This window comes from Puccinia triticina, chromosome 9A (assembly GCF_026914185.1).
Source record: "Puccinia triticina chromosome 9A, complete sequence".
Taxonomy (NCBI): Eukaryota; Fungi; Basidiomycota; class Pucciniomycetes; order Pucciniales; family Pucciniaceae; genus Puccinia; species Puccinia triticina.
The window spans coordinates 724,065-794,765 of record NC_070566.1 but is presented as its reverse complement, the minus strand read 5'-3'; the positions used below and the strand labels follow the sequence as shown (position 1 = coordinate 794,765).

Genomic DNA, 70,701 nt, shown 5'->3' with positions numbered 1-70,701 from the left:
CTTGCCTGAAAAACATTGACTTTGACTCGCTCGACCCACTCTGGCTGTTCACAGACGCCAGCGGAACCGGTCTGGGCGCCGCGCTTTTCCAGGGTAAGGAGTGGAAATTGGCTTCCCCTATTGCCTACGAGTCTCAACAGATGAGTGCAGCTGAGCGCAATTACCCTGTGCATGAACAGGAACTGCTGGCAGTCATCCATGCCTTGCAAAAATGGAAAATGCTACTCTTAGGCATGAAAGTGAATGTAATGAGTGATCATCACTCCCTCACTTACATCCTCAATCAGCGGAACCTTAGTCGTCGACAAGCCCGATGGTCCGAGCTCATGGCAGATTTCGACCTGAACTTCAACTACATTTGCGGGGAGGACAACACGGTTGCGGATGCCTTGTCCCGGAAGGACTCCGACTGTGAAGACCCAGAAATCTTGCCCAAGGACGTCGCGTGTGTCGCAGCTCTGACAGAAATGCGGGGAGTACTGTCGGACAGCCTCAAGGAGCGGATCGTTGGCGGATACAAGGAGGATCCCTTCTGTCTCTCGTTACAAAAGGTTCTACCGCTCCATGACAACTACGCCAAGCGGGATGGACTTCTCTGGGTGGACAACCGCCTGGTCATCCCCGCAGGGGGTGATCTGAGGCGGAAGTTGGTGGACAAGGCTCACGTGCGACTGGGTCACCTCGGCTACCTAAAGACCATCCACGAGTTGCGGCGAGATTTTTTCTGGCCGCAGATGTCGAAAGAGGTTAGGGAGATCACTCAAGCCTGTGTAACCTGCCAGTTGACCAAGGCCCCAACGACGGCACCGCCGGGTAAGATGCTCACCCCGGAATTCCCTTCTAAACCCCTGTCAGATATTGGAATCAATTTTGTGGGCCCCCTCCGAGCATCGGGACATTATGATATGATGCTGACCTGTACCTGTCGACTATCGGGGTTCACCAGAGTCATCCCGGTTCTACAGACGGACACAGCAGAGAAAACAGCCTCCCGGTTCTTCGCGGGTTGGGTGGCCGTGTTTGGGGCGCCCCGAAGCATTATCAGCGACAGGGACAAGGCCTGGACATCTCGGTTCTGGCAGGCTCTCATGAGCAGGATCAACACACGATTCCACATGTCTTCGTCTTTCCACCCACAGGCCGATGGCCGTAGTGAGCGTACAAATAAGACGGTGGTCCAAATCCTCCGCACCTTCACGGCAAAGAAGCAGGGGAAGTGGTTAGAGGCACTGCCGTCGGTCGAGTTTGCCATCAATTCGGCCATCAATGTCTCGACGGGTTTCACTCCCTTTAACCTGATACTTGGCCGGAATCCCCAACTTTTCCCCACAAATCCGGCAAAAGACGATGATCCTCCAACTCTGAGGAAATGGATCCAGTTGCGCAAATCCGCATGGGCCGAAGCCAGGGACGCCTTATGGACGGCAAGGGTGAAGCAGGCGTTGCACCATAACAAGCACTGCAGAAATCTGCCCGCTCTGGTCAGCAGGAATTGGGTCTTCCTAGATTTGGCGGACTGGCGTGGCCGACACTCAGGCGGGACAGACAAGTTGAAGGAACGATTCGAGGGTCCCTACCAAGTGTTAGAGGTTTTCAACCATGGCCAAAGCGTCCGTCTGGCTTTGCCGGAGGGCGACCGACGCCACCCGGTCATGCATGTGTCGAAGCTCAAAAGACTACGGGAGGATGGAGGCGTGATGGAGGACAAACCAGTAGAAGTAAGTTCCACCCAGTTGTGCACCTCCGGGCTCTCTCTACCCCCATCCTCCGTGAAGAAAACAACTCCTTGGCCACTCTGTGAGCATTCCACCGGCCGCATTCCTCCCTTAGGCTCAGGGGAGACAATTACTCCACTACGATCAGCCCAACCAGTAGCCGGCCAACCGTCACCAACGACTCTTCCTTTCCCTGACCCACCCATTCCACCTTTGACGCCTACACCCCCACATTCTCGACCAGCATCCCCGCCCTCGACTCCCGTCCCCCTCCCTCACACTTCTGGTCCCTCATCCCAATCCACCCCCTTTCATCCTCTTGCTTTTCTTATTGCTTTCTTTTCCTTTTTTTCTTCTTTTTATAGGGGGGGAGACTGTGAAACCCCTGCCCACCTTGGGCTTTCACAAGAAAAGATTACATAAGCCAGCCTACATAGTCTCTGCTCCTCCTCAGCCTTCCTAGCTCGGTAGAATTCCCGGACTGCCCTTCATCTTATTCTACCGTGCTAGGTAAGTCCCCTCTCTATGATTGTTCTCTTCCTCTTCAACTCTGTTCCTGCTTGTACATACTGATGGGGAGAATTCCCGGACTGCCCTTCATCTTATTCTACCGTGCTAGCAATACCAACCAAGGTTCTAGAATTCTCCCTCAAGGTTGTTCATCAACCTTGTTGTACAAGTCTCTCCAACGGATCAGTGAAGAGCCTACCGGGCTCTTACAGTGATATTTGCACAACACCTTGTAATTTCAAACCTGGTTGGCATTGTTATTGATTTTTACAAGGTATATTTGGCATGGTGTACTGCTTCCTCGACATTTGCTTTGTAAAATTCAGGTTTTTGCTGCAAATATGCAATTTTGCAAGGTACTTTTTTTACAAGGTGGCAATTTGTAAAAAAACACCAAGTAAAATTCCACATGGAACAATTCAGGTATAATTATGGTATTCAAAATTTATGGTGTTCAAAGTTGGTATGCATAATTTTATGCATGCATAAATCATAAAATCATAAAAATATTTTGGTGAGGAAATTTTGTATTACACAATCAGACAGTCATATCCCCTGCAAAAAAGATTTTATGATTTTATGAATTATGCATGCATAAAATTATGCAAACCAACTTTGAACACCATAATTGCATAAGATTTTTTTACATAAAATCATAAACTGCAATTTTGGCTGGGAGATGTCACTTTAAGTTTTATGCACGCTGACATCTCCCAGCCAAAATGGGCTTTATGATTTTATGTAAACAGTGGCATATGCAATTTTGAATACCATAAATTTTACAAGGTTGCTTTTACATTACAAGGTTGGAATCTAGCCAACACATTGTAAAATTACACATACCCTCCCTTAGGCCCCGTTTGGCACTGATATAAACATAGGTGATATAATCACCGGTTAATTCAACAAAAAATACAAAATTCAACATAAAGCCTCCAAATTTTTTTTGTAGGCAACCTACAGTGCTGGTCTCTTCAACTGTGAACCCAGAATCAACTTATCCAGGCATCTTCAGCACCATAATACCATTATATCACTTCATGTTGGTCAAAAGTGACATAATGGTATTATGGTGCTGAAGATGGCTGAATCAGTTGAATCTGATTTCAAAGTTGAAGAGACCAGCACTGTAGGTTGCCCACAAAAAAAATTTGGAGGCTTCATGTTGAATTTTCTATTTTTTATTGAATTAATTAGTGATTATATCACCTATAATTATATCGGTGCCAAACAGGGCCTTAATGTGTACTTTTACAGGGCCTTGTACCTTGTAAAAAACACTTTGTAAAATTCAATATCCCCTTTTTTTTTCTAGTCCCACAAAACCAACCACGATCGACTGGACAAATTTTTGTCGATTGTGGCTGTCCTTTTTTCCTTTTTCTTCTTCAATTGCTTTGGAACTTTCCTTCCTCCGCCCTGTCGAAAATCTGCGGCAACAAGGTCGTGGTCGGCCCTGCGACGGCATTCCGCCCTCGGATAGTCTAGACGACACACATGGTCTCCGTCCGCCGTCCTCTAATCAATCAGAACGGCAACTGCTTGTCACACACCCTGCTCTGCCGGTCTGAACAAATCAGTGGGTCAGAAGTGCATCACTTGACCACAGGTTATAGAACACGACCGCCGCTTGGCCTCATTTTTACTCCGGCTGCAATCACCCCCGCCCTCTCCATACTCGCTGCCCGGGCACTCTGGCCGGCCTTCATTGGCTCCCGCCTTCAATCACCAAGCCTGCCGCGACGATTTCCCAACATCACAAGCTGGCTTATGGTCACGCCGACAGCTTGAGACATTGACAACCCCCTTGGCCGGCAATTCTCATCTCGCCTGACCCACCCGAACAACCAAGCCATTGCTTCTCCTCCCAACCTCCTCCTTCAAGTTCTGGCCCCTCTCACCTTCTATATCTCCATCCCGTCCTGCTCTATCTCGTCCTCGGCTCGTCATGACCCACTCCCTCGTCTAGGTCAACCTCGGCCAACCCTTCTGTTCTGCCGCTACTGAAGAGTCCCCATCCGAGTGCCTCCTCCTTCTCGGAAGCACCAAAGGGAATCAGCCGTGATCCACTCAACAATTGCTCCCTCATCCTCTGTTGCTGCAGAATGAAGCATCCTGGACCAATTGTCTCAAACAGCATTGTCCTGCGACTATCCGGTTGCTGCTGATGAGCCCCCTCGAGACCGCCACCACGATCTTGACCATCAGATCAACAGCTGTCCACCTCTAGGCACACTCACACTCGTGTCACATCTCCAACAAGAACGAAGCCCATTCGACGAATGGGCCGCTCACACTCGCAGGACCCCGACTGTAGGCTTCCTCGTTGACCTCCCTCAACATCGCCCCGGCCCAGCCATCCTCTCGCGCTCAAGTCTGCCGCGATGAGCAAGTGTTGTCAAGCCCTTCAGCAGCAGTCTGCTCCCACCAACCTCCGCACTCTGTCGTCGACCTCGTCTCTCTCCGGCACCCCGCCGCCAACCTGCTCGCAACCGGCCCACCCTCATCCACCACCAATGTTCCGGGTCCTCCCCTTCCCCTCTCTCTAGCTCAATTGACAATCGGACAGATCAGCCAGCCTCCCCTTTTGTCTCCTCGAGCAGACAAGCTGGGGAAATTGTCCGAGTCCCCTGTCTTTTCTCTTTCTGCAATCAGACAACCGGACGGGACAATCATCCGTCCCCGCCTCTTCTCTCTAGGCCCGACGGCCGCGTACCAACCTCTCCATCTCCTCGACGCTCCGACCACCAACAAGAGCCTACAACCTTAAAAACCCCAGTATGGCCTCACACTCCCTCTGTCCCTCCTTTGCTCCTCCAACACCTCCCTCCGCTCCTCTGCTTTTCCGACACACTTTCTCCGACAACAGTACACTCACAGCCAACCGCTCCGTCCGCTCCGTCCACCCCACCTTATTTCCATCCGTCCGTCCCAGCGTATCGGGGGCCCTTTTTGAAGGGCTCCATAGCGGAGGTCCTTTCTTAAGGGCTCAGTCCGTCCCGTTTGCTTCCTGTTGCGTCCGAGCATCGGGGGTCCTTTCTGAAGGGCTCTCTAGCGGAGGCCCTTTCTTAAGAGCTCAGTCCGTCACTGATCATCTTCCGTCTGTCCGTCCGTCCGTCTCATTCCGTCCGTCCGTCCGTCCGTCCGTCTCATTCCGTCCGTCCGTCCGTCTCATTCCGTCCGTCCGTCCGTCTCATTCCGTCCGTCCGTCCGTCTCATTCCGTCCGTCCGTCCGTCTCATTCCGTCCGTCCGTCCGTCTCATTCCGTCCGTCCGTCCGTCCGTCCGTCTCATTCCGTCCGTCCGTCCGTCTCATTCCGTCCGTCTGTCCGTCTCATTCCGCCCACCCATCCCGCCATCCTGTCACCCTACCCTCCCTCCATCCCTCTGTCCTGCTTGTTATGCTGTGTTGTCTTAAGCTCTCTCCTTCCCCACTATCCGTTCCGCTCCGTTGCAACCAATTTTTATTCCTGCTCCCAAACCCCCTTTATTTTTTATTATTTTCCTTCTTCATCTCAAATCCCTTCCTTCACTTTCTTTTCTTTTTTTTATATGAGGGGAGACTGTAAGCCCCCTCCTTTGGGGTCTTACAATGCCTTTCACAAGTCCTGTCACAACCATCAGTACTTAGTCTGAGTTCCCCCTTTCCCCTTCCTAGCCAGTAGAGATCCCGGACCCCTTTCATCTCTCTACTGTGCTAGGTAAGTCTTCTCCTTCTCATCTCTCTTCCTCTTCATGTTTCCCTTCTAGTTGTACTTACTAGAGAGATCCCGGACCCCTTTCATCTCTCTACTGTGCTAGCTCCCTGAAATACAGTACCGTTGGAACTAGAACTGTCCAAGCCTTGAGCTCCGCCCCCTTTTGAGCCTCCGCCCGACAATCCAGTGAAGAGCTCCAAGCGAGCTCTTACAGTACATCTGTACCGGCCATCAAGAGGCTTGAGTCCTCTCGATGAGCGGCGGTGTGTCCTCTTGATGTCCTACCCACCGGTCATCAAGAGGCATGTGTCCTCTCGATGACTGGTAGAGGGGACACATCTGTGGCGGGCATCGAGAGGACACTGTACCCTCTCAATGACCGGTCTGTACCGGGCATTGAGAGGGGTCTGTACTCTCGATGACCGGTCTGTACCGGCCATCAAGAGGGATGTGTCCTCTCGAGGGACAGGCCGGTCATCAAGTGATCAATGACCGGTCTATACCGGCCATCGAGAGGGTTGTGTACTCTTGATGACCGGTCTCGACCGGGCATCTAGAGGGTTGCGTACTCTTGATGGCCGGTCTATACCGGGCATCAAGAGGGTTGTGTACTCTCGATGACCGGTCTCGACCGGGCATCTAGAGGGTTGCATACTCTCGATGGCCGGTCTATACCGGGCATCAACAGATCTGACTTTACACAGCCGTGTAAATCGAAGGGAAGTCCTCCAGTATCCAAATGAAGGAAGAAATAAAGAAAATCTCAACACTATACTGGCCAGATGTGGCCAGTGGAGGACTTCCCTTCGATTTACACGGCCGTGTAAAGTCAGATCTGGCACTTGTAAAGCCAGATCTGACCCACCTTGTAATTTTTAGCTTTAGAAGTTTTCCCGCAGGCTTGAGATGCCAGAATACCTGCCAGATTTACAACCCTCTAGATACCCGGTATAGACCGGCCATCAAGAGGATTCAACCCTCTCGATGCCCAGTATAGACCGGCCATCAAGAGTACGCAACCCTCTAGATGGCCGGTCAAGACCGGTCATCAAGAGTACACAACCCTCTCAATGGACGGTATAGACCGGCCATTGAGAGTACGCAACCCTCTAGATGCCCGGTTGAGACCGGTCATCAAGAGTACACAACCCTCTTGATGCCCGGTATAGACCGGCCATCAAGAGTACGCAACCCTCTAGATGCCCGGTTGAGACCTGTCATCGAGAGTACACAACCCTCTCAATGGCCGGTATAGACCGGTCATCAATCACTCAATGACCGGCCTGTCCCTTGAGAGGACACATCCCTCTTGATGGCCGGTACAGACCGGTCATCGAGAGTACAGACCCCTCTCAATGCCCGGTACGGACCAGTCATTGAGAGGGTACAGTGTCCTCTCAATGCCCGGTACAGATGTGTCCCCTCTACCAGTCATTGAGAGGACACATGCCTCTCAATGACCGGTGGGTAGGACATCAAGAGGACACACCGCCGCTCATCAAGAGGACTCAAGCCTCTCAATGGCCGGTACAGATGTACCCCCTCAATGACCGGTCTGTACTGGCCATTGAGAAGGTTGTGTCCTCTCAATGAACGGCACAGATCTACCAGAGGGTGGTGCCCTCTCTCTCGATGGCCGGTCTTTACCGGCCATCAAGAGGGATGTGTCCTCTCAAGGTACAGGCCGGTCATTGAGTGGGCTATGTCCTTGCGATGACCGGTCTATACCGGCCATCAAGAGGGTTGTGTACTCTTGATGGCCGGTCTTGACCGGGAATCTAGGGGGTTGCGTTATCTCAATGGCCGGTCTATACCAGGCATCAAGGTTGCGTACTCTCAATGGCCGGTATAGACCGGGTATCAAGAGGGTTGAATCCTCTCAATGACCAGTACAGACCGGGCATCAAGGTTGCGTACTCTTGATGGCCGGTCTGTACCGGGCATCAAGAGGGTTGAGTCCCCTCAACAATTGGTCTGTACCGGGCATCAAGAGGGTTGTGTACTCTGGATGGCCGGTACAGACCAGCTATCGGGAGGGTTGTGTACTCTCAATGACCGGTCTGTACCAGCCATTGAGAGGGATGTTCTGGTTTGATCTAGCCGCTGTGGTGGCCCCTCTCGTGGCCAGCTAGTCAGGAACATCTCCGCCGCCAGCAAGATCATCAAGACTCAACTTCCCTCTCACGCTTCAAGACTCAAGAATCCACCGTCAAACCTCAAGATCCCTCTCCATCACCTTCTTACTTTCAACTGGCTCTATCTTCAAGATCTTCCCCTCCCCCTTCTCTCTTTCTACTCCCCCCTTTTCAACACTTTTTTCCCATTTCCTTTCTTTCTCAGTTTCCCAGCCTCTTCATCTTTCTTGGTCCTAACACAGCACCTGCTGTGGGTTTATTTCCTTGTTTGTTTCTGGCTTCTTTTCTTTCTGTTTGGTTTGTCTGGTTTGAGTGTTTTCTGGCTTTTCCTTTCTTGCTGCTTTTCCTTCTTCTCCATGCCTCTTTTCCTTCTATCTCATCTCACTGTGATTTCCTCATTTCTTTGTGTTGTGTTTCCTTTTCCTGCTTCTGTTGCTTGTTGTGTGTGTGTGCGCGCGTAGCGCGCGGAGGAGATGATGAAATATACGTGACATGTGGCTCTCCCGGAGTCCAAGTTCGCCGAACTTGGATGATGGGAGAGGCATGGCATTCTGATCCCCAGAATACGGACCATCAAGAGTATATCGATCATATCTTCAGAGTTCAAACCTTCGAGCTCAGCTCGCCGATCTTTCTTCATCTAGAGTTTTCGCAATCCCCCTTCTTTCTCTTCGTTAAGATCACCTCCTACCCCCCCTTCAACAACAACAAACAACCGCCGCCGAGGATCCAGACCCCGGCGAACCTCTCAAAACCACCTAACCCCAAAGCTATCACCGATCTCATCCGCGCTCACCTTCACGGACCATCACCTCGAGGGCAGCCTAAACAGCAAACATCCCCTCAACCGACTGCCACCGCTAGTACGGACAGGAGTCCCTCATTTGGTCCCCCGAGCCGGGATCGAACCAGCGACCTCAAGATTTACAGTCTCGACTGTGGTTTTGAGGCCGTTTGGCGGTTATAATTTGCCATATTTTCTTTCGGATCCCTTTTTCTTTTTTTTTTTCTTTTTTTTTTTTTTTGGTGTTCAGCAGCGGGGCATAGGAGAGGTAGAAGTAAGTCCCCTCCAACTCAGTTGCACCTCAGAGGTTTCTACATTGTCAAAACAACCTAGCCACTCCGTGAGCCATCCTCGATATCCAATCTTTTTTTCCCATAGGCTCTGTTTACGATGGCCGACCTCAACCCCGATCCCCCTCGCGGGAGGATGATCAAGATCAAGCCGCAAGACAAGAGCTTGAAGTTTGCGGGCTCCGACGTGGAGCAATTCCTGGACGACTACGAGCTCGCGGCGGAGCTGGATGGGGCGTCGGACTATGACAAGGCCCGCCAGATCGGGGCCTTTGTGGAGACGGGAGAGACGAGAACAATCCTCGCAACTCTCGATGGTTACAAGCCTCCCGACTGGACCAAACTCAAAGCGGCGATGCTGAGTTACTGGGTCGATGTCGACAAAGCGTTGTTTACCGAAAGGGACATCACTAGTCTGGTCGACTCTTGGGTGAAAAAGGGCGGGGTGTCGTCGTTATCGGATTACCACGGGTTCCGCAAGGCCTGGGATCCAATTCAGGCCTACTTGGTATCTAAGGGTCACGTCGATTCGGCTGAGGAGCTCAAGAAGGCGTTCTATCAGGCGTTCTCTGAGGGTTTCCAGGGCCGGATCCGAGATCAAATGATCAAGGACAATACTTTGGTGGTCACAACTGACAATCGCGCACGGCTTCCGGCTTTTGCGGTACTTCGCGCCGCAATTGATACTGTCATGAAGGGTCAAATTTCACTCACATTCGAAGACACTCGATCGGCAGCCCCCGTCTCGTCGCCCTTTCAGGAGGCGAACGAAATCATGAAGAAGATGGGGTCCGACAAGCGCCCCACAGCATCCTCTTCCGACTCTAAGCCTGAAGCCTCCGTGGACGAACTCACGAGGATGTTCAAGGCTTTTGAACAGTACATGAAGCAGGGGGGCGGAAAATCGGGAACATCGGCCGACCGTGGGCCAATGATTTGCTACTACTGTCACCGCGAAAATCACGGGACCTTGCGCTGCGCCGAGCTGCAGAAAGATCAGGACGCAGGGCTAGTTGAGAAGAAGGGCAACAACTTCTTTTTGCCCAACGGGGCGCTCATCCCGTTCGATCGTACTCACCCAATCCGCCACGTAGTGGCGTCGTTTCAACCGAATCAGTCGTCGAGCTCTCGTCCCCAGTCTCCTGGACCACGTTCGTCGACTCACTCCGCCTCTGTGGAGTTCAAGGCCAGCTGCGGGTCTCTAGAGCAGTGGTACCCCCCAGCGGTTTCATCCCAATCATTCTCGGGCAGTTACGAGTCGGAAGCAGCTGGGAAGAAGCGGCACGAGGAGTCTAGGCCGTATAAGGCTCCTTTGGCACCGCCCTCTCAGGTAAAACGACAGCTACGGAAGCCGGCGACTGCTCCTAGCGGTCCCAGCGAGTCGGAACCAGCGGAAGAGCAGGAGCTTTTCGATCGGATCATGAACGATCCCGATCCCAGGTCTTCTACGCCAAAAGGCACTCCCAGCAGGCCAGCAACGCCGCCTAAAGTCACGAGCTCTCAACCCAAGGTCCGTTTCGAGCGAGACGTCTCACGAGACCATCCGGACGCTGTCGAGGGTTTCGTCAAGAAGATTTTTGACCTCCCAGTTTCGACAACTGTTGCTGAGATTTGCTCAGTTTCCCCGGCAGTATCAGACGGTGTTAAGAAATGGGTCTCACGGCGCCGCGTGGAGGTGGGCCCAGAAGAACTGAAAGTGCACTCGGGCACTTTGGCGGAAGGCCGGGAGTTTAGAGAATCGGAGGTGAACCCCTGTCTCTACTCCTGCCCACTGGGCTATCTCACTTGTCTTATTGGAGCAGGGGAGAGCGCGGGCTCTCCGCTGATCGACTCGGGTTCGCAGCTGAATATCATATCCGACAGTATGGCGAATCAATTCAACTTGACGCCGCGCGTCAACTTCAGCTCTGCGGTCTACGGCATCAACAACCAGGCCTGCGAGTTGATTGGGGTTGCTGAGGACGTTCCGGTTCGAGTGGGCAAGAGCATCGTGGGCTACTGCCACTTCTGGATTACCCGTCAAGACAGCCCTTTCATCCTAGGCCGGCCGTTCCTTATGGATTTCGAGGCAACGCTCTTGTTCTCTCCCACGGCAGGAGAGCGGATCATCCTCCCCGATTCTGAAGGACGGAACATTGAGTTCTCGCTCTGTCCCATCGAAAAAGGCCGGTGGGAGCGGGAATTTCCGGCACACGGGCGAAAGGCTGTTCTCACTCACTGCGGGCGCGTCATGGAGTTGCCCGAGGGGGAGGAGCATCTCTCTTTTTTATGAGTGGAGTTGGCTTGTTGTCCGGCAGCAATAATCTAGGGCCTCGCATGCTGTCCGGGAAACCAACTCACCCCTCAGAGGCCCACGGTAGCGTTTGCTTTCTTTCTTCGGTTCGGTCTGCTTCTTCTATCTCGCCTGTCGAAAACGTTAAAAGTCAAAAACATCCACAAAATCGAAAACCAATAAAAAACACCAACCTTCCGCCATTTCGGTCTCCGTTTCCGCTACTTCCTGAATCTTTCTCACTCGATCCGGCAAAAAGGATTCGCCGGGCGCTCGCGTCGAGCGCAAATGGTGGGTGGCATCATGGGGTTCCCGCGGGGGCACAAAGTGTAGAAGTAAGTCCCCTCCATGGTATGCATCCCCGGGTAGACTCTACCGTCTTGTCAAAAACATTACCTCTGGCCACACATGTGAGCGACTCGTCGGATCCTTGTTTGTCTTCCAGTCTAGGCAACTTTTCGCTTCATCATCGTCGTCTCCGCGATGAGAATAAACTACGCATCAATTCTCGTCTCCGGGAAGAGAATAAACTAACCCGGTCCATTGAGACTCTCTGCAACGAGGCTAATCTAGTTCCGTCTATCGAGACCCTCCGCAATGAGGATAAACTTCACTACCTCCGCGACGAGGGTAAACTAAGGATCCTCCGCAATGAGGGTAAACTACTTTCTCTATCTACGAAGGCTCGGGCGTTTGAGGAGGATCCAGGGACTTTGCGGAGGCTGGGAGAGGTAAAAGTAAGTTCTCTCCAATCATGCACCTCCGGGCTAGATGCCACGTCAATGTCAAAAACTCTACCGCGTGCCACTGTCGTGAGCCTCCAAGGACCCCTTTCTTCTGTCACCACTGTAGATGGTACAACTCTGCGTCAAGATGACCTCCGGGAGGAGGCACTACCCCCGTTCCGACTCAGGAGGGCCTCGTCTCCGGCGAATGGTGTTTCTATCCCTTCTGGCGACTCATCACTCCGCAAGGAGTCTAAACTAGATTCTCATTGGGTGGACTGCGAGGGCGGCATGGTGGAGTTCAGGATGGCGCGGAGGCTGGGAGAGGTAAAAGTAAGTTCCTCCCAATGTGCACCTCCGGGGGTAGATACCCACAACGTTGTCAAAGCAATACCTTGTGCCACACTCGTGAGCCTCGCCCCGCCATCTGGTTTGTCTTATGCAGATAAAGCGGCTTTCGAGGAACCGGCCGAGCTACGGACGTGGAGCCTGCTCCAGTGTGGTCTCAGTTATCGTGCCCAGGCCACACTTCTAGATGCCTGGAGGAGCGGAGAGTACTTGGTGTTCGCAGCCAAGTACAAGCCGGTCGCGCGCAAGATCAAGCCCGTCAATGTGCCAATGCCGCAGGGACTCAATCCGCCGCTGCAACGGCCTCCCCTTTCTCGTGATCCGTATCAGGGACTGTCCCGCTCGTTGGCGGGGCCCTTTGTTCCCAAAGGAAGAGTTACGGCGGAGCGTCTCTTGGTAGTCAATTTTGGGCCCGAGGGCTGGTTGTATCCGGACGAGCTTAATCTCATCAAGAATGTTCTTGCGGAGCGCAACGGGGCCATCGCTTTCAACGAAGGGGAGCGCGGGCTGTTGAAAGACTCTTACGGGCTGCCCTACGTCATTCCGGTCATTGAACACGAACCCTGGCAGAAGCGCAAAATCCCAATTCCGGCCGCAAAGCTTGAAGAGTATACCAAGCTGATCAGAGAGCGAGTCCGTACCGGCCTATACGAGCAGTCAACTTCCTCATACTCAAGTCCGGTCTTCTGTGTCCTCAAAGGCAACGGCAAACTTCGGATTGTCCATGATCTTCAGCCTCTAAATAAAGTCACGGTCAAGGATGCGGGCGTGCCACCGGCCACCGAAGAGTTTGTGGAGTCATTTTCAGGGCGTGCATGCTACGGGCTTGGCGACATCATGGGTGGCTACGACGAGCGTGCGCTAGATCCGATCTCTCGACCTCTGACCACTTTTGAAACCCCATTGGGCAGGTTCCAGCTCACGCGTCTTCCGCAGGGTGCTACTAATTCAGTTGCCGTCTACCAAGCGCAGATGATGTGGATCCTGCAGGAGGAGATTCCGGACCACGCAGGCATTTTCATCGACGATGGGGGCATCAAGGGCCCCGTTTCGGATTACAACAACAAGCTCCTTCCTTGGCACTCTGGTATTCGGCGTTTCATTTGGGAATATGCAGAGACGCTGGAGCGGATTCTCTTTCGAATTGAGGAGTCAGGTTTGACTGTATCGGCATCAAAACTAGCGGCGTGCGTCCCCGCTCTTGAGATCGTCGGGCATGTTGTGTGCAAGGAGGGACGGCGGATGGCAAAGAGTAAAGTCAATAAAATACTCTCGTGGCCGACTCCAGTCAATGCTACCGAGGTTCGGGGTTTCTTAGGCGTGGTGGTGTATGTTCGCATTTTCATCCCCTCCCTCTCCCAAATCTGTGTTCCTGTTCGACGTCTGACGCGCAAAGACGCGGACTTTGTTTGGTCGGCGGATTGCGAGGCGGCGTTTGAGGCGCTCAAGGTCTGCGTGGGCAGGGACATTGTCCTAGTGAAGATCGACTATGGGCCTGACGCTGGAAAGATTAAACTGGCGGTTGATTCTAGTTTTCACGCTACTGGAGCGGTTCTTACGCAAGAGGACGCGAATGGTTTTGACCGGCCAGCTCTTTACGAATCTTTGCTTTTCTCGGATGTCGAGTCGCGGTATTCACAATCAAAGCTCGAGCTATGCGGTGTGGCACGAATTCTCAAGAAACTTCAGACGGTCTTATGGGGCCAGCACTTTGAGCTGCAAGTTGACGCCCAGTCGCTCATCCAAATGATTAACGCCCCCAGTCTACCCAACGCGCCAATGACACGCTGGGTCTCTTTCATTCAACTCTTTTCGTTTGATATCGTCCATCGCCCCGGCAAGTCTTTTACTATGCCTGACGGACTTTCTCGACGGCCGCAGGGCGATGAGGACTCTGATCCGCCGAGCTTTGACTTCGACGAAGATTCACCACACGTGAGGCCGCTGCATTCCTACTCGACCTGCTCCGAACCAGTATACAACGGATACCAGGAAGGGTTCTGGCGGCAGCTAGAAGATTACCTGACGACTTTGACTCGCCCTGAAGGCATGGACCCCAAGACATATCAAGCACTAAAGCGCAAGTCGGCAGAATTCTTTGTGCAGGCGGGGCGCTTGATGAAGCGCGGAAGCCCTCTTCCACGAATTGTTGTCACTCTACCCCTCAAGCAGGACGAGATTTTGGGCAAGCTCCATGAAGATCTAGGCCACCGAGGCGTCGCCGAGACTTATCGCCGAGTAGCGGATCGTTTCTGGTGGCCATCATTGAAACAGGCTGTCGCCAGATGGTGCCAGAGCTGCGAGGCGTGTCAAAAGAGGGATCTGAAGCGCCCCCTGGAGCCACGGTACCCGACGGGCGAAGAGACGGTGTTTGGCCGCGTGGCAATGGATGCCGTGCACATCAAAGCTGGAGGCGCCAAGTATTTGATTGTTGCTCGGGACGATTTCTCCGGATGGGTTGAGGCAAAGTTTCTGAATAATCTCACTTCCGAAGCTGTGGCGGCATTCCTTCAAGAACACTGGATCATGCGCTATGGGCTAGCTCGTTCCTATTCGACAGACGGTGGCTCAGAATTTGGCGGGGCCCTAGCGGATATGCTGCGTTCGTTGCCAGGTCAGCATCGAGTCTCCACGCCTTACTACCCCGAAGGTCAGGGCATGGTCGAGCGAGGACACGGCCCTCTTAAAGCGGCATTAGTCAAGTTGGCAGGCGAATCAGGCAAGAACTGCCGAAAATTTCTGCCTCTGGTGCTTTTCGCCGATCGGATCTCAACTAAGCGTACGACGGGATATTCTCCGTATGAGCTAGTGTTCGGCCAGCGAGCAGCGCTGCCTATTGATCTCGACATTGAGTCTTATTTGGGCGTGGACTGGGAGGAGGTTCGCAGCACGGAGGATCTGTTGGTCGCGCGGTCCAAGCAGCTGGTAAGAAGCGAAGAGACTCGGGCGTTGGCTTACGAGCGCATGATGAAGGCGCGCGGAGAGTCTGTTCGGTACTGGGAAGACAAGAATTCTGGTCGGTTCCGTGCCCCGCTTTCGGCTGGCGACCTCGTCCTCGCATACAATCGATCACTCGAGGTTCAGTGGGGGCAGCTCTTTGCCCACAAGTGGAACGGCCCTTACCGCGTGGTCAAGCAGGTTCAAGGGGGTTCGTACGTTCTCTCTGAGCTCGATGGAACAGAACTCAAGCGCCGGTTTGCGGCGGATCAGGTCAAGCGGTACTTTCCGCGCGGGGGCATTACTGACCAAAAGTAAGTCCCCCTCCTTAGTATGCACCTTAGGGTATCTCTACACCGTTGTAAGCATTACGTCGCCACTTCGTGAGCCATCCGTGGGACCTTTGTTCTGGTTTCCTTTCCAGTTTCCTCTTCTTACTTTTGGCCGCACCGAACGTCGAAGGAGTCTGGGGACAGACTCCAAGTGGTGGGTGGATGTGGTGGCCCCTCTCGTGGCCAGCTAGTCAGGAACATCTCCGCCGCCAGCAAGATCATCAAGACTCAACTTCCCTCTCACGCTTCAAGACTCAAGAATCCACCGTCAAACCTCAAGATCCCTCTCCATCACCTTCTTACTTTCAACTGGCTCTATCTTCAAGATCTTCCCCTCCCCCTTCTCTCTTTCTACTCCCCCCTTTTCAACACTTTTTTCCCATTTCCTTTCTTTCTCAGTTTCCCAGCCTCTTCATCTTTCTTGGTCCTAACACAGCACCTGCTGTGGGTTTATTTCCTTGTTTGTTTCTGGCTTCTTTTCTTTCTGTTTGGTTTGTCTGGTTTGAGTGTTTTCTGGCTTTTCCTTTCTTGCTGCTTTTCCTTCTTCTCCATGCCTCTTTTCCTTCTATCTCATCTCACTGTGATTTCCTCATTTCTTTGTGTTGTGTTTCCTTTTCCTGCTTCTGTTGCTTGTTGTGTGTGTGTGCGCGCGTAGCGCGCGGAGGAGATGATGAAATATACGTGACATGTGGCTCTCCCGGAGTCCAAGTTCGCCGAACTTGGATGATGGGAGAGGCATGGCATTCTGATCCCCAGAATACGGACCATCAAGAGTATATCGATCATATCTTCAGAGTTCAAACCTTCGAGCTCAGCTCGCCGATCTTTCTTCATCTAGAGTTTTCGCAATCCCCCTTCTTTCTCTTCGTTAAGATCACCTCCTACCCCCCCTTCAACAACAACAAACAACCGCCGCCGAGGATCCAGACCCCGGCGAACCTCTCAAAACCACCTAACCCCAAAGCTATCACCGATCTCATCCGCGCTCACCTTCACGGACCATCACCTCGAGGGCAGCCTAAACAGCAAACATCCCCTCAACCGACTGCCACCGCTAGTACGGACAGGAGTCCCTCACCGCTGAAAAGTGCGTGTAAAACCAGGGTGTAAAAATCTGGCTTTACAAGTGCCAAATCTGACTTTACACGGCCATGTAAATTGAAGGGAAGTCCTCCACTAGAGTACAGAGGTGGCTGCGCCGCCTACATTTCCACAATATCAGCCACTAATGTCCACTGATTTTAAATTATTCTATGAGTCTCATTTTAGTTCACATAATAATATAAGAAAATTACAAAAATACAGTTTTTTTGTCAGACACTGAGACACTAAGTCCATGTGTCTACAACTGACACTACAGGCAGACAGCTGTTGCTCCTGCGCGCAGCGTCACCTAATTTGGTGGCCGCAGTAACTGCGCAGGTGACGCTGCGTGCGGGAACGTCACCTGTTTGCCTGTAGGGTGAAAAGTACATGTCTTAAAACACTACAGGCAGACAGCTGTTGCTCCCGCGCGCAGCGTCACCTAATTTTGGTGGCCGCAGTAGCTGCGCAGGTGACACTGCGTGCGGGAATGTCACCTGTTTGCCTGTAGTGTAACCCAGGGTAAAAGACTCCAGTAGAAATTGACTCATGTACATGAAGTCATGAGTTCAATTCCCTGTCAATACATTAAAGATGTACCTTTTATATATATGTACAATTATTATGTATTAAACTATAATTTTTCACACTCTTTTAAGTATGCAATCAACTTTATTTCACATTGATTACATATTTTCCATACAGAGAGAGATAATATTATCTCTCTGTGTATTTATCCTGATTAAGAACAATTTATATACAAATAGAGAGATTACATAATTATTTATGTAAATCCTTCATCTGAATTCTGTGGACTCCTTCCTCTCCTTGGAGTTAAGGATCCCTTTGGGCCTTGACTCAAAGGAGGAGCTGATCCCTGTAATATAAAAGGGGGGGATCTTTCCCCCCAGATTATTACCATACAAACCTGTACACCTTACTAAAATCATAGTAAGTGGGGTTTCCAATCATCCAACTAACCCTTCTTTCTTTACAGCTCCTCCCATCTTTGTGTATTTTCCCTTAGGTACAGGTGTGGGTTATAACCCCATACCCTAGAAGATAAGAGGATCTTTCCCTTATACGCAACGGCGCTTGGCTGATTTTTGCCGTGTCCCCTTACTTACGTAAGGGTGCTAGTCCCTCCGCCTTACGGCGTTGAGTAGGACTTCTTTCCACTGGCTATTCAGCTATAGTGGGACCCTAATCTGTGCCTGCTGCTACATAACCGCAGCGGACTGCACCCAAAACCCATCAGTACCACGTCACATGAGAGACGGGCGCTGACATTTTTTAACAACATTTACAACTCTACATACACAAGAGAAGCCAACATGCAATTGGCCATGGCCAAACACCTGATTACGTGGGACCAATGCCACTTGTCTCACGCTTTGCCCTTGACACTTATTAATAGTCATGGCAAAAGCCAGCTGCCAGAGCAACAGGAACTTGATACCTGTAGAAAGAAATTTTAACATATGAATCCCCTTTGTGAAAAAGGGTTACTTGTGGGATTGTGACTTGTTTTCCTTTTAGAGGTCAGGTTATCCGAGCAGGCAGACAAATCATACATGCAGTTGAGAGCAGTTAGACCAAACTTACATCTTTGGTATCAGGATCAGTTGCAACAACAATGTGCCCGTTCACAATTACCTCCAGAACACCTTCCAAAACAACGCAACACAAATCTCAACTACGCGCATCGAGTGCGTCGTGGTACGTTGCCGCATGGGTGTAAAAATTGATCACATCATTCTTCAATGGGGCTGATAACTGGCCTTGAAATATCAGCCAGGAGCGAGGATTTGGTCCCAATTCCATTGGGGCCAGAGTAAAAACATTCAGTGGTAAGGCGTATTGCGGATCCACTTGGCCGCCAGATGTAGTCCAAGGGAGCACACTCGGAATCTTATATAGGTTGTTTGAGCCAATGCAAGGACGGTCTGCGACATAGACTGCTGAGATGATGGTGAGTTTGGTAAAAGGCATTGGGTGCAGTGGTGCCAAGCAATAAGATCTGACAGGTCCTTTACTTTATACTGGTTCATAATCGCACCAAACAATCTCATCTCCTGATTCACGGGAGCAGTATACTGCTCCAGTAATGGTAACTATGAATGTTCTAAAGTTTCCTGGGTGTCCTCAACGGCCTAACTTGGTAGCCGGGAATTCTTTACTTGACAGCAAGCACTGGCAATGGCACATCACTTGAATGATGTTTTAGGTGCTGTTTGATTCAGGCCCTCCAATGTTACCAATAGGAGGGTACCTCATACCTTGAACAGACGCGTATGAGAATGATCTTGATGTAATAAATGGGACTGAAGCAGCAGACACGAGTATGGTGAGTGTGTTGGAAAGGATATTGATTTCATATGAGACAACTATACAGAGAAATATAAAGAGATGAAACTTACCTGAAGCAGCAGACACGAGTATGGTGAGTGTGTTGGAAAGGATGAGGAAAGCCTTTCCAACGTCTGCTACTCCAGGTTATGTAGTCGAGCGGAAACAAAGAAACAATGTGACAGGCGTGTGACATGAGATGAGCGGATGAGAAATGAAGATCGAAGCAGACAACCAGATGAGCCAACCTCAACACCCCCCCTTGCTGAGAATCTGAGATGAGAGAAAAAAAATGAAAACATGAGGAAAGAAACTGTAGTGACAACAAAAAAAAACTAAACGATACCAAACATAAGGCGGTGCTTTTCGAGGAGCAGACGGGATAGCGGTTTTGTTAACATATCAGCCAGCATGTCATGTGTCGAGACGTGAAGAATCTTGATTTTGGAGTCTTTGACGCACTCGCGCACAAAATGATATCGCGCATCAATGTGCTTGGTTCTTGAGTGATGTTCAGGGTTGTTGGCCATAGCCTCTGCACCTTTGTTGTCGACGTGGAGAGGAATTGCTTGCTTTGGACGAAGGCACAGTTCAGTTAGGACGTTGCGGAACCAGAGACCCTCTTTACACGAATCCGAGAGAGCTTTGTACTCTGCCTCGGTGCTGGAAAGAGAAACAGTCGCCTGTTTGCGAGATTTCCACGAGACTGATCCATCACCAAGACGGTAAGTGTAAGCCGAAGTAGACCTGCGATCCTCCCTGTCTTCAGCCCAGTCGGCGTCAGAAAAACCCCCGAAAACAAGGGAGCCGCCAAGACGGAGACGGAGATTTTTGGTAGCAGCGAGGTAACGGAGAATTCAAACAGCAGCCGTCCAGTGAGAGTCGGAGGGGTCCTTCAGGAACTGAGAAAGCCTGTTCACGGCGAACGAGACATCCGGTCTGGTGCATTGCGCAACCCACAGAAGAGACCCGATCAATTGGTTGTACGGACCGGATGAGATGGGATCTCCGGGCTTGCGCCGGCGGAGATCTTTGAAAAACGAGTCCGTAGGTGTCGATACGTTGAGGGAATCTCCAGGAATAAAACAAGAGATCATATCGTCGATATAGTGCGATTGGGAAAGATAGATCAGACGGTTTTCAAGGTCCCTGGTGATTTTGATAGATAGAAAATGATGCAGGTCCTCGTCAGCCCCAATTTTAAATCGAGAGCCCAGGGAAGTTATGAGCCCATCTACATGAGCCGGCTCGCCCACTACCGTGAGATCGTCCACGTGAACTGTCACCGCACACACGAGCTTCTTGCCGGTTATGCGGAAGTAAAGCGTGGGATCGTATTTCGATTGAGACATGCCAAGATCCACGAGAGCAGAATTGAGTTCTTGATTCCACTGACGGGGAGATTGTTTCAGACCGTATAAAGATCTGGTCACCTCGCATACATAGTCCGGGTGCGCGGAATCTTCGAAACCGATTGGTTGCTCCATGTAGATCGGCTCGTCGAGGTGACCGTTTAGGAACGCGGTTTTGAAGTCAACCTGGCGGCCTTTCCAGCTCCGGGCGGCGAGGAGAGTGCAGATGAGACGAAATGTCTCCATTCGAAGTGTGGGCGAAAAAACCTCATTGTAGTCTAGACCTCGAATTTGGGAGTAGCCCATGGCGACCAACCGCGCTTTCAGTTTCTGAATAGATTTGTCCGGTCTGCGTTTGACCTTAAAAACTCATTTCGATTTTATGATACGACGTTTCACCGGACGCGGTACCAATTTCCACGTGTTCATCCCTAGAAGAGAAGAGAATTCTTCGTTAGCAGCCTTTAGCCATTTGTCCTTGTGTGGGGACCGCTGAAGCTGGCGCCAGGTCTTGGGAGTGTCAACTTCTTCAGGAGCAGTCGCTGATTTTGACCACTGCCCGTAGCGATCCGGGGCTTTCCTGGATCTGTTGGACCGTCGTACCGGTGGAGGCGAGGGGACGCGGGGCGGGGGAGGCGGAGGAGGAGTGGAGGCGGAGGAGGGTTCGCCACTTGAGGGACACGAGGGGAGTTTTCCGTAGTCGGGAGAACGGGAGGCAGCACCGGTGGAGAGGACCTGTGGAGCGGTGAAGGTGGGCGAACCTTAGGAGGAGCCCGTGCGACAGGGGAAAGCAGAGGAGGAGATGGGAGAAGAGATGGAGGAGATGCAGGGCGAAGAAATGGCGACGGAAGGGGGATCGGCGACGGGGCAGACTTACCGTCCGATGCATCTGTGTCATTTGACGAGGAGACAGGCGACGGGGTCCGATCTCGAACTCTGTTCAGAGGTGCATGCATGGATGCAGTCAGCCGTCGGTCAAAGCGGGGTTGGAGAGGTATGTTTAAGGGTGGGGAATCAAGGATGGATGGAATGGATGGAGCAGGGACGGTGGGCGCCGCTGGAGGGGTGGAAGGTACCGTGGAAGCAGTAGGTGGCAACACCGGGGCGCGGTGGTCAGGAGAAGGCCAGGGTAGTTTGACCGTGACCGTAGGAGACGGACCTACAGTTTGAAGGTCGTATGGGAAGACAGAGTCATCGAAAAGGACATCGCGGGTTTTGACTGCTTGACGGCGCTCCAAATCCCACACGCGATATCCGTTTCCATCCGGGAGATAGGAGAGGAACAACGCCGCTCGAGCTTTCGGATCAAGCTTCTTGCGATTCGCCTCGGGCACCTTGTACCAAGTTAGACAGCCGAAGGGATGTAAGTATTCAACAGCGACGGAATCATGACCCAGAAGAGAATGAGGTGAGTGGAAACCAGAAGGGGTGGAGAAAGGGATGGAGTTGATGGAATGAAGAATGTGGCGAAGAGCGTCTGCCCAAAACGACTTAGGAAGTTTGGAACTGATCAAAAGACATCTGATCAAGTTGCCAATTGTCCTGTTCGCACGTTCCGCAACACCGTTGAGCTCAGGGGAGTGGGGAGGACCCGGAGAGTGATTGATGCCAGAATCAAGAAGAAACGTCTCAAATGCTTTGGAGAGGTACTCTCCGCCATTGTCCGATCGTAACGCACGAATGATAAATCGCCCATCCTTTTCGAAGGACGCTTTGAAGAGTTTGAAACAGCGAAAAACATCGCTTTTGCATTTCAATGGCATGACGGAAAGAGACTTTGAAAAATCGTCTATGAAAGTAACAAAGTATTTGTATCCCTCTCGGGATGCGACTTCGAAAGATCCTACATCCGAATGGATGAGTTCTCCGGGGACTTTAGAGCGATAAGGAGAGCGAGAGGTGAAAGGTGACCTGTGCATCTTTGATTGAATACAGACAGGGCATTTGCGGACATCGGCCTCATTCATGGATGATGGTTTGATCCGGTGGAGCTTGAGAAGGCGGCGTAGGGACTTCAGACCTATGTGTGATAGTCGTTGATGGTAACCAAAAAGAGAATTATCAGCCAGTTGTCCAGGAACCAGGGAGGCGGAATGAGACGTAACCTCGGCGGAAGGGAGGTAGAACAAATTTCCCTTTCGGTAGCCCTGGCCGACGACGTTTCTGGTGACCTCAAAGTCATTCGAGTGATAGATGTCACAGGAATCCGGGGTGAAGACTACTCGCAAAGAAGCGTCGCACAATCCAGCCACGGAAAGAAGGGGTTTGTGGAGAGTGGGGACGACCAGGGTTCTGATGGCTTTGGAAACGGCCAGAGGAAGGGTAGAGTAACCTTTGTGAGTGGCCGACACGACAGAGTTGTCTGCAAGGCGGACCGGAGTAGATGTGACCCTGAGTTGAGTGACATCGTCGGAGTATGGGGTCATGCTCATCGAGCACCCGGAGTCGATGTTGGCATCGACCGACGTTTGGAGGGCTGTGACGGGAGTGAGGAAGTCGGTAGCCGTGCCAGCGTACGCGGATTTGGATTGGTCTGACTCGTAGGATGAGTCACTGCCGAGTTCAACAACAGTGGTGAGACCGGCCTTGGCAGCCGGTTTGGGTGTTGGATGGTTTTGTCCAGAGGTGGGACGTTTGTCCCTGGAAGAGCCTTTGTCAGAGTCCGAGCGACTACTTTGATCGGTGTTAGACCTGCGGCCGCGTTGGTGATCATCCAAGACCCTAGCCGCACTTTTACAGGCCGATAGCTCATGACCCTTAATGCGACAGAATGAGCAGAATAGAGACTCGTTGAAGGGAGGTCGGGTCCTGGTGTTCGAAGAGGTTCTCGATTGGGCAGCCGAGACGGAGACGGCGCCTTCGACTCAAGCTTTGCGACGAAGGGACTCTGCCTTGAGAGCTGCGACAATGCGAGCCGAGGTAACGTTCTCCTCGTTCATCATGGCGGACACACAGTGCAGCCAGTCGACGGGGAGAGATCCCAAGAGGGCAGCTGCATGGATGTCGTCCACAGTGAGAGGTTTCTCGGCGGTGACGAGGGAGTTGAGTCGCTCGGCGCATACCGCCATCTCCTTGATGTGGGAGTCGATGTCATCTTCAGTCAAACGAAGAAGGACTAGCTTGCGGAGCCAGTAGATTCGGCCTCCCGCGGTGGAGTCCAGATGAGCCTTGTGAAGAGCGTCCCACATCCCTTTTGCATCGTCGGGATACGCTTGGATAAGACAAAGGTTGTCTTGGTGAATGGTTCGGACGATGAAGGAACAAACGTCGGCGTTGTCCTTGGCCCATTTGGCGTTACGATCTTTGGGCTTGACTTCCTTGAGGAGATAGCCGAGACTGATAGAGTTCAGGTGGACTTTGACGACGAAACTCCATTTGAGATAATTGGAGTCGGCCTCCGGAGCCTGAAGCTGAGGAATTCCAGTGACCCGAAGTGACGAGTTGTCCGACGAGTCTGGAACGTTGAATTGAGCTTGTTCGGCCATGATGACCGAGTTCGTTTCGTAGAGTGTAACGAAGAGGGGTTTTTGATCCTTATGTTTGGGGCAACACCACACATCATCATAAGCATACATCTACTGTATTCAACTGCAACATAGCAATGTGTACTTAGCTCAATGGTTAGAGCATCACTCATGAATGCTGAGTATGTGAGTTCGACTCTCACAGTACACGAGGTTGTGGGTTCAACACCCACTTCACTCGGACCTTTCTTTTCACTTGTTCAATAGGTTATGAGCCCAGGTAGCGCTTGCTGCTTCAAAATTGAACTTGGAAAGATTGGTGCATTGCGCGCAACCCTGTATCAAGCACGGGGGAATTCACCCGGTGAACATTCAAAAAGGTGACTGGGACATGGAAATGATATGTTGTCTCATGCCGCCAATAGCAATCACCGTGAACATACCAGATGAACGCGGTGCAAGTCAAATGCTAAACTCATTGAATGCACAGGATGTCGATGGAAAAAAAGGAGCATTTTGGATTCAGGGTGTAAGCCCAAATGGGTATAAGAAGGAGGGTGTTTGGAGTCGCTACAATTCCCCCATCGCAGATCCAGTGGGGGCCAACGGCTGCCCACGCGGTGGTCTTGGGATCATTTTTTTTGGCTGCTTGAGGGAGTTTGACGTTTAAGGTTGAAGGAGGAATAGTATTTTCAAAAAAAAATTCTCAAGTAATTGGATATAGTGTTAAAAATTTGTTGAGGTGTCACGTCTTTGTTTCATGTTTCTCTCATGTTGTTTTCTGCTTCAAACCTTTCTATCACCTTTCACATCTGTGACAGCTTGTAGGTAGTTACCCTGTGGCAGCAGAGGCGTGGAAGTCTTTTCCTCATCCTTCCGCAAACTCACTCACACATTGTGTTCTGCTGCCACAGGTTAGGGTTTCTTCTCTCTCTCTCTCTTCTTTGTTCTTTCTTTGTTTCTTTTCTCTCTCTTCATGAAATGAATCATCCTTCCACGAAATCACTCACACATTGTGTTATGCTGCCACAGGATGATTCATCTCATCAGGTTATGAGTCCCACTGTGTACCAGCTCTAGCACGTAAAATAACAGATAATTGGTTTGTAAACACTCAAAGGATCACCCCATTCGCTCAATTTATCACAATGTTGACTAGTGATCAACATCAAAAAGCCACTCCACCGCACATGGAGCTCATCAGCCATCCGGCTCTAAAAATCTCAGGCGTCAAGGCCCTCAAAGCTCCAGGAGTCAACTCGAACTACCTCAACTGGGCAGTCCTCCTGGAGATCCACTTCAATGTGACTGGTGTCTCATACATCATCAAACCACCGCACTCTAACAACAAAGGCCCCCGAAGGGCGACGTTTGAACAGGACAACATGGCGATCTGCTCTGTCATCTCGCGCACAATAGAATCGGTCAACCTGCGCTACATCCGCTTGTTAATCCAAGATGCAAAGGGGATGTGGGATGCGTTGAAAGAGGCCCACCAGGACTCCTCATCTGGTGGACGCATGTACTGGCTGCGCAAACTCACGATGTAAGACTCAAAAGTGGTAATGAAACCCTTTTGCTGAATGGTGAAGGGTATGGTGGATTTGCAAGCTCTGCCCTTCTGTTATCAGTCAACAAGACCCACCAAGCTCAGCTTGGCAAGTTTTATTAAGTGATAGGTCTGGTCTGTTCCAGATGAAATCTGTTTGACCGGCAACGTGTAAGTGTTTTAATTACTTTGTTATAAGGGTTGAATTACTTTGTTATAAGGGTTGATTTATTGTTATAAGGGTTTTAGGATTTGAGTGAGGATGAGTGTTGGGTGACTTGTGAGTTCTGGGTGAGGAACTGGGGAGCAGGCCCTGGGGGTGGAGAGAGCTCCTTTTATAGACAAAAGTGGAGCCCCAAAGGGGCTTGTGGGTTAGGGTTTCAGCTAATCTAGACAGCAGGGTGAGGGATTTTAGCTGGTGGGAGTGGATACAAATGATGTCATAACCCCTCAGGGGTGCATGGATGGTGTCAGAATATACAACAGAACATTCTAAACATGCCAGGGGTGCATACATGATGTCAGAATATACAACAGAACATTCTAACGCATGCATGAGGTGACAGTAGACTGCATGAGCTGTCATACAGGGGGAATTAGTGTATACCTAAAGTCTGAGGTTGCAGAAACAGTGTAAATGATGTCATACTATGTGTATAAAGGAGTGTATGTAGTTAATATGTAATGAGTGTAGCCTGACAGGGAGATGTATGTTTGTATCCTGTGATGTGTATAAGTGTACTACTGTGGAGCTTGGGTTGAGGCCGGTGACAGCTGGGTTACTAGGGCTGGCCGTGTGATAGGTGTCCATGAGGGGTAACTTCCACACTAGAGGGGGTCCAGGGGTACTTCCAGTGGTGACTAGGGGTGAAATTGGCCGTAGAATCCATTTCTGGGGTCCATTTGATGGTATCTTGAGGCCTAGGATGAGTAATTATGTGGCATAGAAAAACTTTTTATTTTTCCACTTTTCCGTCTACCACAACGACCGCAAGGATGACGGGCCATGACGTGGAAGCACACATCAATGAGCTCAATTTGTTTGCCAAACGTCTAAACCAATTGTCACCCCACAGAAGCCACTCACCCCTGACAATATCCATGCCACCTCGCTTCTCAACTTCCTGCCACCCAATTGGCTTCCGTGTGTTTCTGCGCTTATGAACAAGAGCCAAGTCTTGTCCCTGAAGATCGTCTCAGCTCTTTGCCAAGACTCCCTTTGACGTCAACAACGCCTTGAAGAGTCCCGACTGATTGAATCCGTTGCCTGGGCCAATGTCTCGACAGACCGCAAGACCAGACCCCTGTACAATCCGGCACTGTTTTGCACCTTTTGCAATGTCAACAGTCACGAGCTCTCAGCCTGCAAGACTGCGGCTTGTGTTCTATCTGAACACAAACAAAACCACTCAACCGATCCATCCCGTTCCCGTCCGGCCGACTCATCTCGCTCCACCAACCGCCCCTGTCACCAAGGCTCCCGCAGAGGCGGACAGAACCACAGGCCTCACGCCAAGGCCGGAAAAACCACCGTAGTCGAGCTAGGCGGAGATGACGGCCAGGACAAGTCTGACTACTCGGACTTGGATGAAGATGGCCACCCACAACTCTTGGCGAGGGCAGGTAATGCAGTTGTGGTGTCAAAACAAGTCTCGGCAGCGGGCTCAGACGCCTCCCGTGACGCAAATCTTGATTCTGGGTGCACTAACTGCATCACCCCTTACTCAACGGGAGTCTTCAACGTCAAGCAGGACAACACCCCCGTGCGCCTTGCCAATCACTCTCTTGTCACCGCATCTCATTGCGGCACCGCGAATCTGCCGCTGTCTTCCCCGGTATCCGTTGCCGACCTCCATGAACCCCTGCTATCAATGGCTGTGATGTGCGACGCTGGACTCACATGCGTGTTCAGCAAAGACAAGTGCAATATCCTCAAGTCGTTGTCAGCTGAGATCAAGGGCAACACCGTTGGACAGGGATACCGTAAAGGAAATCTTTACTACTTACTGTCCGACGAGGTACAGTCTTTCTCCACCTCCTGTGCTTCTCTGTCATCCGTTGACAGGTCCCTTCTGGGTTTCCATCAACGCCTAGCCTCAAACCCCTGAAGGCCCTCCTCAAAATTCTTGGTATCAAACCCACCACGATGAACAAAATTGATGTACAGCGATGCCCCATCTGCGTACAATCCAAGATGCACCAAACCCCCTTCAAGTCTCAAGCGCCATACAGATCTGATGCCCCGGGGAGACTCATTCACTCGGATGTTGGCTCTTTTGAAATACAGTCCAGGGAAGGGTATAAATATTTTGTCACCTTCATCAATGATTTCTCCAAAAATGTTTCTCTCTATCCGATGAAATCAAAAGCCAATGTTTTCCAATGCTTCAAGCTTTTCCGTGCCCACTTTGAGAAAGATGGGTCACACAAAATCCTGGCTCTGCACTCTGACAATGGAGGAGATTACTTGTCATCTGAGGTCACCACATATCTGGATCAAGTCGGAATCTCACACAAGCTGGGACCTCCCCATTCCCCTGAGCTAAATGGAGAACCTGGTGCCGCGCCCACTTAAACATAAGATCATCAAGTCTAAGTGGGTGTTCAAGGTAAAGCGCCGTCCGGACAACTCCATCCAAAAACTCAAGGCAAGGTTAGTCGCCATGGGGTACACACAGGTGAAAGGAGTGGATTATGAGGAGGTGTTTGTGCCCACGCTATGCTTAGAAACGCTTTGACTGATCTTTAGCCTACTTGCAATTAAGAAATGGACCGGAAGACAGGTTGACTTCAAGACGGCCTTCCTCAATGGACGTCTCCAGGAACCGGTGTACATGGAACAGCCCCCGGGTTTTGAGGATCCAGAACACGCAGAATGGGTCTGCAAGGTAAAGCGCTCTATCTACGGGCTCAAACAATCCCCCCACGAGTGGAACGTCAAGCTTCATTGTGGGCTAGTGAAGTGTGGTCTCACGCAATCAAAATACAACCCAACGCTATATTTCACAATCAAGAATGGTGCTCTTGTTGGTGCGGTTGCCGTCCACGTCAATGATCTGGCCATAGTCGGGGAATCGTCCTTTGTTAACCCCCTTGTCAAATCGCTTGGACGTCTCTTCAAGATCGGCGCTGTGGAACTCCTAAAAGATCAGGAAAGAGCTGTGAGGGGAAATAGCCAACTAAACTACTGATAATGTAGAAGAGTCTACAGGTGCTGGTGAGGCTGCCCTCTGGACTAATGCTGATGGAGAGAGGGTTACACTAAGAAAAAGAAAAGGGTGTGGCTGATGATTCTCTTTGACTTAGATGACTTTAACACTTTATGAGTTTGAGGTGTATCAATCCTACTGAGGGAGAGAGGAGAAGTGAGATGGGGAGAAAAGCAGAAGCTCTTGGGGAGTCACTCTGAGATGGGTAATGAGATATATGCTGGGGGATATATTTCTGAGGGGTGAAATCTTATCTAAGTGAGGTGTGTAAAGGTGCTACAGAGGGGATGTAGTAGAAAGTGCATGATAAGGGGGGTGTAAAAAGGTGCTACAGAGGGGATGTAGTAGAAAGTGCATGATGGGGATACAACATCTAGAGGGGTGTTTATATATGTGAGAAGTACTACAGGGGGGTGATACATGATGAGCACATAGTAACATTATCTGAGGATGGGCAGTCATGATGAAGGTGCAATGACCAAGGAGTGTACATGAAAGGTAACTATGTAGAATATGAAATAATGATGAGCATTTGGTAATAACTACAAGAGCTATGAAGGAATGTACTGCTGATTCAGATGAAGGGGAAAATGAGTAATGAAGTTATGTAAGATCTGCAGTCCTTATATGTAGCTATGATACTAATGAATGATGTATGTAATAATGCTAAGGATATGTATGAAGAAAATACCTGCCAATAATTGCTGATCCATTTGGAAATCCTAGGTGAAATGAGTGGGTGACTAGGGGTAAAATGGGGTGTAGAATCTGAATATGAAGTAATAATGAAGTATTTATGAAGGGTCTATGAGATATAGAAGGAATTCCTAGAAGAAGAGGATTTTATATGGAGTCCAGAGTCCAAGGGGTCCAGAGTTCAAAAGAAATTTTTAAGGCGGGGGGAATGGTTGACCAGAATTTATATGTATGAAGTGGGTTTCATATGTAGGAAATGAATAGCTGGAGTATCTGAAGTAAGAAGTAGTCCAAAGTGGCCAGAGAGGTGAAGTATATATTTTGAAAGATTTTTTTTATGAAGGAAGAATAAACCCAGTGGCAAGAAGAGGGGTGAGGAATTTTTATCTGAGGTAATGCTCATGAAGAGAAGAGAAGAAAAAATCTGAAGAAGGATTGGGGAAGGAGTGTAATTTCCAGATGATAATAACAGAGAAAAAATCTTGAAGGGATATGAAGGAGAGCAATTTTAAATGGGGTGTAGAATCTGAATATGAAGTAATAATGAAGTATTTATGAAGTTTTTATGAGATATAGAAGTGGTGGTATGAACAGGAACAGGGTTACCACAGCGCAGATGAGGAACTCCACCATTTCCTCTCCATGAAAATCGAGAGGAACGTTGATGACCGGCTACTGTACATCTCTCAAGCCCACTACATCACCGACATAGGAAACCGCTTTCTAACCACGGATCCAATCTCAGTCAAGACCCCCACAGATTCATACTTTAAAGATCTGGTTCCCAGAAAGCCAAATGAACCAGCATCCTCAGGACCTTATCCCCAGCTCATTGGCGCCCTTCTCTGGGCTGCACAGTGTACTCGTCCCAATGTTGCCTTTGCGGTCAATAGACTTTTGCAATTCCTGCAAGACCCTTTGGATTCACAATGGAGAGCGGCGGTCCGAGTGCTCCACTATCTCATCTCCACAAAATCACTGCGCCTCAGACTCGGCGGCTCCCTGAACTGTGCGGGCTTCTTGGATTCAGACTGGGCCGAAGACAGGCACAACAGGAATTCAACATCAGCTTACACCTATCGGATTGGTGATGGGGCCATCTCTTGGAAGTCCCAAAAACAAGCAACTGTATCCCTCTCAAGCACTGAGGCCAAATACAAGGCAATGTCCGACTCCTGCAAGGAAAGACTCTGGCTCTGTTATGTTTTGTCTGAACTGAAACTTTGTCCACAGTCAGCCATTCCCCTCCACGTCAACAATGCAGGAGCTGAGGCGCTAGCTAAGAATCCCGAGCATCATGCGCGCACCAAGCATATTGATGTGCGCTATCACTTCTTGCAGGAGTGCGTCAAGTCCGGAAAGATCTCTGTTCTTCACGTGTCGACGAAAGACATGCTGGCCGACATGCTGACCAAACCCCTGAATAGGGCTCTCCTGGAGGACCACTGGGCTTGTTTTGGCGTGGTCTAATCTCCCTTCTCCTTCCCCTTTCCCTTACCTCTCCCCACCTCAATTTTCCCTTTCCCTTCCCTATCTTTTTTCTTCCTTTTCTTCCTTTTCTTTTTCAAGTTTTCCTTTAGAGATGGCACTTGGCACCCGCCGGCGGGTACCCGTCACAATTCAGCACATAATTCTATGCGCCTGAAGGCGCCCATGGCGGGTGCCAGAGGTTCCATTTTAGTAAAAATACATGCAGGGAGCTGCACACGCGCAATGGGTACCTACAAGCGCATAGAATTATGTGCTGAAGTGTGGCGGGTGCCAAGTGCCATCTCTATTTTCCTTTTCAGTCTTATTTTCTAGGTTTTCAGCAAGGGGGGTGTTGAGGTGTCACGTCTTTGTTTCATGTTTCTCTCTTGTTGTTTTCTGCTTCAAACCTTTCTATCACCTTTCACATCTGTGACAGCTTGTAGGTAGTTACCCTGTGGCAGCAGAGGCGTGGAAGTCTTTTCCTCATCCTTCCACAAACTCACTCACACATTGTGTTCTGCTGCCACAGGTTAGTGTTTCTTCTCTCTCTCTCTCTTCTTTGTTCTTTCTTTGTTTCTTTTCTCTCTCTTCATGAAATGAATCATCCTTCCACAAACTCACTCACACATTGTGTTCTTCTGCCACAGGATGATTCATCTCATCAAAATTCATTATGGAAAATGGAAATAACAGTACTGTTATTGGAGCAAAAAAATATGATAACTATACTATACCAATATCTGTATAGTAAAGGCCCATTGTTGAAGGTATGGTGTCCACAACCCGCGCACTCCAAGCTTGATATGCTGGCGTACTCTCAATGAGGGCGGGCCCATACAAATTGGCGTACTCACCCGGACACCCCAACCACAACAATTGAGATCTTGCACAAGTCCATCAATTCCCTGTGGTGACCATGCTTCCTCAAGACAAACCAACAGAAATCAAACAATGCCAACCCCAAACCCTCCCCCCACAATTACCAACACACCATCATCCACTGGAGTCACAGTTCCTCTGGAGGTTTGGGAACAAATGCAAAGTCTTCTTGCCATGTTTGATCCACCCTTGGCTCCAACGGTATGGAACTCTGCTTGGTGCTAGGCTGGCGGCAGCGCTGGGAGGGGAAAAGGTGTTGGGATGACTGCCCTCACGGATTGGTCCAGAAAGAGTCGTACCGATTTGAATTGATAGCAGTGGAAGTGGTTTCGAGTTGTTTTGCCGGGGTTCAGATCCTTGGCGGCGGTTTGGTTTGTTGGGAAAGGATCTAGGAAAGGATTCTTGATGGGAGGGGGTGGACTCTTGATGATGATTTGGAAAAAGTGATGGCCTTATTTCTTGGATCAGAATGCCATGCCTCTCCCATCCTCCAAGTTCGGCGAACTTGGACTCAGGGAGGCGACCTGTCACATACATTTCATCATCTCCTTGCGCGCCATGCGCGCGCACAACACAACAGACAACAGGGAGAAAAGAAAAGAAAAAAAAAACACAAGACAAAAAGGAGAAACCAAAGAGATAAGGCAGACACATAGACGAAACAATTAACCACCAAATTCCAATGGAAAGATAAGAAAGGGAGAAGAAGAATCAAAACCACATGAAATCACAGAGAAAACGGGGGATAGCTTGACCAACGGCTTGAGATCTTTGTATCTAAACCCTTATCTCTAAAGCCTAGCCGTGGCCGGCTACAACGCATGACATCAGAAAGTCGTGGACCCACCGAACTAAGCAAAGTTTAGACCCGTCTCGGCGGTGTTCCGTCAACTAAGAGCGGGTTCACTCTTGGATAGTATCTACAGCAGGGGAAAGCCGTTAAGTTGCGGTGACGCTCGGCGTCCATAATAAAAATTTCTTGGAAGAGTAGGCTGCACCGACCGACTTAAAGACGAGAGGAGACAGTTACTTAATCACCCTCGTACTCATTTGAACAAAACAACAACTCACGATGAAAAACTCTTTCTTTCCTATTTCCATAAGTAATCTCGGTAATGGGACTACCGAAGCCGATCTCACCGCCGTGCTGTCTCAGATAGGACATATTAAGCACTGCTTTATTCCGGCTCCCCTCTCTGCTTTCAACCTTACTGCTTTGGTAGTCTTCACCACACTCGAAGAATGCGACCGCGCGGTCGAGGAACTCAATGGAGCGCTTGCGGACCGACGAAAGCTGGTCGTTCGAAAGCTTTCGCAAATAGAGATAACAAAACTTGATCTCTTGTGACGCATATCTTAGAAGCCCAGACCTCTACTCCTTTTTCTTTTTTCTTCTCTGATTTTCACTAAGTAGTCCTCTTTCAAATATCTTAAGAACCCAGTATAATTCACCCAAGTTGGGGGTGAACAAAATCACATAAATATAGCAAAAAAAAGAAAAAATCATAAAAACATTATAAAATTACTTAAACAATCCCTTGTGGAACTACTCTGAGGGAAGAATAGAGCTTGAGAGGGATTTGGTGCTTGAAGGGCTGCCTCTCAGGGGAACAAGAAACAGAATATAAGAGTATGGACTCTTAAGGAAAGGTGTGGCTATGGAGATTCTTGAGGTATGTCTAAGGGTTTACTTTCTACTAATCTAATAGCAAGGTAAAGGTAATGTAAAGTCTGTCCAACCTGATATATTTGGCATAGACTTATCAAGCTTGTCCACTCTGATTTAATGGCATAAGCTAGGCTAGTGAACGGTGACCAGTGATCTGGATTGCTGGGACAGGATCTGATGGGGGACAAAAGGTAGGGCCAAAGAGGGCAGACTATATACAAAATATTATGGGGCTGAGTTGTGGTTGGAAGAAAAGATGAAACAGTGAAAATTCTCAATCAAGGGGCTGAGGCTGAAAATGCTATGGGGATGGAAAGTTCTGGAATGAGGCTGGAATGTGGAGAGACAATGAAACATCAGAAGAAAGGGATTACATATCACATGAGAGTCTGAAAAGGGAAGGGCTGAAACCAAAGGGGACAAGGGGTAACCAAGATGAAATCTCTATGGTTATTACATGTGTGGCTAATGCCAAGATGGGGTTGTTATGCTGGATTGGGAAGAGAGAAAAAGATGATGAATATCCAGGGTCTTTCCTAATAGTCTGGCTCTGTCTGATGGGTGACTTTCTCCCACTTGTGCCTAGCTGGGAGCCTGAGAAATACTGAGTTGGTGTAGGTGGGTATCCAGAAGGTGGGGAAAAAGGGTGAAGAGAGAAAGGGGGGCCTGTTGATGGGTATGAGTTGTCCTGGCCTTGATCCTTAAGGGAGGTGGGTGCTTGAGTAATCCAGAGAGGGTTATATTGAGGGGAAAAGACTTTGATTTTGGTGCCATATTCAGGATTGGCTTACCACAATGGCCAGATCGATCAACAGGCCATTTTTAGTGTTGCTCGAGCCACATTGGATAGAGTATCCCAGTCAGAACCAGACTCTTTGGCGTAGTAAACTCGTTGGGAACCCAAGGTGATTGGTTTGTTGGCCGCATCCTTCCAGTCCGTTTCTGGTCAAAGAAGCTTTCCGACAACTATATCATGCACCCCCTGAATGGTAAACAGCTCTTTGAGTCGGGTGCGCCACGCCGGGAAACCAACTGAGTTTCCATCAAGAACAGGAACGTTTGCAATAAGTGCTGAGGGGTTCTGAGTTGTCCGAGCAGGCATGATGATTGTGGTCTTAAATTTGGACGGGATTGAGTGAGTTCGAGTCTTGCAAGTAGAATTTCAGAGTTGCAAGCAGGGTGAGCAAATGGGCCTCATGACCTGTTGAGAGAGACCAGGGGGGAAAAACCTGAAGTTCACAGGATGACAAGACTGTGACACTTGAGGGAGTGAGAAGATGGTTCTGATTCACTGAGGATGAAACTCCAGGCGCCAATCTAGTGTAGACTAAATACAAGATTGGCCATGTTTGGTTGAAGCATACAATGTACTAGATATAAGCATATATGTATCTCAACAAGAATAACCGGATTGGACATGATGGGAATGATTGAGATTTGTTTGAACAGGAGGCGAAGGATGCCCAAGCTCAGAAAGCTCAGACGGAGTGGAGTTGGCTAATTGCGGCAAAAACGGGATCCAGATGGGAAGATCAGAGAGCATTGGGATAATTGGCAATGATAAAAGATGGGGATTCAAAGAAGGGGATCGAGGTGAAGTAGAGATTTGAGAAGAGTCTGGGGTAATTGAGGAAAGAGGATCACATGGCAGGGATGGAACGGTATCATTGAGCGCACGGGGCGGCTCCGCAGCATAGAATAGCAAAGGTGTCAATTGATTCTTTTCTGGGAAGCTAGGGGGCAAAATCAGAGGCTCCGCCGCCTGGCGGAGTTGGCCACCGGGATGGAGATCAGGAGTTGGATTCAAAGAAGAACGGGGGTGTAGTTTAACCTTGTTTTGGAGGTTAGGAGGTGGAATCAGATGCTCCGCCCTCTGGCGGAGTTGGCAACTAAAACGCAGATTGGGAGTCGGAAGCGGAGGAGAGCTGGGACCTAGTTTAACCTCTTCTTGGAGGTTAGGAGGTGGAATCAGATGCTCCACCCTCTGGCGGAGTTGGCAACTAAAACACAGATCGGGAGTTGGAAGCGGAGGAGAGCTGGGACCTAGTTTAACCCCTTCTTGGTGGTTGGCCGCAGGACTAGAGCTAATTCCATTTGGAGACACAAGGGCAGAAGCAGAGAAGCCAGGAACAATCATGTTTGCAAACTTCTTGAGCACTCGATCCACCACCTGTGCAGATTGAACGGAACACGGCGGAGAGCTGGAGTCGGACGGGGTGGAACTGACGGGTCTTCTGATTGGGAAACTGTTGAGATAGTGTATTAGCATTTCCCTATGTAGTATGCTTCTAACCTATACACCCACAACTTAGCCTGTATTATACATGTATATAGTCTAGTTGTTCTTCTTACTGTTATCCTTCCTCACTGAATGATTATTACAAGTTGACTGATCACTGTGCTTGGACCATGTCCTTGACACCTTGTCAATCTCTCTTAGTCTTGTGTCACCCAGTTACCCTCAACATAAACAATGGTATGGGCGGTAACTAGCCGGCGCCTTACTTTTCCGCCCAAAACCTTTTGCAGAGTCTAATTGAAAATAGATGACAATGTGGCGGATAGGGCGGCTAGAATCAAAGGAGATTTGAGTGCCACTTGGAAGGAAGAGACTTTTTCCCTTCTGTTTTACCAGCGCATCCTTCCTGTCTCTCTGAAGATTGAGACAGCGGTGTGGTGTGCCAAATGTGTTTCAAGTATCAAATCACATAAAGTCACAGTTTAATATTGAGAAGGAGACATATTTCTAGATGTATTATTGCATAATTGGATTCTACAGGTCATTTAACCCCTAGTCACTCACTGGAACCACTAGGCTAGCTGCACTCAGTCAAAAGTGACTAGTATTATACTGTGTTCATAAGCATAATTACATACTGTAGAGATATTTTGATAGTAAATAGTATAGAATTAGAATCAAGGACATATTTATAGTGTATGTAGTGGCGTGGTTTGGCTCTGCCCATGGCATGGTTCCACCCGTGGACAACTCCATGATTGTTGTTTGGCTCCACCCATGCACCACGGCATGGTTCCACCTGTGGACACCTCCAGGTTTGTTGTTTGGCTCCACCCACGTACCACAGCATGGCTCCACCTGTGGACACCTCCATAATTGTGTAGGCTCCATGGACACCACCACGTGGACACCACATGGACACCACCATGTGGACACCACCACGTGGACACCATATGGGCACCACAACCACAACCACGTGGATACCATCACCACATGGACACCTGTATGGTGGTCACACCAGCAAAAATCCCTCACAAGGATCCCCACCAGCAAAAATCCCTCACATTTTACTATAAAAGGAGGACCTTTCCCCTCCTCAGTTTCAGCATGCCACTCAGGCAATCCTAACCAGAACACACATCTCACTCAGAGTTACTAGTCACATCCACATAAAATCCAGTAGTGTGATCTCAATCAAGTTGCCCATCAACATCTTTCATGCCTCAGAGTAGTTCTAAGTAGTCAAGTAGCAAGCATCACCCACTTGTGCTCTTAACAAGTCAGAGTGATCTTAACCCATTGTGCTCTTAACTGAAGGTTAAGGAAGAGGGCAAAGACACTTTGAATAGTTCACATATAACATCAGTTCTCTCACAAGTTTTGTATCAGTTTATCTCCACTTTCATATCACAAACATATAAAACCATATAAAACATATCTTACGTTTAGGCTCATTTCCATTATCTGACTCAAGGCTGCTGTAAACCGCTCTAACTCCATTTCCCATACAAAATCCACTTTCCGCTGAATTCAAGTTTTTGATCTGGGTCTGATAAGAGACTGCTGCACATAGTTTTCTCTATCATTAGTTTGCCACAACAATAAATAAATTTGTTGTGATAGCTCTTGTGTAGTATCATAGAGGGGCAGGTCTTTCAAACCACCCGTAACAGTTGTAATAGCTTCTTACATCTTTGAAATATTATAACTGGTATTTCCCCCTTGCAGAACTGCCACCCGTCCCAAAGGAGTTCTCACAGCGGCTAAGTCGGTGACCTCTGCGGTGGCAATAGTAACATACAAGTGGCGGCCGGACAGTGAGATTGACGGCAGAGGCAGAGATCATTTCCTTCAAACTTGGTTCCAATTTCATCTTCTCTACAACCTCAGAGTCGGGACTGGGTGGTTTAAGGGACTGGATAGCTTGTATTGATTGCTTGGTAGTTCCGGGAATAGCGCTCCAATTTTCTTCTTCCAACTCAGAGGCCGCACGCGTAAGCTCCTCAGCCGAGCTAAGGCCTATAGGGCAAGACAAAAGCAATTCATTGGATGGCACAAGGACTTCTGTGTGATTTGAAGCCTCAATTGATTGTTTGGAAAGATAAAGCTTGGAGTCTTTGTCCTCGGAATTGAAATCTTTGTGACCTTTTTGGGCAAGGGCAGATGAATAGCTCTCGATAGAAGGTGCAGAAGCAACTGGACTAGAACAGGAGGACTGTGGAGTTGATACCGTGTTGGTGTGTTTTGGATCTTCAATGGATTGTTCAGAGGAACCCAGCTTGGTGTCTGTGTCATCATCAATAAACTCTGTTGCCGCACAACAACGCATACATTAGGGTGAGTATTAGCAAAGTGCAAAAAAGTTCACTTGCATGTGCACATGTGGGTTTTGAAAAGCAAAAAAAAAAAAAAAAATCACACATTCATTTTTGTGAAGAGGCCAGGATATGTGGCCAAACTGGGGTGGCACTGCAATCCAACCTTGACTTACCTCAGACTTTCACCCCAATACAATAGTTTATCACCATTTTTTTAGCCAAATTTAAATTAATTACAGCATTTCCAAGAAAATGGGTTTCACTAATTTTACTGCAACATTACCACATTCCGAAATTCTAAACCCAATAATACCAAGTTGACTTTTACTTTAATTTTGTACATGAGGGCATATAATGTGAATTACAAGAAACTCATTTTTTTACAGGAATTACATTCAAGAACAGCAATTTTCCTTTCCTATCCTTTGACATCATCAAACAGGAGCAATTGATGAGTTGGACTTGGGTGAAATATCATTTCATCATATTTTTTCCTCTAGTTGTACCTAGAAAACAACAGAATTCTACACAACATTGTGTTGACTCCCAAATCAATTCTGACTGAGTTTTGACTCAATTCTGCATCCACTTCAATTCATTTAAGGATGAGTTACTGATGCACATCAGGCTCACATCCGACCAAAACTCACATCAAATTCAGCTCTGGCACTCCCTGGGGAGTGGGAACATATCTCCCCTGGTGTTGATCTGGCACCACAGGCGATAGGAATACACAAGGAGAAGACCCCTGAAAGGGGAGCGGGAAAAAACTCCCACCAAAACACTGAAAGCTCTCAAGCCAAATTCTTGGCTTGACCTGCAAGTCCCTCCTTCGGAGGTCGCGCTTCGCGCAAGGGTGCTTTGCGCCAGCCCAGGCTGTACCAGGGCCCTCTGAAGCGAGGGACTTGTGATAAGTCAGCCCTGCGGGAGGGGCGGCTTCGCCGCCAGCCAGTGCTACACAGCAAGCCTCCCACCAGGTGGGACTTGTGTTAAGCTAGCTGTCCCTCATCATACAAGGTGTGCATAGTAATCAATCATTCAGCATCTGATCCATCTCAACATTCTCGCTGACATCCCTCAACATTTGTCTAGGTTTGTCCTTTGAGTGACCGTAGCCACCGCTTGCTTGTGTCTAACGCTGTCTCTCATCATACAAGGTTTGTCCTTTGAGTGCCCGTAGCCACCGCTTGCTTGTGTCTAACGCTATCCCTCATCATACAAGACTATTTGTCTTATAGGTTATGAGCCCAGGTTGCGCTTAAGCACTGGGAATCACAAGCATCAATTTACAATCAATCCTCTTCATCATGTCAGACAACAAGTATTACTCTGGTCTTACGACCCTCACCAAATCCAACTTCAAAGACTGGAAGGCGGTCATCCACTTGTACTGCGCCAAAAAACCGTGCGCTGCGTACTTGGCTTCTGACAAAGCAGCCACAGCTAGAGCTCTGGACGGATCAAAAGCACATAGCGGCCGGTGTTCTTGTTTGATACATGGGTTCCGAGAATCAAGCTCGCTTTGCTACACGGCAGGAGCGATTGAGGACGATCCAGCCCGTCCAGCCAACGGGCGGGCCGGATTGACGCCTAAATGACCCCAGGTGACGGCAAATTGCCTGATCCGGGCCCTGCAGACAACGCGCTGCCCCATCTCTGACCGCCAGGACGTGAGGTCGGACCTGACCCCGGCAAAACCACGTCCGCTTCGCTAGAGACCGGCAACATGACCAGATATTATTGGTCATGATGCCAGACCTGTTGGGAGCTGCTCAACTTGGTCAGTTTCCCGGGCAGATGGTGGTCGGTCCTGTGCACAAGTCCTTGGGGCAACTTTGGACAGCAGGGCCGGTGACGTCACCTGCTTCTTGACTTTGAGAGTACAAAGGCATGCTCTTGTCCTCCCGAGTCTCAAGTCCCCCCCTCATCCTCTCCCCCATCCTCCTCCCATCCTTGCTCCTCGCTTCTCACTCCCCCCTCCATCCCTCCTTGCTCCTCCTTCCATCGCTCCTCCCTCCTTCCTCCATCCTTCCTTCTTGCTCCTCCCCCCATTGCTCCATTGTTCCTTGCTCCATCGTTCCTCGCTCGCTTGCTCCTCCCTTGTCTCTTGCTCTTGTTTGGCTCTCTTTTTGTTTGCCTACAGCCCGTTATCGCGGATAATAAGCTCAAAATTTTTGTAATAGCTGTAGTCTATATGTAATGTTTGTAGTTGTTAATCAGCTTGGTGTACATAAATATATTTTTGCTTGTTGAGTTTGCAAAGAAAATCAATCTGCTAAAGTAAAAATAATTGCCGTCCAATAAGACTGCCAATTGGGCTCGCGGCCTGCCTGGGTCTGAGCGCCAGTATTCTGCCGCCTATTTCCGACCTTGGGGGTCGGTGTTTAAGGTTATGGCATGTGAGGGGCTCGTCCCAAGGCCACCCATTTTGTCGTCCTCAAGACAGCCCTGGTTGTGTGGACGATCTGCTGGCTGTCATTGACACTGCTATTACACCGGCCATCCGACCGGTGTGCCTGCCGGCTCTTTGGCAGACATCGTGCGCCCCGCCATCATGTCGTCAACCACTGGTGGGTCAAACAGAGTCCTGAGTACAGGAAATCTCTGTCCTCCTGACGGCGAAACGCGCCCGCCGTGTACGGACAAAAATCAGCAACAAGCTCACACATTGTGGAAGCTTCTCTGCGATCACTTTGAAGCCAAGACTGTCGAAAATCAGTTGAAAGTCTATCAGAACTTGCTCAAAATCCCCTTTTGTAACAATCTCAGCACCTACATGTCTAACATCGACACCGGTATTGCTAACATGCGCGCAGTAGGCATGACCATTCGTGTTCCTCTCCCTACTGAACCAACAGTCAATGAAAATCATCTAGCTGAAATCATCATGAGCAAGATTCCGTCAAATTATGCAAACACCAAGGATATCATTTTCACCAAGCAACCATTGACTCTGGAGATAATACAAACTCAACTCGACTCAAAATCCTTGACGCCAACATATATTCGAGCTTTCTTGTGATAAAATACCCTTCTGTGTGCACCTTTTGTGGGCGGAGGCAATCTCCCTTATTTTTGTGGCAGAAAATAGCATATTTATGTGCTTGAGGTGCCGTTTCCTCAGTCAATCCAATCCCCTCGGCTCGGTCTTGGCGGGCGAGGGAAGCTCGCCCCGACTGCCGGGACGGTGAGCGGCCGCAGGCTTTGATGAGCTACATTTTTCTCCGCTGTGATGGCGACGCCTATCGTCGGATTGGGGCGTCAGAAGAGCGCCGCACTGGGCTCCGCAGCTCCAGCACATCCGCCCGTTTGAGCCTGATGCAAACGGCTGAGGCGCGATTGTAACCAGGGGATTATAGTAATCAAGTCAGCACGGGCTCATCGATGGCTTTTTCCCCTTGATCATTTGCGGCGCAGGTTGTGAGCATCCATACAGCTTCAAAGAAACGGGGTGCAGGCCCGGACAGCTGACGACCAGCTTCCAAGACGGGTCCAACTGAGTCCTGACGAGCCTGATCAGGCCTGATCCGGCCCAGTCCGACAGCAGCACGCCTGCTCGAGATCGGCCTGGACCCTGGCTGGCTATGTGAAACGTGGGGGCTGTACGGGGTGTACAGCAGATCAGGCTAGCGTTGGCAACCAGCGACAAGCTCCCACAGTTCCCAGTCACGACTACGAGCACCGACCGTTGGGCAAAAGTCCAGTGGCGGTGCAAGAGCTATGGGCTTACCCTGCCCTATATAATCCCTCCCCGGTCGATCCACCGCCGAGCCCATACTTTCCCTCCACCACTCCCACAACCATCACACTATCTATTTTAATCCCTTAAGACCACAGCACCATCATCATGTCTGGCTACGGTTACAACCAAGGATACAACGGCCATCCCACCGGCGGCTTCCAACAAAACCAGCAGCCGTACCCTCCCCAGCAGCACCCAACCCAGGGAGGCTATCAAGGCCAACCGTGCGGGCAATACGGCCAACCGGCTCCTCAGAACTACGGTAACGCACCCGGCGGTGGCTACCAAGCTCAGCCTGCATAGTAAGTGTGACCTCAGTGAGAGAGCCTCTTGACCGTGTCTTCAAGATGCTGATGATTTCTCGAATCGTTCGCTTCCTTAGTGGCCAATCCAACCAGTCCTACCAACCTCCAGCCAATGCTCAATACAACTACTCGCAGCCCCAGAACCAGTACAACAACACCCAAGCGGGCCCTCCTGGACAAGGTGCATCGGGCCAAACGGGCGACCGTGGAATGATGGGCGCGCTGGCCGGCGGAGCTGCCGGTGGACTGCTCGGAAAGAAGAACAACCATGGCTTCCTCGGTACTGTCGGTGGCGCCATCATGGGCAGCTTACTCGAGGATGCCACCAAGAAGAAAAAACACGGCCACCATTGATCGCCCCTCCCTCTTTCCTCTCTCTCCCCCTCTCATCTCCCTCAGCAGCCTTCCCGCCGTATAAAATAATACAAACACAAAATACACGAGTTCCTTCCCTTTTTTAAATCCAGCAAAAAACTGTTTGTATCGCAAGAATCACACGTTTATTGTAGCTCTCGTTTGTGTCACAACTAAATCAGATTACATATGCATGTCCCAGCTCCTTTGATGCGTTTAATGTGCGCTAAGTGCTGCATGACAAGCCTTTCATTGTCTGGGTCATTTTTCAGAAACAGTCGAGCTAAATCAAGCCATCCAGAAACAATCTCAATCTACTGGGTACTATGATACACGTCCACCTGTGGCGAGCGTGACCAGTTCCCTTCCCTTTTGAGGTGGCGGGTGTCGTGAAGCGCGAGCCTCCTCAGAGAGCGAACTTATAAACACAAGTCCCTCCTCGGGGGAGCGTAGCGACCTCCCAAGGAGGGACTTGCATAAAAAAACCATGATCTGAAAGCTGAGAATCTGAGATTGCAGCTACAAGTCTTTCTACTCAGTTTTTTTTAAATAAAAAAAACATTTGTACAAATAGTTTAAAAAGAAAATATGTGTTTTTTACCAAAAAATCTCAAGTCTGTAGTGCCAATGGTGTGAAATTAGAGGCAAGCCCCTCCTTTGGAGACGCTTCGCGCCTCCTTGGAGAAGCTTAGTTAAAGCTTGCTCAGAGAGAGGCTTTGTCCTTGCAATGTGGCCTGGCTCAATTGTGGAGGGGAAGATTATCCAAACCAAGAATTACCTGCCAAACTTATCCACCTCTTTCATGGGACTAGAACGCACTCCTTAGACAAATTATTCTATCACAGTATCTGGCCTACTTGAAAAGCAAGTGAGCTTTCTTTAGATAGATCCTTATATACTTCTGATAACACCCAGCAAGCATTTTAGCATCCTTCACATGTCCACCCAGCCAAAGAACCTCAAGATTACACCTCAGCAATACAATTCAATTGTTGAATCCGCTATCCTCCAGGGGCAAAGTCCTCTGGCCGAAGCTGGTCAAGAACCTTTTAAAGTCCTTTGGGTTGATCTCTCACAACAATGAAACCTATTTTCATGCCTGGCACTCTTTCTGTGATGGTAATTTGAATGAAAATCCCACCATAAACCATAAATATGGCTTTTTGATTGTCCCAATCAGTTTGCAACCCTCTGCCAAACATGTGGGCACTGTCCAGATCTCATAAACATCTATCAATTCCAACAAATCAGAATGCATAAACTGGATAATTCAAAGAAGATCAAATCCAGGATCCAGTACTTTACAAAACTCCTGTACTCTGCATAATCATATTTTTAGCTTTTCCCTGTTGCACTGTCCCCCTCATACCTCCAAATTCATTCTACTCTGCGTCGTGCAATTGAAACAGCATCCCAATTCCTGTACATTGGGTACTACATTCACACCACTGAATGTGACGTCAATTGATCAATTTGCGCTGCCTCCACCGGCTTCCAGGTTGCTTTCTTGTGGTCCAAGTGGTTCATCAAGTTCTCAGCAACGCCAACAAGACAGTGGGTACGGAAATTTTGGGCAAGATTTTTTTGCCTAGATTTCCTCTGCCTTTTCTCCGATTAAAGGAGGGCATGCCGGTTGTTTGCCTCCAAAACCTGACAATAGGTACAGGGTTATGTAAGTAACAGCCTAGTACACCACCGGGCCTGTTTCTGACATCCCAGACCGTTGCTGCAACGGTCTGGTTCAGCAGACATGTTCCCAACGGGCCTGCATCGTCAATGTCAAGCGACCCGTTGAGCATGCGGAGTTCTGACCGCTGCAACAACGGATGGAAATAATCCGTTGTGCAGACGAGTTTTCAACGCAACGACAACGTTTGGTGTCTTGATGAAGACTCTGACCCCAGGATTCGAACCCAGGACCTTCCTGGGGACCTACATAATCTGCAATTCCGGGGGTGCCTCCCAACCAATTGTGCATGGTGCTTGCTGATTGCACCATGCCCTGTTCCGCTTGTGGTCGGTACCGTTGCGCCTCCGTGTACGACAGGCGAACCAGCATGCCTCGCTCGCGAGGCGTGGACCCCTTTTGCACGCTCGGATGCTCCGCCCGACCGATTGCAATCCGCGGTCCCACCGATAGACCAACGTTCTGGTGGGCCCAACGTTAATCAGAATGACATGAGTGCCATAATTTAACGGAAGCCGCTGCAGGCGGCTCCTCCGAAGGCAAACCGGTGGGAGAACATTGTCCCATCGGTGAATTGCGCCCGTGGTGTACCATTGCGAAGGGGCTTTGAAGTAGTAATACTTCAAAGTTTTTCCGAAGGCCTGCCAAAGAATCTTCGAATGTCCTTCGGAGAGCCATTTTCCTCCGAAGGCTCTCCGAAGGACATTCAAAGGTCCATTGAAATCTCACTTCGGAGGACCTTTGTCAGATATTTTGACCAAGTGCTGACCGTCCGCTGCTGGTGGCGGGAACTTTGGAGGCTCTCCGAAATACTTTCGGAGATACTTTGGAGTTTTGCGTCCGCCGTGTATCCAGAGCGGGAACCACACTGAACCAAAAAATAAATCTGACCGGAGAGCCTATCCTCAGCAGATCACCAAGCTTCTGCAAACGTGCACAGCATATAGATATTTATATATTTAAATATTTATGTAGAGGTGGGCCAGTTGTCAGGAAATCCGAAACTCTGGAAGAGGGAACAAACAAACAAATGCCAGACATCTCAGAAGCAGCAGGGTGGAATGATTCGGCCGCTCAGGCCGCTCCCTACGACTCACTCAGGCACCAGGTTAAAAGGGCAGCTCTCCAGCTGCCTCCTGACATAAGTATCTCTTTGCTTGCCCAGTTGATCTAAATTTTTCCTAGCCTTTACTCATCAATCGCATGAAGTCTGAACCAGTTCCATTCTCTCCATCTCTTGCATAGTTCACATACAAGCTCACATGGCATCAGTTGTTGCCAATGACCAATACCCAATGTTGTCCGGAGTAGCTGATCATGCGGCTGCAGGCTCCGCCGCAGCAGCCGCCGCAGCAGGCGCGCCAGCGGGGCTTCATCGTAGAGCAGATCTTAGTTGGAGACGTCACAGTAGCCAAAAACAGGTTAGAACTCAAGAAACTTATGCCTTTAACTTTGAACTCTTGTCTTCAAAGACGTTATAACCTCAGCGCTAATTTTCCTTTGCATTCATTTCCGCCGAAACTGGATTTATCATAGACTTTTGATAACGAAGACGCATTGCTTGTATCCTGAAGTCTCGCCTTTGATACCATTCCATAGCTGCTTGATTGGTACTTTGCTCTCTATAAGCTTCAAGTTTTGAATTGCTCCAGTAATTGCACACCAAGAGCTGACACCTTCAAGTTGTGATACCCAAAATCCTCGACAATTAAATAGGCTTCCGACTGGTAGTCCATTCGCAGGACCCAAAATCAAGGGTCAAACACGTCAACATAAATATAACGCTGGAGCCTGAGAGCATGCATATGGGCTTGTGTAATTCACCAGTCATCAAGGTAAGCCCTTCCTAATTTGTGCTTTCATTTTGTTTTCATTTTCCCCCCAATTCAATCTGTTTCACAGGTTTTTCCTTACCTGCTGGTTTCAATTTACACTTTCCCTGGCGATGATTCCTTTTGTCTCTAATTTCTGTGGCTCTTTTACATATCTACTACTGATCCCATTTATTCACAGGCAATTTTTCCACAGGATGGTAAGATTCATACAACTGCTGAAACAACCCCATTCTATAGAATGCGGGAGACTTCAATCGGGGTTCAGTTAGGAGTAAATGAAGTAAGCCTTTGCCCGTCCTGCCTGACTTCAGCTCTTCTCTGGTGCAAACGCATACCTGACCAAAAAATTACTATTTGGATGAGGTCTGTAATACTAATTCCTAATAAATGAATCCTTATTATAAATAGCACGCCAAGTTTAATGTCCAGCGGGCTCAGTCTATTGCGCACGCCGGTTACACCGTTCCATATGTCTCAACTTCGGGAGTCCATACATCAAGGCTCTCCCTCACAATGAATGAAGATAGTTCCTTAAGAGATGGCGTAGCGTACGTCGCATCTTCTTCTTTCTGTTACCTCATCTATATTCATATTCACATAAAAATTTACCAACTACGCGCTCTGTTCAACCACGTGAATAAAAACTACACGTGCCTTCGTGAAAAAAATGAGCCAGCCGTTCTTTATGTTTTGGTATGCTGCTGGAGTTTGACAGTGCGAAAAGAAAGTCTTTCCGAGCTTTACTCGAGATTGAGTCGCAGTCTCGCAAGGAATTGCCTTTCAAGCTTTGGACAAGCCCAAAGTGAGCACTATACTTTCCTTTGTCCAATTTGTGCCATGCCAACTTCCGGTGAAAATTAAATCATCCCTGTTTATAACAGGAGATGGGACTTGTATTACGACGGTAAAACTGAACTGGGTCATGTGGACTTCGACACATAAGATCTTCCGCCCAAAGGAAAGCTTCAATCAGAGCTGAAGCATGATGAATTGGCGACAAAAAATTTAACCTTCCTTTTTCAGCCATAAGAGAACACTTTCAATGGCATTCATACGCGAAATCTATCCCATATGTCCAACGAGCGAGGCTTGTCAAACCACTAAAATCTTAACAATGCTGCTATCATTAGTCATGATTTCCATTTTTTTCTCTTTCATCAAAATTCGCGAGGAAAGTCTTCCACTTCTCTTTCATCAAAATTCGCGAGGAAAGTCTTCCACTTTATTTCCTCATCAGCTGGCCGCGTTTTTTCTTTCTCGTCTAACAACTCGTGATTTAAAATAGCCTATTAGTATGGGTCGTCATTTTCATATCGTCGTATATTGCAACCCAAGTTCTTGACTTCTTTAGACACGTTCACGCTGTCGTGTTGCACCTCCCGAAACTCCGAAAAAAACACTGCTCCTGCAAGTAAGAACCAGTATCGTGAACCCCGGTACAGAGTGTTAAGTGGTTCATGCTACACAAAAGAGGCACATGGTAGACTTGCAGCCCCTGGCCCGCCTAGGAATATGGAGTGTTTCTATTTTTGTGATTTTTAAATGTGGATCGGTCTATGAGTTCAAAATGGTCGAATGGCTTCCCCTCTTTGTTGATGGAATGTACGGGCAAACCGTTAAGCTCAGACCCCCACCCTATTCACTGGGAAAGTGCTGGGGGAGGGCGAGCATTCTAAAGCTGACCGGCGAGCCGGCCATTGAACCGAAGGAATTGCCAGCCTTCTCCCGATTAGCAAGCCTTCTCTATTTAAGGACCAAGTTAAACTGATCCCTAACCAATGCAGGCCAAATGGATGAAAACCCACCACAGACTGTTATTTTCCCGGCAATAAACAGAGCACCCTCCAACCCCAATCAAGCGCATCTTTCCTCACCTCACACATTAATCCATCTTCTTGCAATATTCCCCAAGGCAGCTTGACCATAATCCTCGTTCTTCATAATAACTATTTCTGTCATGCGTTCTACTCACATCACCCGAGCTGCTGTTATTGGAGGTGAGATAGTTGAAGATAACGGTCATATATCCACCAATACTCCCGCTGACGTCTCTGGGCCTTTGCCTTCTCGCAGTTTTCGCCAATGTGATTGAGGTGTCGTCCCGCCCTGCAATGTCACCCGTGCCGGCATTACCAATGGTACCGGCTGGGCCGCCAGCGCTCAGCGCTCCAGTGGAGATGGTGGGTTTTCGAATTCGATGATATTTCCAAATCATCAACACTTGTATACCTGGCTGACATTACCTCATTTTAGATGAACAACGCACCCCAAGGCACCGGAATCAACAGGGCGGCCGCGGTTGCTCCCAATGCAACTCCCGCCGCTTCCGAAGTTGTGAGGCTTACTTACATACTCACCGTCGCATAACGCATCAGACTAACATAGTTTTTGCTTTCACCTTTTGAAGACCACTCCACCTGCGGCCAGTAGCCCGCCCAGCTCATCCTCGACACCTGCCAAGTCAAGTCCTGCATCTTCTCCCGCAGCCGCTTCTCCCTCCACCGCGGCCCCTCCTGCCGGCGCTTCCTCGGAGGCAGCAGCTCCGGGCAGTGCTCCTGCCACTCCAGCAGCTGCTCCAGCTAGTGCAGCCGCTCCGGCCAGTGCAGCCGCACCTGCGCCTGTGACCGCGCCTGTGACTGCGCCTGTGACTGCGCCTGTGACTGCGCCTGCCTCTTCCGTAGCGGCTGCTCCCGCCCCCAGCGTTCCTGCAGCGACGACTGCTCCAGTTGCGGCTGCCCCTGCCACACTGATCGATTCGACTGATGCATCTTCGCGAGCCGTCACGGCTACCAATAAACCATCAATCCCTATTCCGGTCGAGACCTTTGCTGCCGCCAACTCGACTACAAACGCAGCAGTCAGAAACACCGCCGCTTCCTCTCCAAACTCAGCGGATGCTTCATCTGTAGCCAATTCCCATGCAACCTTACCAACGGCTAGTCCCTACATTGTAGCTGCCCTTTCTTTATTATTCTTGTGATTGTCTAAGGTTCCATACATCCCTCTTCGCTGGTCTGATTTCTGAAACATTTCCTGTCTAGGCAGTCCAAATCTATCTGATTAATTTCTGCTTGATTCTTGCGGCCACCTTGCATTTCCCTCCTCTGTCCCTGATTTATTGAACTCTCAATACAACCATGTAACCTGTATAATTTGGCGTTCTCTATGGGTGATGAACTAGGGCGTACTATGAGTATACTAGAGTATAAACAATGTCTCGCAATCAATAGCTCTGCCACCCTTTTGAGCGATCTATTTAAGTGATGTCATGCTTAAAGTATCAATCACGTACGGTTATGTCTCAGTGTAGATATTATCATAATCATTCAAACTGAAGAAGCAGGAGAAAGAAACAGAATGATACATGCGAATCAAGAGAAGCAAATGTAAATTAAAACCTGACTTCATCAAGAGATCAGCCTGCCAGGTCGAATACCATTGAAGAGACTACTCTTCTTCTCCCTGATTTCTTTCTTGGTGGCAGTGACGGTTGTTTGGCGGGATATGACGGAACGTTGATCACGGCGAGTCCGGGCGGGCTCTGGTATCTGAGCCGGTAAGTCAAATTGGCTTTCGTCTTCTTTTTTTGAGTTCTGTGGGGCAGGGCGGAGGAAGACCGCTGCAAAGAAGCCAATTGTCTGGTCGACTGAGGGATCAAATCTGACCATTCGATCTGACAACACTGCATAACCAATATATCTTCAATTATTCAGACAAAACAAAAACATCATCAAGATCGGCGGAAACCAGAATATTTACGTTTTTGATCTGGGAAGATTACATCCACACTGCGCCTCCACGGCGTTTTTGAGTTGGCAAGGAATGTATTTTCTACGTCTTTGAGGGTCCAGCCTTTGTTGATCATCTCGGGCTTATTCAAGATCCTGAAGACTACTTCTTCGTTTTCCTCTTTCTGAAGAAGCAATTGACCGCGAGAAACAATAATAGTACTGGTGCTTGATCAGTTTTTGTATGCCCAGAAAGGGTACCTTCAAAGAAAATGAAACACACCCAAATTGAGCAAGTTGAGTAAACCACTTCTTGGACGGACGGGAAACGAAGCGCATGTGACACAATAGTTGTCTGGAAGCGTGATAAGGATTGAATGCGACCTTCATCTTGCGTATTTTTTGAACCGGTTTGGGAGAGGTGATCGAGCCGATTAGAAATTCCTGATCCGGCTGAAAACAGGCATGAAAGTGAATCAAGCCACACACGCTGCTCCATGATAAGTTGAAGAGACTTACAACACGATGGATCCACCATGATGTGCGAAACATTCTGGAAGCGTGCATCAGAATGATCAACAGCCAGGAAATCGCCGTTGATACATTGGACATCTATATTTGAGAAAAACACTTCCCCTTAGAAACATGCTGACCGAGGTAACCAAACACAGTGAGAAGAATACTAGAGGCCAAAGGTTAAATGCACTTACTGGTACAACCTGCTAGTTTAATCATCTCCTGAAGGACGCGAAACCTCTGTTTATCTTTTTCGAAAGCCCACACTTTTCCGTTCATCCCGACAATCGAGCTAAGCATGGTAGTTTTGTTACCAGGAGCAGCGGTGGCGTCGATGACTTCGATTGGACGATTTTTAGGATAGTCACCCAGAAGCAATTGTGCAGGCATGCATGAGGCTTTATCTTGGGCAATCAGTCGGCCATCTAGATACGGTTTCAGTGTCGCGAGGACTACCGTCGAGGGAAGCGCGAGTAAACCCGCCACATGCTTGTCCTCAGCGAAAGAAAGAAGCTGATCAGGGCTGCAACTCGTCAGTTTGGTCAGCTCTTGTAGCGAAACTTGGTTCCAGCCGGCGTCTATGAACCATGCTCTTGCATCCTCGATGCTCCACTTGATGGTGTTGACTCTTATCCAGCGAGGAGCATTCAAGTTTTTCGTGCCCGAATCTTCATCCAACGAATCTCGGCCGGTTTGAAGAGAGTTGACCAAGTCAGATACTTGAGAAACGGCATTTTGAACCATCAGACGCGAGAGCTCGGCTTTTAGTGCTGATGAATGGCGCTCGATAGCCACTCGGATCTTGTGGATTTTTGCCATAGAGATCCCTCGAGAGGCGAAGAGATGGTCATGTACCAGAACAAGGACTAGACTGTGCGGGCGTGGGTGCTGCCATCGTTCGGCTTGTTTCGAACTCGATGTCTTTGACGACTTGGAGGACGAGCCAAAAGCCTTGGGCTCCAGACTCAGGATATCGACGACACGTAAGATTGATTCGATCACCTGACGGTCTAGCATCCAACTCAGCATTTGCGCGTTCAGAATACAGTTTTAAAGACTTTCATCCAAGCACTCACATCGTAAAGTTTCCGCCACTACTCTCAAGAGCCTTTTGCCATCGCTGACTTGTCTGGCCTGGATCGTTTTTGCTGAGGAATCAGCTGGCGGCGGCTTGATTTTAGCATTCTTGTTAGCGGCGAGGTTGAAGACGATGGATTTAAGGCTTCCGCGCTTGTTGTCGACTTGGTCGATGGCCCGGGCTGCTTGGTTGTAGAATTCCATCCTCCTATCGTGGTTTGCTATGTATCCCCGATCGCACCGGGCGGCAAAGATTTGCACCAGGAAGGCTGGAGCTACATATTGCATATATTCAATACGGCTCAACCTGAAGTAAAAGTTTGGTGTGCCTTAGGCTGACCCAAAATTTGTTGCTTGTTTCAGTCCACCGTGGGGGAAGAGGAATGGTGCAGTGATGTGGACATTAGAGCAAATTGAAAAAGCCCCCTGGGCACTTCAGCCCTAATAACGAGATAATTTTGAAAAAACTTTAGAGTCCATATTAGGGGGTATCAAATATGGGAAATCAACAATTAGAAACCATTCAATTAGCCAAAAATGAAATTGTTCACCAGTGGATCATAAAATGGGGTAGAAGAAGGACCAGCATGTTTTAAAAATGATGGGTTTTTTCAAACCAGTCAATTGCATAACGGTGGATTTGGTCATATTTGATACCCCCTGTTAAGGCCTTTATGAAAAACTTCTTTTGAAAAAATTAAACTGTCCACATTTGGGTGTTTGTTGTCAATCAGAACAACTTCTAAATTTTTTGAAGAGTTGTTCATAAAGGCCTTAAAATGTGCTCTAAAGTTTTTTTTTTTTTTCAAATTCTATTGTGAAACCCCCTAATATAAGCTGCTTGCCCTTTGAAACAGCTGGACTTGTGAAGTGGATGACTTCCTGTCAAGATCTGCTGGCCTCCCCAGATTGCACAGGAAGTCCTCCAGTTAGACTCAGGGGGCTTGGTCAAGTTTAGGACTCCAACTTACTGGGGTTTAAAGAACCACACACATGGTGTGTCTGAGAATGGGGACCCCCAAATTTTTGGCCGTTGAGGAACATGCCATAACCTTGAAAATTATGTAATGGAGTGCAAGTTAAAGTACACCAAACAAGATAGCACACATATACACTACGGGTGCACTGTGTTGTAGGTTGCGGTAGGCAAAATCCACATTTGGAGTACAAGGGCATCAAGAGGTGGACGTGGAGGAGCAATACAACCTTAAGGATTCTCAGATACAACAGATTAAGAGTCTACATTCTACCAAAGGCGCTAGCCATCATCATCCGAACTGGTTTATGGTTACAACTTGTCGAGACCAACTTGAATTAGCGGGACTATTACCTCCACCAACAAGAGCAAAGCGTCCAAAACAGACAAAGGCGTATAAGGCACTCCTTAAACTACCCGTGTTACCTCCCTCTGCAATCGAAGAAAAGCCAGATCCTTTAGAACACAATTGTCCTCCTTCTCCCTTTATCTCGGCACTCTCTTACATTTTCTCCAAGGCAGTAACCCAGCACATTGACAAAGGATTATCAACATCGGCCCCAGCTCTACCTAACAATTGTATCATCCACAACCCTTTTGGACTATCTGTCACGACCGTCCTCCCTGTACCTGAATACCAACCCAAAGTCAGCGTACCACAAGATACATCACCATCCCATTCTCCGTTGGATTTATTGTCAACAGAAAATTTATCAAGCATCTCCGAGATATCATTGAATCCAGAATCTCCTAGTCTCCCCATGTCACAAACAGCTTCCAAAGTATCCCCGGGAACCAAATTCTTACAACAGCCCAGTATCTATAAGTTGGAAGTCAATCAACTCCGGACGGGTCAAACTTCAACAAGTGGAAGCAAGTTCTCACCTGGGTGATCCTCTTAACACTCAGAGATGCTGCTTTTTTTGACAAGACCAAGAACTACACCAAGATCACGGCTCAAGAAAATACCTGCCTGCTCTATCTAATCCAGATCACGGTCCACGATGAACTCGCCTCCCTGGTCAACCGTCATACCACAGGAACTGAAGCGTATGAGGCGGTACAGGCTAACTTCCAAGGAACAGTTTGATTCCGTCAGATGGAGCTCGTGGATAAGCTGCTTGAGCTTAGGATTATTGGCCCTTTGACCGACCCCCCGCAACTTCCAGGTCTGTTCAATAAGATGTTCAACATCTTCTCTGATCTACACAAGGTCAGCACGGGATTACCACCTCTCGTCAAGAGTCTCATCCTCCAATCAATTGTCCCGCCGCCCACTTCCATTTCGAGGTTGCAACTCTTTCAGAACACTTGTCTCCAACTCAGAGACAAGAAGGACATCACAGCAAGGGATATCCAAACAATTATTACTTCTGCATACGACAAGATAGTTTGTTTTGACTCCCTTCCTCCCAACAACCCCTTGGTTTTCCAAACATGGCCCGGCCAACAACCCGCAAACACGGCCTGGAACAACCTGAACAACCAACCACAACGACAGCAACACCAGCCTGCAATCCAGGGTAACCAGACTAGCCAACCAGGGCTGGCTCCGGTCAATTGACCTAGACCTCCAAACATTGGCAGGCCAGGCCATCAGACTATCAATGACATTGCCGCGGCCATCAACTACATCCGCAAAGGAAATCACGGTCCATCCAATGCCAGTCTTCTCGCAGCCAACCCCTGCAACTACTGTGGAGCCGTGGGGCTTTGGAGGTCAACTTGTCCGACTCTCCGCAGGGATGCCAACCTGCAGCCTCTGGACACCACTCCAATCGGTTGCCCCACTTCCGGATTTGCCCGTCAGGCAGCAACCCCAAACAACCCACCCCCCAGCAATTTCAGAATGTGGTGATTCAGTTGGCTGTGGGCGCGGACGCAAAGGTTGGCCCCGGCGCAGGCACAGTTTTCAATTCTGGGGCGACCCACCACGTGAGCGGCTCTCACCATGACTTCTCTTTTCTTACAGCTCTTTGTACGCTGGTGAAACTGAATTTGGCATCCTAAACTGGTCACATGTGGGTGACTCACAGTGGGCACCTTTGGAGAACCAATGGGGATGGTACCCTAGCAGTTCCAAAAGTTCTGTACAGCCCAGACATGACAGCTACACTTCTTAGCTTGGGCCGATCCATTGATTCTGGATTTTGACCGTTGTGGAACTCCTACCGTTCCAGGCGGTAGGCAGTGCTTGGAAGGGAAAGTGGTGATGAGCCTGCCTTCCTGTGAGGTCCTAGGATGAATGAGATCTGAGAAAACCAGAGAAAGGGGGTTGAACAACAATGTCAGTGAGACTTGTTGGCGGGTTTGGGGGTTGAGGATCTGGAAAGGGATGCTGATGAGGATCTTGAGGGTTGATAAGGATCTGATGAGGTGATGAGGATAAGGATCTGAGAATCTTGATGGTGTATTTTGTGGATCAGAAGACTGCCATGCCTCCCCATCATCTGAGTTCAAACTTTGAACTCAGACTCCAGGAAGTGAACATGTCACAGACATGTTCATCACATCCCTAACTACAAACAAGCTCTGCACAACACAAACAAAACAAAACACACACATAGAAAAATGAGGAGAGTAACATAAGAGGATGGGTGCAATGGATCAAAAAGAACAGAGAGAAAAATCAACAACAATCATCAATATCAATCATAACATCTTGAATCTTGAGCTTGAAATTTGAGATGGATAATCTTGAGGGCTTGATCTTGATAACGGGTCACTTGAATCTTGAGTCTTCATCTGGATCTTGAACCATGGACCGTCTGTACCATTTTGCTCACCACATCTCCCCCCAACTTGCAGTCTGTCCCTAGGCTGCTCTCCTCTTCTCTCCAAATAAACTTATGCTGAGTCAAAGTTGAACTGAAAGAAAAACCTAAAAGAATGGGAACCAGAAGAGAGTCCGGGGCTCTTGGAGATGATCTTGAAACTGAAGGAGCTGGCCTAAACAAGCGGAAGAACCAAGGGATCAAGAATTGCTCACAAATGTGGCACAGGGTAGAGTTTTGACAACTAAAGTGGCATCAAGCCCCAGAGGTGCAAAATTGGGAGGACTTACTTGCACTCCATTTTGCCTCCGCAGAAAACCAAAACCCAACACATCCAAACCATGCGGAACTAGTTTACCCTCATTGCGGAGGCAGATTGAGGAAAGCGGCAACGTTTTGTTGGATAAGAATCAGGAAAAGGGCTGAGAACAGATTTAGATAACAGATCAGGATTGGATAGTTTATTCTCATTGCGGAGAACGGCTGTAGAAGAGCGGATCCGCAGAGATCAGAGGGTAAGGAGCGGGAATAGGATCAGGATCAGATAGTTTAGCCTCTTTGCGGAGGTGGTTGCAAGCACGGATCGGAAAAGATAGTTTAACCTCATCTCGGAGGCGGAATGGCGGAATCGAAATCTCTGCAGGCTGGCAGAGCTGGTGGCTAGGAACAAACTCAGAACTGGAGCTAGAAAGGGTGGCGGGAAAATCTTGATCTTCCTTCACTTTGATTTGACAGGAATCCAAAAGGCGGTGTGGAATCTTCTTCTTTCTATTGACCGCAGTGGGCGAAGCGGTATCGGCGAGATTGGGAACAAGGAGAGCGGAGATTCTCTCAACAACGGCGTCTACAGCTTGCAGAGATGGAGCCAAACCTGGCGGAGAACTAGGGGTGGATGAATCTGGCCTTGCTTGCCTGCAGATTGGGTGACAAGGCGGAGGCAGAGTTGGAGAAACTGGCGGATACCACGGGTGAAGAGCTCCGCAACCAGTCCTGAATCGCGCGGAAACAAAGCTGTTAGACGGGTGTGATGCCTTAAAGGAGGCCACCACGCGGCGGATCGGTCGACTAGGATCAAAGGGGATCAGGGCACCACTTGGGAGGAAGTAGTTGTTGCCCTTCTGCTCAACAAGCTCATCTTCCTTGTCCTTCTGGAGCTCGAAGCATCGGCCAGTCCCGTGGCCTTCAAAATGGCAGTAGTAACAGATCAATGGTCGCCGCACTGCGGAGGGCGGAGTGGTGTGCGGAGCGGAGGACTGAGGCGGAGAGCGGAGAGCAAACTTCTCCATCAAGCGCTGCTCAAAGGACTGGAGCATCTTGGTGATCTCATCAATGGTCGCCGGGGCCTGCGGAGCGGTAGTGACGTCGTTTGTTGGGCGCCTCTCCGCTTCCATTTTCCGCATGACTTCATTCGCATCCTTGAACGGCGGCGAAGGGACAGGATTAGTTGATCTAGAAGGCTCGGAAGTCAAGGCAATCTGGCCTTTCATAACTTCGTCGATGGCGGAGTGGAGATATAAAAATCGGTGGATTGGTTTTTGGGGTGTGCGACAGAGGAAGGAAAGTCGAGATGATAAGGTTTGATATGTGAATCACGGGTCGTTGGAATGCATCGGCCAGAAGATCGCCATGATGTGGGAAGTTCATCCAGTATTGCGTCAATCGGGTAGGGGAACAAAAGTAATTGAGGTTTGATCGTAATCGGTCAAAAGGTATTGAATCGGAAATTGTCGAGATGTACTTTTCCTCCTTGTAAACAGCATTGTCATCCATCTGCTTCAACATCTCCCTGCAAATGTTGGGCCACGATCCTTCCTCTAAGCCCATGCTTACAGCCGCCGATCTGAATCCACAGTGACCGTCGCCATCGACGTTGTTTAACATTGAGATACTTGATCTCAGTCTCACAGGAACCAAAGTATAGAAAGGGTGGGCCTATTTAAATTAAGCAAATGGACGTTAGTCATGGTAGTTGTATTGCAGCGGTCATAGCTTACCTGATTAAACTTTACCCATCTTTCGTCGGGCTCGGAATCATCATCCTGCTGTTGGTCAGCTTCATCTTTGACTTCTTCTTGATCAGAGTCTTCAGCTGGTTTCCATTCTTTCTGATTGGGTTTTTCATTCTCATCGGGGTCTTCATTGTCTTTCAATGGTAAAGCCGACTTGGTTTTGGGATTTGATGGTTGAACAACCCTTCCCGACCTCTGTTTTATGTACATGACTCAAAGTCCGTTAGAATAAGTAAAAAGTTTGAATCAAGAGATCAGATCGGGCTTACAGTTACTACTTCTAAGGGATCGGCTGGAAGCTCCTCATCCTCGGAGTCGCTTGATGATGCAGAGCTCTCGCTCTCAGGGTTGGACTTTTTGGCTCGTTTTGATTGGCTCTATTGGAAATAATTAAGGCCGGCCTCAAGAGTCAGCCTCGGGAAACATATGAGTGATCAACAACATAGTAACTGACCTTTGCAGCTGAGGTTCTTTGCCTTTTGGTTCCCACATTTGAATTAGCCACCTTCCGAGGTCGCCCTCGGCCTCGCTTTTGTCCAACTTCATCAGTTCCAGGATCGCCAGTGGGATCTTTGGGCTTTGATGGTCGACCAGGCTTCTTCTTGGGCACTGGGTACTCCCATGCGGAGGGATCACGTTTAGTCGATTTTTGTGATTCTTGTTTGGGCTTGTTCACCGCCCCTTTTGGACGACCTTTGTGTGGTTGTTTGAATATAGGGTTTTCGAGCGGTTTCAGGACATGTGATTGGTCCAGTAACTGAGTGAACTCCTTGATGCAGGTGGCCTTGTCGCGCGTGGGCAGATTCTGAAATTGCTCGTACACCACGGGCGAAGCTCAACGAAATGATTTCGATTGCCAGCCAATATCATTTCGGTTGGTCTGCCTGCAAGGGGGGACCGTCGCCAGACGGTCGGCGTTTTCACTGGAAAATTCCAGGAACCCTACTGGAAGGCAATCCAAAATTATTTTGGATCCCCAACGCACTTCCGAAGTGCTTTCGTGTGCAATTCGGAATGGTTACGGGCCGTCGCAGGTTTTGAAGGGCTCAAAACAAGGTTTCAGCAAGGTGGGTGGACAAAAGGGAGGCTTGAACCTGCAACATGCTTCTGATCCACCCCAACCGAGCCCCTTGCCAACTGCCCCAGACACACTGTTGCAGGGGGCGCTGTTTTATATATAGGACCATCCTTCTGTGAGGTGTGGTCAGCCATATTCGGAAATATTCCGGGGAAAATCCAGGAAAAAAACCGGAATGGTCTGTTTCCTGGAATGAAGTCGAATCAATTTCGACTTCATTCCATTTTGGACGCTACCCGAATTGCGATCGGAATGGTTCCGGTACTTTGACCATACCGGAAGCATTCCGATTGGTTTTCGGTCCTTCAACCATACCGGAACGATTCCGATTGGTTTTCGGGTTTTCCTACCATCCAGTAAATTTTCTGGATGGAAACTTTGAATCTTCACCCGTGGTGTAGATCTCCTGCAAGAATATCTTCTCGTATTCTTCGTTACTGGGTAATGGAGGAGTCCGAGGTTGCTGAGAGATATCAATCTCCTGTAAAAACAAAGAAGGGGCACAGAGAAAGCAGGAAATCAGTGTATCAAGATGACCAAGAGAGAAACCCATTCAATATGATAAGCATACAGATTTTTCAGGAAGATGCCACTGCTTGTGAATAGATTCACTATCCACATACTGTAATTACAAAAAAGCTTGTCCCTGCCCGGGACAGAGCTCCAAATATTTGGAACAAAATATTCAGACTTCCGCCCAGTACGGCGGAAGTTTTGGAAGATACACAAGTGCACAGCACTTGACGTGCTGGCCTCTTCCAGATCAGTACGCCTGTACCTCTGCGCCTCCCTCTGTTGTCGCTCCGGTCCAGCCAGCCGCCCAGTATGACCAGTCCATATCACCCCCCCCCTCACCCACCAAAACCTGTTCTGGCACACCCAATCGATCAATATTCTGTTTGCCAAATACCAATCCGTCACAAAAAAACCCCCTCAGGAACACCCAATCAGTTTTTTTAACTCAACCATGTCTGCCCCCAACCGAATCCTTGTTGCTGAAACGCAGTTTGAACAGCTCGAACGGGACCAAGCTGATCCGTGGGATATTCCCACTCAATTCCGGATGGGCCAGCTCGATGACGCCATGCCAGGTGACCCTGCCCCCCCTCCGGCCCTCGGAAGCTCTCCAAGCCCAGCCAGCCATCCTGCGCCGCTGCAGGCCAACGTTGGAGCTCGAACCGTAGCCGGCCGCCAACCCGTGGCACAGGCCCACGACGGACCGCTGCAGCCTGCCGAGGTCCGTGCTCTGGTCCCAGCCACCAACCCGGCCTCGACCCCTGCTCAGTCCACACCAGCCCCGGCCAACAATGGGAGCCGACGGGTCCGCCCCACCCCAACGAAAGGGATGCCTGTCCAGATTCCTAAAAAGTTTGGAGCAACTGAAGTATTTAATTGCTTGTCAGATGCGCTAGGTACATGATATGAATCTAAATTAAAACTATTTAATTGTGAAGATTCAAGCACCTGAAGGCAGACAGAGATCTGCCAGGGTTATTCTAAGGAGAAGATAGAGAGAATGAAGCGGTGGTTGTTGGTCTTGGAGCTGGGACAATAGTTCCGAGATCTACAACTGCACCTGCATCAGTGTCTGTTTATTTATTCTCTTTTGTTTGTTAGGGCTTACAAAGATACTACGCTACTATCGTATGATCTTTGTTTTGTCTTGCCAGAGTCCTCCTGCGGTTTCCTGCGCTGCAGTTCAACCGGGCATCTTAGCTTGTCTGCCTGACGGCTAGGTCTAGTTTGTATGTCTGGCTGAGGTGCTTACGGGATTCTTTAGCTTCCGTAATTCTAGCGAGCAGCTTGTCTTGGGGTTTTGGTCCAAATCGTTCTGCTAGGGTTCTGCGGTCGAACGATTCTAGGTCAGTCTTTATTGCAAGCCTTCCATTTTCTGGTCTCTCGTACTTACGAGTTTCTTGGTGCTGAGTGATTCTCTTTTCTAGGTTCTACCGATGGCGTTGCGGCTGATCGTCTGGCTTCTGTTATCGTGGCAATACAATTAAGCTCTGCGTCTGGGTTAGGTCTGGACTGCGAAAGGGGCTTACCTTTCTTAGCAGCTGGGGCTGGGTCTAACCGCGCGAGCTTCCTCGGGGGTTGCTGCGGGTCTGGGTCTGGGTTTGGCTCTGGGCCTGATCCTGGATTCCTACAATTCCCAACAAGTACCTGCTTTGGCTCAGGTCCACCGTCCCAACCGTGGTGAAGAGGTCTGTGGGCTCCGGCAGCGGGCGCCCTCCGAGCGAATACGCCAGGGCCACCTTGAGGGTTCCCTTCCCCATCTGGAAGTGTGTCCCAACTAACTGGGACTGGAGCATGGCCAAGGCAGAGATCATCGAGCTTCTCGGCCCGGAGCAACGGTACCTTGCGGAAGAATTAACCGTGTCAGATCGAGCCGGATTAATCACTTGGCAGGGAATCATAACTGGCGATTGGGTCTACGGGTGCAGCAAAAAATACTTAATCACGGACGACAACACCTGGGCACCTTTTGCATTGGCCGCGGAGCAAGCTTACCCTGCAAAGGCGGTGTGCATCGACCTCTCCCAAGTGGACCCCCGCGTAGTGGCCCGGGAAGAGTCTCAGGTGAGCTCTTGATTAAGATTCTTGTGTCTCTCATATGTGGGCTGACCTCCAAATGTACCTTCCAGAACGCTGAGGTTAACGCGCGCCTGATCATGCAACACAGCACGGATGCAGAGAGGGCTCCGCTTGAACATCAACGAGCTCGGCTTGCGGCAAATGTGAGCTGTTTTTGTCCTTTTGGTCTTGTCACCACGGCTGACATTCATATCACTTGCAGCCCAATGCTCAGATTGCCGAACCTGGCACTGAGAAGGTGCAGCTGCTCCGGAACCATCATTTGGCGATGCGGGATGAGCGCCGGGCTCCGCCAAAAGAGGGCGAGGTGGCGATGCACCCCTCCGGGGATGGCCAATATATCAAGCTCAGCCACAAGGTCCTTTGGGGGTGGGCCCGTAAGCTCGATGGCCCCAACCCTTCAGTCACGCTCGACAACCCCCCGGATACCCCCCTGTTTGCCTGGATCTCCCCAAGTACCCCGAAGAGGAAAGCTGCGCCGGATCCCCGGCTTCCCGCACTTTCCGAGGAGGTGGATCCACCTCGGGCCCGCCCGACTTGTCGCCTGCCCAGGATGTGATCCGTGCGCCGGTCACCAATCCCCCCGAGGCGAGTCCCTCATCTGAGGCTTCAGTTCCCCTCAGACGACCCCGGGCTCGTACTTCATCGCCATTTACCCGGATGTTTTATTTGATGAGTCAGGCCCGACGAGACGCAGAGGCACCCAACCATGCGGACGTAGGAGGACTCGAAACCGGTTCCTCCACTGCCTCATCTATTGCTGCTTCGATCGAGCACATCCGTGGAGGGAACCATCCCGCTCAAGCCCCGTCATCCCCTGAAATCGTAGTCATGGGGAATGCACGTCGCACGCTCGCCGGACCCCGGAGAACTATCACGCCTATCAACTTGGCCCGCTTGGGTCGCCTGAACCTCGGCGCAGACTCCACCCCAGGTACCCCTGATTCGACGAATTCTTGGATAAGCAATTCAGTCCCCCTCCGCGAGGCCGCAGCGAACGCTATGGCTTTCTTCTTACGGCACTGTCAGATCCCGGCCGAGGATTTCCACACCCGGTGGTTAATCCAGGACCAAAACATCACTTTGTGGTCCTACTTTTTACGCAGTTCGGAGGCCGACTTGACCCGACTTGGTTTCAAAGCCGGCCCCGCCCGACTCATCTGCGATGGTGCCCGGCTCCTTCAGCAAGTTAGCGAGGAAGAAGATCGGGCTGATCCAGATTGCAGCGGTGCCGCAAGCAACCCACCCGCGGACAACTCTGACGAGGCACCGGGGTTCAACATGGTCAATGGTGATGCCCCATAGGTAACCCCCAGCATGCCTCAATCCCACCTCTGTTGCCCATGTCTGTTGGGCATCCAATTTATGCCCTCCCTTGTTTCTCTCTCAAAGTAACTCGAGTACCATGTTAGCAAGTTGATCATCATTTCCTTGCTTCGTGATTGGGACGTCCGTGACGTCCCAATCACAAAGGGTCCCATTATAATTTGTTATTGTTTGCCGAGTGGCTGCGAGAACTGGGGGCGCTTCATCAGATCCACGTTCCCCCAAGAGATGCTATGAGGCCTCGGGGACATGACGGGCTCATTCCCAGTGGTCAGGAAGCCCGGGTCTTTGCGAGTTCTCACACAGGAGAGGATGGCATCAATTGGGCATAGACGTTCTATCAGCCGAGAGGACCTGAAGTCCTTTCGGACAATAGAACCGCTTGCGCGCTGAGAGGCCAAGCGAGGACTTGGCGAGATGAAGACCTCACCAAGTCCAAGTCCAGAGAGGAACCCTGGGGCCAGAAGGGAAGTCATGACGACTTATGAAGTCCTTTCGGACAATAGGACCGCTCGCGCGCTGAGAGGCCAAGCGAGGACTTGGCGAGATGAAGACCTCACCAAGTCCAGAGAGGAAACCTGGAACCGTGGACTTGGAGTCATGAAGAGCTCACAACCTGAGAGGGCCAGAAGCGAAGACATGACAACTTATAGGTCTTGGCCCTTCAGACAGAGGGGACTTTGGAACTTGGAGCCTTAAAGGGCTCAGGGATATGGATGACCCGCGGCGGTCCTCCAAATCAGGAAGATTGAACAGTATTTAATAAAGTGAGTCTCAAAGGACCCAGTGGGGGAACACCAGTCATTTATTGCTAAGACATATGAAACATGTTACGATCAGACACTCAGATAAGAGAAAGTCGAGGGGTGAGGGGATTACATGTACCCGCAGTCGCAGAAGAGGGATTGCATAAGCTCTGGTGTGACCAAGTCGGAGACAAAATCCTTGATGATCGTGGTGTCGTCATTTGTTCCAGTGAGCACCTGGGCTTGCTTGAGGTGGTTCTTCACAGCCGCAAAAGTTTTCTCGATGGGGTTGAAATCAGGGCTGTAAGGGGGCAGATATAGATGGAGCATGTTGTGACGTTCGAACAAGTGAGCAACTTGGCCGCGGTGATGGACCTGGCAGTTGTCCATTACAACAACGCTCCTGGGGCCTGGGAAGGGATTCATGAAAGGCAACTGAACCGCCACTCTGTCAGTATGAGTCCTCAGTGTTACCATTTGAGTGTGGAACACTTACTAAGACTTCATCAAGGAAGTATTCAAAGTCATTTCTTTGAATACCTCCTTGCTGGCACATAACACCTATGAGTCCTTTGGTTGACACCCCAGGGAGAAGCGTGAACCAAGGGCCTTGAAACTCCCAACAAACTCGTTTTGTAGGCCTACCTCGAACCCCCCGTCCAAATCGCCGGTGCTGGGTGGCAATACAAATGGAGGACTCATCTGATAGATAGATAAACAGGGTCAGTGAACACGATTGTTCGCAGGGCACTATGCGGATATAACAAACATCAAACTTACCGACAAAGACAAGATACTCAGGTGGCATGTCGGCGATCCTGATGGTCCATCTTGCTCGCTTCACCGAGTCCTGAGATGGGCTAACGTGTTGCGCAACCTTGAGCGTCAGGCCAAGTCGACGTCGGAGGTCATCGTGGATGGTCAATATGGCATACAGCTCCCCCGAGGACTCAAGCACCGCCTTCTGTATCTTGTCAAGATACAACGTCGGGTCCACACCGATAATATCCAAGATGAAGTCCCGCTCTTTGACGGAGATTGCAAGCGGGCAGTATGGCGTTCCGTCTGGTGCTAGGCCGGTGGCAGCGCTGGGAGGGGAAAAGTGCCTTGGGGGCTGCCCTCAAGAATGGTCCTGATGTGAGACGAGTGTGATCGGAATTGATAGCTGGGAAGTGGTTTTGGAGGGAACAACAAAGGTTGGATCTTCGTTGGCGGTTGTTGTTGGAAGTTGTATTGCGCAATGAAATTGGGAAATGGATCGGAAAAAGATCGAGGATCGAATAAATTTCTTGATAGCCGCCTTGGATCAGAGCAGATGCTATGGCCTCCTATCCTCCAAGTTTGCCTGGAACTTGGATTCCTGGAGGCCTGTCACAAGCATGTCATCATCTCCTCGCGCGCCGTGCGCGCGCACACACCAAAAAACAACAGAAAAGAAGAAAGAAAACACAACACTCAAAAAAAATGAAACCGAAAGCAGGCAAATATAGAAGACATGATAAATGGAAGAGTGAGAGGAGAAAATAATCCAGAAATAAGAACACTGACAGAGAAGAAAGAAGAGGGAAGCAGAGCTAGAAGAAACAAAACAAGCCAATCAAACAAACAAATAAACCCACAGATAAACTGTGTTAGGATCAAGAAATGTAAGGATAAGTGAATGAGAAGGGAGACAGTGGAAAAGATTTGAGAGAGGTGGATTGGAAATGAGAAATAGGATGGAGGAGGAGGAGGGAACTGAGAGGGCTTGAGAAGGTAATCTTGAGTCTTGAGCATCTTGGAACCGGGGTCTTGATCTTGAAGGTTGATCTTGACGATTGACTACAATTTTGACCACCACAGCGGCCACAAGGTTTGTATAGCAAGGCGTCTTGGACCACCAAGTGTGTTCGAATGAACATGTTCTTCCAGCGGCTCAGGGATTTGGAGGATATATTCTCATCAACTATAGCGTTGATGTCGTTGCGGGATTTCCCTTGGAGAAGGAGTTTCACCACAATCGTCTTGACCTCGGCGACATACTTCACGTACCCCATGTCCTAATGCATGACATGGAAAAAAAGGTCAGTTTTCTTTGTTGGTATCACTGATGGAATGCGAGACAGTGTGGACTTACTGGGGTGCCCGGAAGATGATTGATACCTGAGAGGTCAAGTGTGGACTGGATTCAAAGGTGGTTGAGGGGCCGGGAAAAACAAGGTGGGGGGTGGGGAATTCAGGATGGGGGGAATCAGGATGTGGGGGGGGAGGAATCCTGTCGGGCGGCCGGACCGGAGCGACAACGGAGGGAGGCGCAGAGGTACACGCGTACTGATCTGGAAGAGGCCAGCACGTCAAGTGCTGTGCACTTGTGTATCTTCCAAAACTTCCGCCGTACTGGGCGGAAGTCTGAATATTTTGTTCCAAATATTTGGAGCTCTGTCCCGGGCAGGGACAAGCTTTTTTGTAATTACGGTAAACACCATTGGCTTCAAGCTTTTGGGTTTTGTGGGCACAGGGGATTCCCATGTAAGTTTCGTGAGAACAGTTCTTGCACTCGCGAGATTTATTGGAAGCTAGCAAGCATTGCATTGTTTGAAGTGCATGATGCGAAATTTGTCCGCCCAGACGGCTGAGTACTTTTGGTAAATTGCTGATGTGGACTTGCTTCTGAGTGGCGCATTCAATCATGAGCTCGTGTAGCTGATGTTTGACTGCGTCGTGTGCATCGAGGAGTTTTGTCCCTTGAGAAATTGCTTGATAGAGGCATGCAGACTCTTGATTCACGAAGTTGTGACCTTTTCAAAAGGAAGAACGTTGCTGATCTGGTACTTGACAAATCGGTTGGTCAAAGGGAACCAATTTTTTTCGAGATAGGCCATGATCTCAGGTGTACAGGCTGACTCCAGCTTGACCAAGTTTTTATCGTAAGTTCTGGCCGATGTGGAAAACAACAGAGAGTTCCACGCCGTTTGGAATTTTCCGTAAGCTTCCTCACTGAGGATCGGGCAACAGTGTGCAAAAAGGTTTTGGCCAATGTGCCATTGACAAAGGAGGTTGCAGGTAGTTGGGAAGATGGTTGCAATGGCAGACATTAGCGCTGTTTCTTTGTCGGTGAGTATGACAGAAGGGACATGCGGATGAAGTGCTAGCTTGAGCTGTTCCAATGCCCAAGTGAAGTCGGGTTCCTTCTCCTTGGCAAGAAAACAAAAGCCAAGAGTGAACAATCAATTGCACGAGTTGATCCCTCCAATATGCAACAGAGGCATGTTGTAAAGGTTTGTCTTGTAAGTCGCATCAATCTCAATGCAGTAAGGATGTGTCTTTGCGAGCTCAAGAGATTCTGGGAGGGTGAAAAACAGACCAGAGAGGTGATCAGAGTCTGATTTGGATTCCGTCGAGGATTTCACTTCGTAATGAAAGGATTTTGATCGGAGACAGTCAATCACGGCAATCATCGGTGATTTTCCATTGAGCTCCTTTTTCTTTTCTCTGTAATTAAGGTTATGGATTGATTTCAACGGTGCCAGGAGAGGAGTTGAGCTAGTTTTCATCAATGAGTTTTTTGCTTTGATCGGCATAACCCCGGCCGAGCAAAACTTTTGGATCTCTTCAATCTGCTTGGTTGTGAGTTTGCAATGGATGGTGTGAGCTGTAGGATGGTCTGAAGGTGCGTGGTTGTGGACTTCATTCTTGATTTCCAATTCCCACAATCCGGTATTGAGGTTCTGGGTTAACGACAAGCGAAAGGGGCACATTGCCTTGCAGGTTTGGTTGGTGTTTGGTTTTGGAGCTGGTGATTCCTTCTTTTTTTGTTTTTTATCAGGAAGGGAATGAGGAGCGTCCGTTTTCTTGTCATCTGAAGCGTTCTGAGTTGTATCTGGCTGAGAATCCGTGTCTTCGTCGTCTAGAGTATCTCTTCTTCGATGAGGCCGGTAATAACTAGATCGGTTGCACTGGTAGATCACTCAAATAGCCCCTTTGAACAGGTATGACCTGGCTGTAGCAATGGCATAGCCATGTTTGAGGGCCCACTTCTGGATGCTCTTGTAGCACTCGTCCCTTGATTGAAAGGTCTGTTCTGGCGGCGCCGGAATCGTATGGATGCTTTCAGGATCACCCGTTTCTGTTTGAACGTCAGGTTGTGGATTGAGGTCAATTCTGGAGGATGCCATGCCGTTTTTTGGGTCCAGTAAGCCAGAGGTAGGGGTGCAAGGATTGATTGCAGAGGTTTTTTCATCTCTTCTTTCCATTTCAACGTCCAGTCCCGTTTCAACAACCAGTCTTGGATTAAGCTTAATTCTTGAAGATTCCAGGCCGTTCTTTGTGTCCGGTAAGCCATAGGTAAGGGTGGGAGGATCCATTGTGTCGATTGTTGGGGAGGAGTTGGATATGCACATATGATATAAATATCATATACCTTTGAATCCGAGTGTGAGACCCCCGGGGTTGGTTGCCTGCTCAGGTACCCGAGTCTTATTTTCTTCAATAATTTTTTTATAATTTTTTTCTGCTGGAATAGGAGGTCCCAGTGTGAGACTCCAAAAGCGGTTTGCACCTCTTATGGCTGAATTTAGAGAAGTATGTGTGGGGAAACCCCTGCTTCTCTGAAAGACAAAGACTGACAACACCCCCAGCTAGGCTGGAAGCAAGAAGACAGTGGTCTAGTGTAGTTGAATACTTTTCTCACAAGTGGCTCACAATGGACTGTGTATTTCAAAATATAAAGCTAGTATTTTATTATGTGGCGGAGAGTGTGAGGGTGATAATTTATTTGAATCTCGTGGGGGGAATGATCTCCTTCATTGGATGGGGGGAAAAGGAAGAGAGAGCCCCTCCTTATATAGGAAAATGTGAGGCATTTATGCTGGTGGTCTATGTACATGAGGGGTTTTGGCTGGTGTGCCTTTACAAATGCTGTGCAAATACAGCTATGTACAGTGTGGCAGTGTATACATGAGCAAATTTAGCTGGTGATCTAGTTCCAAGTGTGGCTTACACAGCCCTCTGGTTGCTATGGAGTCTTCTCAAGTGACCTGCACAGCTTCCTGTATTGCTGTGTAGTCTGCTTAAATGACTTGCACAGCCCCATGGTTACTATGCCGCTTTATTAATGTGGCTTGTGGTTGCTAGGTTACTGTAATAAGTGGCTTGTGGTTGCTACACAGTCACATCTGAGGCTGGCTGGTTGCTACGTAGCTGCATATATACACACATATATATGTAAAAGGGTAGTATGTAAGCTATATACATGCAGTTTTGTAAAACTGTGTATGTGAGCTGAAGGGAGTGTGTGTATCACTAGATGGTGTAATTTAACACTACATATGTAAACCAGAAATTTTTGCATTTTTCCATCCAGAACTAAAGCGTCTACCACACCAGCACCTCAAGAAAATTTGAAAGAGGTGATAATTACCCTTTATGACAGTATATACAAAAAAAAGCAAAGAAAATCAAGGTCTTCTGAGGCAGTGCGCAAAGAGCCGTGGCAGAGGCGCGCACTGGGGTCTAGACGTCGAGCGGTCAACCCTCACAGTGCGCAAAGAGTTTCCGGCAGTGCGCGAAGTAAGTCCGTATATTTACCTAAGAGCAGGCGAGTAGACTACCACAGTTGGGAGATAAGCTACTTGGCCTTAGAGGTGAAAGCTTGCAGTTTCAAAGCCGCCTTGGCATGTAGTACATATACAATGCATGTATTGGAATGTGGGGTGACACATATTTTAGAGAGTTTGTACAACTTAGCTACATACAGTGTCACCTCATCTATAAGCAAATGTACAGTAGCACTCCAGAACTGGTGATACTTGGATAAAATTAAAAACTGTGCCAACTACACCCACCACAAAGTAGCACTCAAGATGTCAATGTATAACTTAAAATATGTGACCCCCACTGAAGTCCAAGTCATACCTGGGATCAGAACTTGGAAAGCGGGTGTTCATACTGGTCTTGATATTTATTCTGCTTTTTTTGTTAATTTATTCAAGGATTGATCAGTATATTATGTGATGAAAAAGAAATGAATGGAATGATTTCATAGTTGATTTGACGAGATGAATATGAAAAATGAAAAGAAGAGGTATGTAAAAAGAAGCATAATCAATTTAAATTGATCATGTGCATGTAACTAGAATCTAAGAAATCCATGTAGGAATGGACATGAATTAAAGTTGAGCAAATTCAGTAATCTGGATTATATGATAAAGGTGTGTAATATGGAGGCCCTGACACGCCAATCATGCCAAAACAAATAAAAAACAAAAAACAAATTTTTGAAAATGATAAATCCATTTTCCAATGAATCCAAGCGCCTGAGTTGCCATACAAGTACACAAAACTTCCTGCAATCTTCCAATGCCCCCACTTACAATTGTTTCAGGAGCATATTGGGCTTCTGCATGTGGAAGGGTCCGCACATCAACACATAACCTATCCCACATAGATGTACCATTGGTCCTGGGTACACACCTTGATGACTTCAGTCATTGTTGCCTCCTTGACCGGAGGGATTCCCCCGGTCAAGAGGTATGTACACCTCCCTGACCGGAGGGATTCCTTCCGTCAAAGAAGTGAGTCAACCCAGCGAACTGGATGTGTCCAGCTCGCCGGGAGGACCTCTCTCGCCAAGCTGGATACATGCACCCAGCTCGGTAAGGAAGGTCCCAGCAAGAGTCCACCCAGAAAGCTGAACGTGTCCAGCTCGTCGGGAGGACCTCCCTCGCTGAGCTGGATACGTCAGGTCCGGTCAGGTCCCGGCGAGCTGGATACATATTTATCCAGCTCGGTGAGGTCCTGGCGAGCAGGATACATGTGCATCCAGCTCGGCGAAGGAGGTCCTCCCGAGGAGCTGGACACATTCAGCTTGCTGGGGGGACTCCTTGGCAACAAAAGGATCCCAGCGAGCTCAAGCAGGGTACATATGTCCAACTCGTCAAAAGGACTTCGCCAAAAGGACTTCTTGACAAGGCAGCCAGGTTGACAGCTGAGCCCCGACCGCCAGTCGGGTATACCTGACTATGCGACACAGTTGGATGGGCCGCGGGACACGCGTCAGTCAACGCTGGCGCGGGCGTTGGCATCTGTGGTGCGGGGGGATATATATAAACATCCTCCTGCTCACTGACTCAGTTGGATAGTCAGGTATACCCGACTGGCCTTGGTCGGGGTCCAGCCCTACCATGAGGTTAACATTAGCAATGGGGGCATAGCCTTATATTCTGTATATTTTGTATTGTGCTCCGTGTATGGGAGCGGAGGGGATGAGACACAGGGCGGGCCGGACGATTGGGGAAGGGTGATGGCAAGTCTGGCATCTTGGGGGTCGGTTGTGGCACAGTTGGCGGCCCAACACCGTCAAACAGTGATTCTTCCTGAAACTTGGCATGTATGGCGGATGAGATCAATATCAGCCTGGCAAGTATGGCGGTCCAGGGGCATGTTTTGAGAAAATTGTGACAAGCTTGTCATTTCAGGGGCGGGAAATCAGGGTTTTTGATTTTTTATGGCAAGATTGGCGCGTCAGGGCCTCCATAGTGTAAAGAAGATTTCAAAAACAAGATTGAGAATTTAATTGAAAATCAGTTGAATATAATCCAGCATGAAACTTGGATTTTAAACAGAAAAGATGATTGTAGTGGTATGAGTAGGATACTTATATACTTTTATTTTTTAGTAAACCATTTAACTAGATGTGATTCTTTGGCTTCATTTATCATCCTCAAAAGATCATAATTTGTAATTGAATGATGTGAAAAGCTTCTAAGTCTCTTGGAAAGTCTTTCTGAATCAAAAACAAACCTTTTTACCGCTTTTTGAAAAAGAGGATCCAAAACTTGTGTGTCTAATTCCTTGTCAATATCAATGAAACCTTTTTCAATTTGAATTGAGATAAAACCTCTGATACTGCTGCATAGGTTCAGAAGCTGAATTGTGAGATCATATGATTCCAA

General features: G+C 49.1%; 8 protein-coding genes across 8 annotated transcripts; 5 read left to right on the top strand and 3 right to left on the bottom strand.

Annotated features, from left to right (window-relative positions):
- Window positions 1–4,392: 4,392 nt before the first annotated feature.
- On the top strand, window positions 4,393–4,995 carry PtA15_9A73 (uncharacterized protein; the record flags this gene model as incomplete). The annotated part of the gene is made up of 2 exons (XM_053172950.1): window positions 4,393–4,443; window positions 4,543–4,995. The coding sequence occupies 2 exons, from the start codon at window positions 4,393–4,395 to the stop codon at window positions 4,993–4,995; spliced, it is 504 nt and encodes a 167-aa protein (XP_053023504.1).
- A 36,151-nt stretch (window positions 4,996–41,146) lies between these two features.
- Window positions 41,147–41,798, bottom strand: PtA15_9A72 (uncharacterized protein; the record flags this gene model as incomplete). The annotated part of the gene is made up of 3 exons (XM_053172949.1): window positions 41,147–41,350; window positions 41,495–41,622; window positions 41,753–41,798. The coding sequence occupies 3 exons, from the start codon at window positions 41,796–41,798 to the stop codon at window positions 41,147–41,149; spliced, it is 378 nt and encodes a 125-aa protein (XP_053023503.1).
- Window positions 41,799–41,869: 71 nt separating this feature from the next.
- On the top strand, window positions 41,870–42,423 carry PtA15_9A71 (uncharacterized protein; the record flags this gene model as incomplete). Its single annotated transcript, XM_053172948.1, has 2 exons — window positions 41,870–42,066; window positions 42,147–42,423. The coding sequence occupies 2 exons, from the start codon at window positions 41,870–41,872 to the stop codon at window positions 42,421–42,423; spliced, it is 474 nt and encodes a 157-aa protein (XP_053023502.1).
- Window positions 42,424–45,909: 3,486 nt separating this feature from the next.
- On the top strand, window positions 45,910–46,887 carry PtA15_9A70 (uncharacterized protein; the record flags this gene model as incomplete). The annotated part of the gene is made up of 5 exons (XM_053172947.1): window positions 45,910–45,945; window positions 46,124–46,225; window positions 46,354–46,493; window positions 46,622–46,747; window positions 46,827–46,887. The coding sequence occupies 5 exons, from the start codon at window positions 45,910–45,912 to the stop codon at window positions 46,885–46,887; spliced, it is 465 nt and encodes a 154-aa protein (XP_053023501.1).
- A 1,015-nt stretch (window positions 46,888–47,902) lies between these two features.
- PtA15_9A69 (uncharacterized protein) lies at window positions 47,903–48,925 on the top strand (the record flags this gene model as incomplete). The annotated part of the gene is made up of 4 exons (XM_053172936.1): window positions 47,903–47,942; window positions 48,019–48,125; window positions 48,199–48,279; window positions 48,353–48,925. 4 exons carry the CDS (start codon window positions 47,903–47,905, stop codon window positions 48,923–48,925), a joined length of 801 nt encoding a protein of 266 aa, XP_053023500.1.
- Window positions 48,926–49,352: 427 nt separating this feature from the next.
- Window positions 49,353–51,470, bottom strand: PtA15_9A68 (uncharacterized protein; the record flags this gene model as incomplete). Its single annotated transcript, XM_053172925.1, has 6 exons — window positions 49,353–49,627; window positions 49,705–49,858; window positions 49,957–50,126; window positions 50,193–50,285; window positions 50,384–51,199; window positions 51,266–51,470. The coding sequence occupies 6 exons, from the start codon at window positions 51,468–51,470 to the stop codon at window positions 49,353–49,355; spliced, it is 1,713 nt and encodes a 570-aa protein (XP_053023499.1).
- Window positions 51,471–59,070: 7,600 nt separating this feature from the next.
- On the top strand, window positions 59,071–62,003 carry PtA15_9A67 (uncharacterized protein; the record flags this gene model as incomplete). Its single annotated transcript, XM_053172914.1, has 5 exons — window positions 59,071–59,424; window positions 60,264–60,683; window positions 60,749–60,841; window positions 60,901–61,056; window positions 61,155–62,003. 5 exons carry the CDS (start codon window positions 59,071–59,073, stop codon window positions 62,001–62,003), a joined length of 1,872 nt encoding a protein of 623 aa, XP_053023498.1.
- A 185-nt stretch (window positions 62,004–62,188) lies between these two features.
- Window positions 62,189–63,578, bottom strand: PtA15_9A66 (uncharacterized protein; the record flags this gene model as incomplete). Its single annotated transcript, XM_053172903.1, has 2 exons — window positions 62,189–62,478; window positions 63,551–63,578. 2 exons carry the CDS (start codon window positions 63,576–63,578, stop codon window positions 62,189–62,191), a joined length of 318 nt encoding a protein of 105 aa, XP_053023497.1.
- Between the last annotated feature and the right edge of the window lie 7,123 nt (window positions 63,579–70,701).